At 44.8% G+C, this 71,221-nt stretch overlaps 1 protein-coding gene across 1 annotated transcript; it reads left to right on the forward strand.

Annotated features, from left to right (window-relative positions):
* Positions 1-2,152: 2,152 nt before the first annotated feature.
* CD82 (CD82 molecule) lies at positions 2,153-36,518 on the forward strand. The gene is made up of 9 exons (XM_052694160.1): positions 2,153-2,253; positions 17,653-17,733; positions 22,211-22,283; positions 24,768-24,892; positions 25,596-25,670; positions 31,370-31,477; positions 33,272-33,463; positions 33,731-33,814; positions 34,377-36,518. Exons 2-9 carry the CDS (start codon positions 17,671-17,673, stop codon positions 34,452-34,454), a joined length of 798 nt encoding a protein of 265 aa, XP_052550120.1. The 5' UTR covers positions 2,153-2,253; positions 17,653-17,670; the 3' UTR covers positions 34,455-36,518.
* The last annotated feature ends 34,703 nt before the right edge of the window (positions 36,519-71,221 follow it).

Genomic DNA, 71,221 nt, shown 5'->3' on the forward strand with positions numbered 1-71,221 from the left:
CTGGAGCACTCAGCTCTGCATTCCCTCATCCACACCCGCTGTACTGGCCCTGTCAGCACACAGATTCTTCCCCTCTGAGATTAACAGTAATGTCAGGCCAATTCAAATACTTTTTTAAAGGGAATAAATACTCAAACACTGTGAATCTGCATATGTCTTGCTCTTAAACAGTACTCTTCTTAATGACAAGGAGAGGGTTCATCTGCTAAGGTGTGGCTCGAAATGAAGATAACCCAAGGCCAAAGGAGACTGATCAGCTGAGTGATCTCTGGGCTGGTGTCTGCCTGCCTTTGAAAGGGCATTCAATGCTCACTACTACATGCCATGTGGTGGGCTTTTCCATTCTGTTCTCTTACAGGCACTTTTGGCTTATTGCTAGCCAAGAACCCAGCCTGCTGTGTATGTTGTAAAAGATTCTGTTTATAATTGGGCTTTTAGCTTACCATCTGTGCACGGTTCAGCTGCAGCATCTCCACAGATCCGTTTCTGCATGGTTTCCAACTCCCTGTTGCAAGCCCTCAGAAGCGAGTGACTCACTTTGGACTTTCCAATGAAACTCAAGCTCTTTACAAGCTATCTTTTAAAACCTACCCCCCCCGTTCTCAGAAAACTCAGTGATACAGACCTAATGCTTTTCTACAGACTCACTGGCTCGTATCTGAGTGGCACTGAAGCATAACGAGCTATACATGCAGTCACTGATGCATACATACCTCCATGCTGGCCCTGCTAATGCATATCCTGTTCTCAATGCCAGTGACAGAAATTCATTTGGACACGGGAGCTGCTGATGCATAAGCCATCCATTAACACCCACCTTGTAATCACTTCTTATTTTAAAACCAATTTCTTTCAGAAAAACAGCCTTTGCGCTAAACCTCAGGGGGAATGTTCCAAGCACAGACTTCCTTTCTTAAAGTAGGACACTCAAAGGAACCAGAAACAAGCTACTTGCTCAGAACCCATAGGCTTGGGTCAGAAACATGAGGAGTACTCAGTGGATAGGTGGGTGGATGCATAGATGGATGGACAGAACAAACTCCACCTAGTCCCATGGCCTTGCACTTTTATAGGTGAGCATTTATAGACAACTGGTGGAAGTCTGACTAGGTGCTTAAATGCAGGACTACGCCCATTAAAGAGTGGGTGAGTGATTGAGGGAGGGAGGGGAAAGATCTCAAACTTTTATTTGAGAACAGGGTGGTTTTACTCAGGGTAACTGCTTGAAAGGTGATGCTGGAATGCTACCAGCAGGTAGGGAGGACATTCCCTAGGACTATTTGGTTTCCAGATGCTGCCCCAAGCAATCCTGATCTTAGGCTAGTGGTTGGCCTCACAGAGGTGGTTGGCAGGGTACCTGGGGTGGAGGGCTATGAGGGGCCAGGGATGTCGAGGCCACACCTACAGAAGCCCAACACATTGTGAGTCACCTGTTCTGCTTCCACTTCACTCTCTCTGCACTATCCAGTACCTGTGCTCCAGAGACCCATGGCCCCTCCTTGCTCACGGTACCCAAGGCCCATGAAGGAGGTGAGTGTAGCGGAGCCCGTGTTCACCCACTGTGCAGTCACAGCTTCACAGAAAGACCGTTCAACCTTCCCTCGTTTCAGGGTTGCCTCAGCTGCTGTGATTTCACCACATTTAAATGAGGAGACAGAGGGGTACTCTTGTCAGATAGCCTTCTTGCTGTTTATTTCTGCCTAGGAAACAGCGGCAGGATCCCGGTGTGACGTTATTCTACCCACCGAGAACAAAGAAGCAGCACTGTGAGCCCGCCGCGGGCAGCGGTCGCTGCACAGAAGTGAGAACAATGCAATGGCAGCGGTCAGCAGCCCGGCACCTCGCTGTCACCGCAGCGCTGTAATCGCTGGGGCAAAGCAGGCGCTGAGCGGGGCTTAGATGGGAACAATGCGGCAGCGCTGCTGACGCGCAGGGCTGGCCGGGGCAGCGGAACGGCCTGTTCGGGCAACTTGGCTTTTTTTGGCTTCACCTGGCAGAGAGCTGCAGCGAGATGAACGGCCTTAAGTGTCGAAGCGCTCGGGACGCTATCTGATGAACCTCGAAAAAGCCCAGTTATGGGCAGCCCCTCAGGTCAGGTGCGGGACGCTCGGACGGGCCGCCTGGGGGCGGTGGGTCCCGCCCCGAGAGCTGGCTGAATGCAACCGCCGGCTCCGCCCCTGGTCGGGTCGGCAGCTCAGGGTAGAGCGGCGGAGGGAGCGAGCGGAGCGCCGAGTGCAGCGGGAAGGTAGATAGGTAGGTGCGGGGCGGTCCGCGAGGAAGGGGTCGAGGCTGCTGCGCGGAGATCCCGCTCCCGCGTGGGGCTCGGCTCCCCCGCGTTCGGCGGGTGGAAGTGCGGGGCTGGGTTGAGGCGCCGGGGGCTGCGCTGGGGCTTTCCGCTGTACGGGGCCGGTGGCGCCGGGCTCTGCGGGGCCGCCTCGCATCGCGGCCGGCCGGGGCAGGCGGCGTCCCCTGGGCTGTGCCCGGCTCTCCCCGGGCTGCGGGCGGCCTCACGGCGGGGCTGCGGTTAGCGGCCGGCACGGCGCTGGTGGAGCTGTGCTACAAATGTGGCAGGGGCCACGAGGTGGAGGTGAGCCCGGGGGATCCTACTGCGCCCCAAAAGCCGTGTCTGGAGCACGGCGGTGTTCCGCGGTCCGGCGTGCGGCTCTGTGGGGCCGTCCTTGCTGGAAAAGACGGCTTCAGGAAGCTGAGAGCGTCCGGCTGTGCCCGGTAGGAGTGGGCAGCCCCACCGCCCTCAGCGGCGTTCCGTCCTGATTGATTCCTGCGAGCTGGGTGAGACGCGGCTGTGGCAGTCGTAGCTCTGCTGCGATACCGCCGTGAGGATGTGGTACCGGTCCAGCCTGCTCTGCCGTCTTTTTTCCTTTTTTCTTCCAAGCTAATGTTGAAGGGCAGGATTCTGAGTGGTGCCTGGATTTCAGTAGCTGGATGGATGTTGGCTGTGAATTGCCACGCAGTGTGACTGCTAACCAGTCTGTTGATACACGGATAAGGGCTTGCTACTGCCCAGATGTGCCGTCTCTGCTCCACAGCACAGGATCTCTGCTGCATGTGTTTGTTTTAACATCAAATCGACCACTCAGTATTTAAAAAAAAAAAAAAAAAAAAAAAAAAAAAAAAAAAAAAAAAAAGCCCGGGAATCTAAATGTTGGCTGCAGTACATCCATAAACTGCATATAGCTCGTTCAGGATGAAGTGTTCCCATGGCTTGGACCAGCTCTAGTGTTTCCATCCTGTGCGTGAGATTGGAGCTCAAAATTTGTTCTTGAGAAAATCCCTCTTTTGCGTAGCACTGGGCTCACGCCTCTGCTCTGGTGCTTGCTGGCTGGCTGAGTGAAGTGCAGAGCAGTGGCATTTGGCCAGAGCCTCGCTGTGTGAAAGTCTGTCAGCGTACTTCAGGGTCCCTTTGCAATGGCACTGCTCCGAAGACTTGGGGAGAAGCATCTGGTGAGAGCCACCTCTGGTGCACAGCATTTGCTCACTTCTTACTTGCAAGAAACAGAAATAGAGCAGGGCACAAGATCATTACTTGGAGAAAGCCCTCCCACAGGCAATCTCTGTCCTGCCCCATCTAAGTTCCTCCCTTAAGAGGATTTAGCAGCTTTAGTGATGCAGCTCATCTGGACTTCCTTCATTCCTGCTGTCTGTCCCAGTACTAAAATAGAGACAGGTGTAGCATGACCTGCAGCTGTGAGCTGGTGCGGGAGATACTCAAGCAGGGCTCCATACAAGTTTCCTGCTCCTGTTACCTGAGCCACTCCTGCCTTCAGGCCTCCCATTAAGTGTGAGGGATCTTAATATGAAATTCTTCATCTGGCTGTAGCTGAGGAAAGGTTTTATCCCTCTCATGTATCTCCCTGTCCTTGCATCATACTAATAAGTCTGCAGGAGGTCATCTAGGGCAACAGGTGTTCATTCAATGGATGTTCAATTTAGAAAGGCATGTATGGAAGCTTCACAGATCTAGTACTCACAGGCCTGAAGGCACTTCCCATCCCAAGTAGTAGCTGTGTTTTTTGTTGGGAGTACCACAGCAGGAAGCATTCAGCAGAGGTAAAGGGAGCTACTGCAGCATGGACCTTGAGCACTAATAGGTCAGGATCCGTTACAGGAAGTCCAAAGCAATATTGTAAGGTGGACCATGCCCCATGCCATATCAGGTAGTCAGTATTTGTCTGCTTGAATGGTGCCTGAGGCATATGGTGGCCACTTTCTTCCTTATCTCCTACTTGCTGGTGAGCGGGAAGTGACACTGGTTCCCTGCTCCCCTGGTCCAACAGCACTCAAACTGTGACTGAATGCCTTGGAGAGATGGAGGGAGGCAGCAGTGCTTCCCCTTGGGCCTGTGCAGCAAGTGGGTTCTGCAGCCTTAGTTATTCCCTTCTTTCTCTGTGTGAAAAAAATCAGTGTGCATCAGAATTAACTGCCTAAACTTCACCTTTCTAACACAGATGCACCACATCTGCACCTCCTTCTCCTAGCTCCCTGACTTCATTTGTCTGTGAGTGTAGTGGTAACACCGTGGGGTCTAGAGCCCTTACATATGGAAGAGACTGTTTCTTGGCAAGGCAGAAAAATAACACGAGACGTGAGGCTGGCAGTTCTGGATGAGCAGTCAGCTGTGGCAGAGCCTGTTTGTTGCTCGGCTGTTTGCTCTGCTGAAAGCTCCTCTGATTATGAGGACTGAGGTAGTTAATGGCTGACTTGCACATTGACAGGGTGATAAGTGAAGCACCAGGAACTGCGTGCTGGAAATTGCTGAAATCATTGCTTGCACGCTGACAGATTCAGAACCAGCTGATAGCCTGAAAGACAGATGAGGCATGACTGTGGGCAGTTCTGCAAAAGGGACTGCTCTGTGGGTGATAGCAGAAAAAAAGAATAAAAGTCAAGCCTGTTAAGATGGATGGGGACCAGAGCATGCAAGTGGGGTCTTGTCCCTGTACCCAAGTAAGACCCCTCAAATGCAGCAGAACCAGGAATGCCAGGCAGCTTGGGGCTCATCCAGGGTAAATACAGGGGAGGAAAGTGAAGGAAAACAGGTTTTCTCCTGTGAGAAAAGGCACACATGCGGGCTGCCTGGTTCTAGTTCTTTTCTCTCCTTGGTGGAGCTCCAGAACTGGGACACTGCCAAATAAAAGCAGCGCATGTACTCAATTTTTGACACTTGCTATGGAGGTAAATGGCCTGCCTGTCTTTAAGGAGCTCGGCAGCTTTGCTGTGCCATCAGGAGTGTTGTAAGTTGGTGTAGGACTATTGGCATTTGCTAAGGATGCTGCTAGTCTAGTTTCTCCGCAGCACAGCCTTGAATAGACAGGTGTGTTACAAAGAGCTTTTGCAGCAAAGCTGTTGCCTGGCAGTAAGCTTTATCCCTTCCAGTGTGATGGTAATCCTGTGGCAATGTATACCGGAGAAATACTAACTAGAAAGAGCTACATACATTAGGATATCCAGCAGCCCAGAAATTTGAAGCTATGTAGTGCAGAGTTCCCCTTGTAGGCAAAAATAATTGCACTGGAGTAAAAAAGTACAAGCAGAGGTAGGGCTGAGAGGTGAGAGCTGGAGCCACACGCTCCTTCCCACAGTGGAGTCACTGTCCTTGTTCCCATGGCCACCTGCCAGTGCCCCACTGGGTGGCTGGGAAAAGATTAATTATGTAGAGGAGCTGGCCTATGGTGATTTGCATGGCTGGGCACTGACATGCTGTAAAGCAGTTCTACCTGTTGGGAGTGAAGGAGCCTGTTTGCCAGGGCTGCTCCAGAGAAGGGCTTCGTGGTCATTGGATGTGCCTGTGTTGTCTAATAGCACAAAGGCTGCTGCTGCCATCCTACGATATACAGATATGTAAACCCTAGGCACCTGGAGTTGGCTTGTCTGCTGTGATGGATGATTAGCAATTTGGTCGGGAATCAATTCTGAAACAGACTTAACTAGAACAACTCCTCTGCTGCATAAAATGGCTGCATGCTGGCTTTCACACACTCAGGTTAGGTCTTTCCAGAGGCGTTTCTGTATCTTTCTTAGCATTTCTAGGTTGCTAGGTGCTCTACAGCAAAAATATCCACATTGGAGAATGCCTTACTCCTTTTCTGCCTTTTTTTTTTCCTTTCCAGTTTCTCCTTGGTCCTGCAACTGACTTAGCACTGTTTGGAAAATGAGGTCTATGCCATATGTCTGAACAGCAGTTAAAGAGGAGGGTTGTGTTCAGTAACGTTAATATCGTGTGTTGGGACTTTGGTCCCACATGCCTGTGGTTGAACTGTATCATGTGAACTGATCTGCTCATCCTCTTCCTGCTTGTAATCGAGCCACTTGTAGACTCTTTACACAAAAGGATGCCGTTCTGGCACTGGGTCTGAGGCATGTCTTTTGCCAGCATGTCACAATTGGAGCATCCTTTTGACTGCTGTGGAACTGGTCATGTGTCAGCATGCACTAAGTCACTGGGATGAGTCAAGTCCTGGGTGGCTTCACTGGAATGGCCTCAGCTTCCTAGTGCAGGCTTTAGCAAGTAAACTGCCTCCTGTCCCCTCGCTGCTCTTCTGCTGCTTTCGATCACGGAGTGAAGCTTCCTAACTGAGCATGGACCCAGAATGCTGAGCTGGGCTTGGGTTGAGGGACCTGAAGTTCAGCAGGGCTCCACCCCCCACTGCTGTTGCCTTGACTTAAGCACTGACCAAGCAGAAGTAGCAACTGTTGCGCAGCATCTTCCTTGTGCTTGAGGAAACAGGGCTCAAATGGCAGGCAGCAATTCTAATTCTGCTCATTCCCAACATTCCTCTGGGGGGGAGGTTGAAATCAATGGGAGAGAAAAGGGCTGCCTTGATATTCCCAACAAGATTGAGTTCTTCTTTGCATTTAGGTCCCTTTCTTTCACAGGTTTTCTAAAGACACAGTAACTGAAGAGTCAATTCCTCCGAGTTATGCAGTAAGTCTGTGCATTCTCTTAGGAATCTCATTTAATTAGGGAAGATTTCTGCTCCAAGGCAGTTGTGCAGCGCTTGATGTTTGCAAAGCATGGTGTGGAGCAGCAACAAGGTTTCCTATAGCACAACTGTGGGGCCTGAGGTCCTGCTGCTGAAGGTTCACAGGAGTTTCTGTTTGCTGAAAGGGGCATCAAGCCAGCTGCTGCCTTGACACAAGAGGCTATTTCAAGTGGAGGCTATTTTGTGGAATGGCACAAGCAGCATTAATGCCCTCAGAGGCTGCACTGATGTCACAGTTCTGCTTGTGGTCTCAGAGGATGGTTCTGCATCCCTTTCCAGTGCTGGGCATGCTAGTTGGGTTATCAGTGCTGCGATGGTGGTTTAGACTTGATGCTTGCAAAACAGTGAGTTCCTGCTACATATCAGCTCCAGGCAGATGGAAAGCTTCTTACAAACCCAGTTGTCAGCTTCTACCAAGAGCTAGTGGAGTGTATACAACTAGATGGCTGTGCATCCGGCGTTGTCCCACAGGAGCCTAAACAGCTGCTCTCTGTCACTACGGGGTGTTTGCTATCAGGGGAAACAGCCACTGAGGTGGTGTGTGAGCTGATCTGGGCGACCCTGTTTGCAGGGGCGGTCATGGGGCCTCTTGCCTGCTGCCTGATCTGATGTCAGCATCTCTCTGGAGAGCACTGTCACCCAAGTTCTGCTCTTGTGGTGGACTGTCCTCCTGCTGGGAGCCTCCTACCAAAGGAGAAAGACCACTGGTTGCAGTTTGATGTCATCAGTAAGTCTGTCTTGAAAGATATTGCAGAACTAACGGGAAGTAGAGATGTCTGCCCCTGTAGCAGAATGCTAAGTCACAGCTTGAGCTGGTGATTGAGCACCTGGTAGGAAGGCAGGGCCGACCCGGGGGCACTCAACTGCATGCAGGATCCACCAGGATCTACCCCTTCCCAGACCTCATTTAAGGGTTGGCAGTGGAAATCTCTCCCTACTTGAGGTCTTCTTCAGCTCTTTTCCTTCATTTCTACTTGGTGGCTGCTGCATTTGAGCTCATTTTCTATAGCCAAAGACTTTGTCACCTCACTATTATTGCAGTACTTTCCATCCCATTATAGCATTACTTCCCCTAAAGCCCACTCCCTGAAGGGAGTGCAACATGATGGGGCAGAGAAAAATATTATAAACAAATGTCTGCAGCTCTATTAAAAAGTAATGATAACCTGCATCATAGTCTGCTGATTAAAGATGAAACAGAGCTCTGCTTTTTTTTTTATTTTCCTTTGGTCCTTCAAAAAGTGGAGCATTTATTTCTGCATTAAACTAAAAAAGACAGAACTGCTTTTTTCCATCCTTCTTCTAACTTTGCTCCATCAAACAGTCTTCCAAAGTCTTTGTGCTCTAAATTTAGGAGACCCTTTCAGGGAGGCATTGAGGCCCCTGGCCTGCGGGGTTCTGGCTGGACTCGGCCTGTTTTCCAGACGACTGGAGGCAGTGCCATGCGTGGATCCCCGAGGACAGAGGGAAGCCCCTCCTTTTCCCGGAACAGACCCAACTCTCGAAGTCTTGCTGTCTGTTTTAACTGCCAAATTCCTGGGGAACGGATCCCATATGTCTGTTCCTCTTGGCTTCAAACAGCTCTGTCCACAGTCTATGCATGTGATGCTTCTTAGGGTGGATTGATTTTTATTTCTTTCTGTTTGGAGGGGTGATTCTAACTGCAGGCAGCAAGTCTGAAACTGAGCAATGTCTCACACAGCTTGGTGAGGTCTGCCACCATCACCTGTCCTGTAGCACAGCTACCAGCTGGGAGCACAACTCCTATGTGCGCCCAGGTGTATGGTGCCTCAGCTGCCAAAGCTTTCTGCCGCAGCAAAACCGAAAGTCCTGCAACCTCTCCTCCAGCTGGCTGAGCCTCACACCTTTATCTTCCAGCTTTGTCTGCTGATATTCCTTCCTGTGGCATTGCACTTCATGATGGGCTAAGTCGGGAATGAAGCTACTCCACTACAGTTTCTGCAACAGCTTATGCTGGTTTTTTTGCTGCTTACGGTGCTGCTCTCTGTTGTAAAAATCTTTATTTTACTGCTTTATTCCTCCCTGTAGGAGTGAGGATTAGAATCTATAAAGGTTGAGGGTAGAAGTGCCGGGCAGTGCTACAATACCCTTGGAGATGTTGCAGCAGCTCTTCCTGGGACTGGCTACTCCAGAAACTGACTCAGAGCTGCCACAGTGGTGGGATCAGCAAGGGGTCTGGCTATTGTGACACAGGTGTTATTGAGGGGGAGGGGAAAATGTGTTTGCAGGTGGGTTTTTCTGTTTAGAAGGGAACCACTCAAAACATCTGTGCTCTAAACTCTTGTACTTCAGGGCTTTTCTTGCCTTCTGCCCTCTCTGGACGTTTTTTTTTTTTTTTTTGGAGGGAGGGACGGAGGTGTTTGGGCTAAGAAGGGCCACTCCAACTTGAGCTGCCTATAAATAGTACCGCTTTTCTCTCTCCATTCATGCCTGCTGGTAGTGCTGGGCGGCCCATGCTCAGGATGTTGTGAAATGTCTGTCCACGTGATGACAGTGCCATCTAAGCACAGGCAGGCCACCCCCAGCGGCTGCGGTGTCCCATCCGCTTGACCTCAGGCAGCCCAACAGAGGAAAGCTTCACCCCAGGCAGCTGCAGTGAGCACAGAGGCTGTGGCGATGCTTTTTTTTTTTTCTTGTGAATGCTTCCAATTGATTTTGGAGATCCCTGGCTGAGCCACACCTGTTAACTTGTTAGATTGGCATTGTTAAAGCCATCCATCTGTGGTCTGTGCTGCAGTCACACATACCAGTGCCAAAATGGCAGCATGGCAGCAGGGTGGCTCAGTAGCTGTAGGCATGCAAGCAGCTGGTAAATGATGAGGATGTTGCAATTAGCAAATGGTCCGTTTGGCAAAAACAAGATTCTTGACATCGTAAATAGTAAGGAGCTTCTTTCTGGGAACAAACCAACAGGGGCGTCCCTTTGTGGGTTGAGACGCTTCCTTGTGTCAGTACACTTGTGCTGCATTCCAGTCGTGCTGGACCTGCAGCAGTATTCCAGCTCTGCTTGGTCTGAAGGGTTAAAACCTTGGGTTCTTGGGATCAGTGCCTCGCTGTCAGCAAAGAATCTGATACAGAGCATGTGATATGATTACACTAATAACCCGTCTCATCTCTTGTTGGAGAAAGCTGACTTAATTCTGAAGCTTCACAGCCATTCAGGAGAATGGGCCAGAGGAATTCTGCTTTGTTAGGTGTTTATTTGTTGTTCTTCCTTTCTGCCACTTCAAGATCACATGGATGGGCCCTAAGGGGTGAAGGTTTTTGGAGAGTCCTGGAGTCAGAAGATACCTCAGCTCTTTGGAGAGCTGGTCGTGCCCAGCAGCATGGGACCTGAGCTCTTTGGCAGCAGTTGGCTGTCCTGGCAGGGTGTCCATGTGCCTCCAGGGACTGCAGTGTGAGGGAATGCTCATCCTCCCACGCTCCCCTGGCTTCAGTTGAGGGCTGGGTTGCTGGAAAGCCCACTGTTGCTGGGGAGGGCAGAGGGTGAGCACAGCTGAGGTTAGCTGTTTTCCTGCTGGGGGTACGCTGCTTTTCTCAGCCTCATCCACTGCTCTGTGCAGAAGCCTGCAGTGCTGGGCTGTGAGGTGGGAGGAGTTGGTGTGTGTTTGCTCCAGTACCAACTAAGCCACTCAGCTGAAAAAAACTTCACATTTGTAAAGTTGAATTTCTGTACCTTTCCTACTATTCCTTCTAATTCCTGGAAGGAATCACAGGGAGTGGGAAACCTTAGTTCCCAGTTATGGTAGATACCTGTAAATTCTCAGAAATGTGTTTGGCACGGGTGTGCTGAGTTTAAACACACTGTAGTTATCTGCTCTAACATCTGAGAAAATGGAAGTAACTGAGAACCGGTTTGTTTTGAAAGGGAACTTAACAGTAGAAAGTCCTTGACCTTGACTTCTTGCGTCGTATGTAGGAGGAGGCAAAGATATAATCAGTCATATTACTGATGGCTCCTAGTGCAGGGACAGGGAAGCTCTGTCTCTTAGCTAGATAAAAGCTCAGGTGGAGGTTTTCTCCTCGCCCACGGAAGTGCCTGGAGTTCTGGTGGCCTCACTGAGTTGGAGTGGCAGAGGTCTCAGGAAGGTATTTCCTAAGCTATGCTGTCATGGAAGGGGTTGTGCCTCAGACGAGCTCTGCTGACCTCTGGGAAAGCTGTGTACATTACATGAGAAGCTTGGGAACCTGCGCTGTGCTTGTATGGTGATTTCCAGGCTGGTGGGCCTGATGCCAATGGCAAATGCTTGGTGGGCCCTTTGGCTTTGTTCCTTCCTGGGGAGCTGGTGCAGGCGTTTGTTGCAGAGATGCTGTTTACAGTATAACAGTTCCAAGTGGGTGTGGGGAGGTAGGACGGGGAAACGGGGGAACCAAAGCTGAGTTGATCTCTGTTTTGGAGCCATTAAATAGCCTGTGTAGTCAAGTGACAGAGCTGCCTGACCAGTTTTCTGAAATGTGTGTATTCACTGTGATGTGACCTGCAATGCTTGTAGTCAGCACAGAGACCCCTCTGGACCCTACCTGCAGTCCTGCAGTGCTTGCTACACAAATAGCAATCTAGTAAGTGGTAATCAAGAAGCAAAACAAACAAAAACAAACAAACAAAATATTTTGGCTTTTTCTTCTCTCTGTCATTTCTGGTAAGGTTGTTTGTGGAGGTCAGGGGAGTTGGCTGGGGAAGAACCAAAAGATGTCTGGAACAGATTCTGGGATTTTGTTTTTTCCTTTTTTTTTTTTTTTTTTTTTTTTTTTTTGGCAAGCTTGTATCTTTGGTCTTGCTGAATGGAAAGATTTGCTTAAATTGGAGAAATGGAGTGTCTTGCAAATATTGTCGTGCTGGGCAAGCATGTGTGCATAGACTGAAAATAGCAAAGAACTTTCTCCGTTTCCAAGTTATACGGAATGGAGCCATACTTAAATGTTGGCTGACTGAAGTGGGAGGTGCAGGTGTTCTTAAAATCTGGTTGCATCTCTTTCAAATACGCAGAAAGGATCATGGGTACTTGTGAAACCTGCTTTACTCTCTGGTACCAAAATGCGTGTTGGTTTCTTTGTAAGTGAGACGGTGGCTTATAAATATCGGATCACTTCCTTTCACACATCAGAATCACGTCTCTAAAATATATATTTCCGTTTTGCAAAATGCACCACGGGTTTTCTGTTGAAAAACATGCTGAAAGACCTCTGTGACCACAGATAGTCTTCAGGGTGCTTTCTAATCTCTCATCCCACTGGGTTATATATTGGTCAGATTATTGCACTTAAAGTATGCCTGCTCCAGAAATGAAACTGAAAAGCTTCATGTCTTATCAGGTGCAATGGGAACAAATCTATTTCAGTGCTGTAAGCTGATAAAAATTAATTGCTCAGAAATCTGGTCTTGTCACTGGTATCGACTGCCGTCCCTGCTTGCTGTGGTCTGTCCCTCTTTCTCCAGGGCAGCAAGCACAGCTGAGCCTCTGGTGTGCAGATGCCTGGCAGACACTTGTGCTAGGGTGTCACCATACCTGTCGCATACCCTGAACAAGCAGCAGCAGTTTGTCTGTTGTGCTGCCCTTTATAGGCTGACAGAGCCACGCTGCTGTTTGTGTTGAACCCTTGTTGCAATTTCCTCTAGCTTAAAGATGATGGTTTCTACTTAAGGAGCAGCTATATCTGGAGCAGATGTAATAACTGATAAGACTCTTGTGCTTAACTTATTTTCCCCCCATAACCATTTTCTCCCCACTGTTTTCCATTTCAAAAGGTTATATTATGCAAACATTTTTAATTTTTTTTCCTAACTTGCCCTTAGAAACTTTATTAAAAGCTATAGCTGACTCAGCTGACTCAGTGTCACTACCATAGACATTTATCTGTTCCACCAGAAGTGACCTATTTGGGAGTGCAACCCTTATTAGCAACTCTAACCTTCCAGGTCCAGGTTGTCCCTCCAATCTTTCTGCTGGAACTCAACAAGAGATTCTGTTTGGAGAGTCTGCACCGTGAACACGACCATGTTTATGCTCTCAAGGTCACTACACAGTTGGTATTATCTCAGCGGAGCTTGAAGAAAAGCTCATTGAATTCAGACCTGAGCATTTCATTGGCTCAGTGGTTGTTTGCTTGCTAGAGACAAGCTGTAAGTCCCAGGTGTACTGTAAGTCCAAGGCCTTTGAATTGTAATGTCAACAAGATGAACTCCCTTGGGTATTCTTTGTGTGTTACCGGATCTCTGCCTTAGGGCAGTGCTGTACTTGGTTAGAAGAGGCTCAGCAACTCTGCTTTTGTTCATTATCTGGCACTACTGTGCCAAGCTGTCAAGTTTCTCAACCAGATGACCATGAGGCTGTCTGATTGCCAAGTGTTTGTTCTTCACCTGCACGGAAAGTCAAACATTCCCATTAGTTGGGCTCTGTGGGTGAGGGCTCCTCCCATGCTGTGGGAGGTCATGGCATTTAGAGCTGCCCTGCTGTAGGTCCTGCTGCATGCAGATGTCTGTAGGAGCACAAATGACCATTCTGTGAGCGTTCTCTCATCCTCTCTGGCTTCTGCAAAACTCTGCCCTGATTTACAACAAGGGCAGTGATGCACTGGAACAGGTTTACCGGAGAGATGGTGGATGCTCCATCCCTGGAAATATGCGAGGTCAGATTGGTCCAGACTCTGAGCAGCCTGATCTAGCTGTAGGTGTCTCTGTTCATTGAAGGGGAGTTCAACTAGATGGCTTTTAAAGGTCCCTTCCAACTCAAATAATTCTATGGTTTGTGGCTTCTCTGGCTTCTGCAATAGGGAATTCTGGAAGTGTAACTGTGCTTCCTCCTTCAGAATGGCCTTACTTCATGCCAACTAGTTCCCAGGTAAGTGACTTCATGCAGTCAGCAGCCTACTGCTCCCCCGCCTTGGCACAGGTATTTTGTGGATTAGGGGGAGCAGTTCTGCCACCTGAGCATGCCAGTGGGAACTCAGTTTCTTCCAGTAATCTCAGCTGCTGCAGCAGGTGTAAGTTGCAAAGCACCATGAGCACTGAATATGCTGCAGAACTGAGACAGCGGTGGCTGCTGTACCTGTGTTTCTGTGAAGAACAAAGCTTTTCCTTCAGAGAAGCACAGAAACAAGCTGACCTACTCTGCTTGTGTTAGGATTATTCCTGCTTGCTTCTCACTTTTACCACACCAGCAAATGAGCCCCTTATTTGGAGTGAGCAGGATCCTGGCAGCTGAGGTGTGTGAGCTGCAAGAGCAGCGCTGCAGCTGCATCAGACTGTGCTCTCACCACAGGGCTGCACTGCACTGGTGCGTACCAGTCAGCCCGAGCCAAGTGTCATAAACTTCAGTGAGCACCAAGCACGCAGTGCTGGCTAGGTGGGGGCAGTGCAGAGTCTAGTTTGACGCAGCAGAATTGCAATTAAAAATTAACTTTGCCTTCCCCCACCTCGATTGATGTGGTGATAACACCTGCGTGTATCTGCTCCCAGCACAGCCACTCTTGTGGAACAAGAGGATGATGCTCCTCTGCTGCTGCTTCTTCCGCATGTCCTGGGCTTGTCCTTGTGCTTCGCACATTGGCTCTGCTGTAATCACTATGAGCTTGAAAGCTGGAGATGCTGCTGGGGTAGGGAGCCATCTCTGGTGCTGTGTGGCTTGGTCAGGCTCCTCTCATGTCTTGCCTGCTGGAAACCCAAAGTCCTAGCCCAGGAATACCTTCTCCCAGATCCTGGGGCAGAGCCCTGCTAGTTGGATTCAGCCACACCAACACTAACCAGGTCATGTGTGCAACTGAGATGTTACTGCAGTAGTGAGCTGCTAGACAGGTATGAATAGCCCTGTGTATCATCACAGAATAGGGAAGGAGAGGCAGGGAGATACTCTGCTGTGGAAATCAACTGTGTGGTCTTCTATGAAGTGCTCTGCAGAGCTGGCATTACTGTCAAGGGTGACATGGAAAATCAGAGGCGTGTGGGTGGAAATGTTGAAAAGACCGCGTGGGACTGCTTAGTGAAGGATGGGTGTGGGGAAAATATGTAAAAAGAACCTGAATGATGAAAGCAATTAGGGTGGAGAGGAAAAGGAGAAAACAATGCATAACTGTGAACAAACAGTGGAATTAGAAAGTTGAGAGCTTCATTTATTAGACCTTTGCACGCATTGCTGCAGGATGGTGGGGCTGGAAAGTTAGGCAGCTGCCAGAGGCGAGCAGTCAGCTCCTCAGTGGCAAGAGCAAGAACAAGGGCTGTGCTGTGCATGCCATGGGTCCTGCCTGATTCTGGGCTCAGCAATCCGGCCAGATGGAGAAACTCACACATTTCACGGCCTGTGGGTATGCCTGGTTGTGGTACATCCAAACTTACCTTCCCATCTTGACTTCCACTGAGCTGCTACTTACACGGTGTTGCTTGTGTTGTGACTGCTTGTGCAGTCTTACAAGGTAGGATCCTGAGGAATTTAATTAATTTAATGAACAGAAGCAAAGTTTTATTAAGGATAACGTGAGAATTGGAAAACATTATATTTCAGGATGTGGAACCCGTAGTTATGGTAAAAGCTCAGGGAAAAGCTCTAAAGACTTGGTTTACTTTTGGCTTGAAAACTGTACTTTGAATTGTTTCTTTATTGCTGGGAGCTATGAAGGAGGTATATCTCCCTGTGGCAAGGGTGACATGTAATGCTGTAATGTGCAGTTAGTTTTTTGGTTGCTAATAAAATATTGAAACTAGAATGCCTTAAACATCTGGGAATAGAGGGCCCTGAAAGCAGAACTCTTGCTCTGTCACCTCAGGCACAGCTTCTTCCACAGGAGCTCTTTTCAGCTTGTTTGACAATGTAATTACCTTAGGTGACTATTGTAATGATCCTAATAGGTCAGCAAGTCTGTTTTCCCAACTAATCAAAATAGCAGGGGGCAGAGTCAGAGATAAGCAGCACGTGGCTACTCCCTGCTGGGAGCAAGCACTGGGAATTGCTCGTTGGGCTGGAGAAACAGGGATTGCACCTAGGTTGGGGCACCTGGTGAGAAGGTCGATGGCTTTTGTGAGATATATCTGGCTTATTGCATGGCTAGGTCAAAAGGTAGAAGAGCTCTTGTATCCCTCACAGCAGGTGTCCATCATTGCCTTGGGACCTGGCTGCCTAAATGTTGAGGAGGGTTCCTAAATGGTAGAGGAGGATGCCCAGTGCTTGGTGGCAGACTAGCCCATTGTAACAAGGCCTGCATACCAGTTTAGCTCCAGAATTAACCTAAATATTTAATAAGATTAAGCAAAAGCCTTTAATTGAAACAAAAGAGTGCACTAGGTTCCTGTGACCCTTGGTACACCCAGGCTGGCAGCTGGAAGCACTGCTGACCGTGCTTCCCACTGGGCCTGGTTCTTCCCAGCAAGACTAGTGCCTCAGCTCATCCTGCTCTTTGACTGTTGCTGCTTACCACAGCAGTGTGGGCTGTCTGAAGCAAGGAACTTGCCAAAGCAGATTTTAAGGAACTTAAGAGCTCCATTCCCTCTGCAGGAAGTTGTAGCTGTTCAGGGACAGGAAGGAGAAACAGGAAAGCTGACTTTTGAGGTGTTCCCCCCCAGCTGTCCCCATGTGTCAGTCAGCTGTGCTGCTTCCCCAGGAGAACTCCAATCCCAATGATGGTCTGCTGGCCTTGTCAGTAACTTCTGAGCTCTTTGCTGTCAGACAAGTGAGAACTTGTACTTTGCAGTTATACAGATGTATTTACTCCTGAAGTCCTGTAATGCAAAGACCTGATAAGGACCCACTGCTGATGTGCTTCCAAATTCTCAGTGCTGAGAGCAGTCTTGCCTATCTTTTCTCATGCAGGGTTACATAGGCTCTAGCCATAGTAAGTAAGATGGAATACAGTCAGATATGTCCTTTGTATGGCAAAGAGCTGTACTGTAGTTCTGTTCTTCCCCTCTCTGTCGCCTACTAGCCACTCCACAAACTACAGCTTGCATGGCTGGTACCAACAAACTAATAGCAGCATCCCAATCCATCATCCCATGCTGCCTTGTACTTCTGAGGTTGTCTATAGAAATGGGCACTTGCTGAAATTTTACATGTCTTGCAATTGCAGCAGAATTTGCAGTACGTGAGTAACCTGCTGGTATGCAGTAGACTTGCTGGTTCTCAAGTGTCGCTGAGCCATCCAGTGCAGAGTTGCACACAAGAAGCTTGATTTTATGCTACCTTACAGGTTGACCCAGTGTTCCCTCATTTGCTCAGGGGTCACAAAGAGATGACAGTTTTTGGAGGGAACAGGACCTGTTCTTGTGGGCTCTGTCTTCAGATAAGTGCATAACTTTGCTCCATCTGGACTAGCAGCTACAGTTGCTGTTGTGGCTGATGCTGTTAACACAAACTCTGTGCAAATAGTGATGGAATTAGTGTATATGTGACTAAATCCCTTCTGGAACATCTGATAGCTCTGTCAGCTCTGGGAGGTCTTTGCAGCAGCTGTATTTGTAATGACGATGTTGTCCTGTCTTGCTGCTCTCAAGGACAGCTCAGGATGTCTGTCCAATGCATGCTTCTGGTGTGCCTTCTGTGAGACCTACTGTGTGATGCAGAGCTCTGCATGGGGTGAGGGTGTTGTCCAATCTGCCTGGAGGACCTGATGCTAACAGCCACTCGTTCTTCTGCTTTTCCTGTAGATCTGTAAGTGAGAGAAGATGGGGTCTGGCTGCCTGAAAGTCACCAAGTACTTCCTGTTCCTCTTCAATCTCCTGTTCCTTGTAAGTATTGCGGGTGTCTGCGGAGTAAGTAGGAACTAAAATTAGCTGGAAACATGGTTTTTTTTCTGGATGCTGGCCCAGTGTGTTCATTAAATGACACAGATTTTGGAAGAGAGAATGGAACTCCTGAAGCTGAAGCACATTGGAGCTGCTGGCTCCAAGTATGACTAGGTGCTCTGCTCCTGGTTCACACTTGCTGCCTCCAGTGCGCACATCTACTTTTTTGCAATGGGAATGGAAGGCCAGAGTTATGAGGTTTTGCTGGATGGAGAGGCGTGGTAGCTTCTTTTTCTGCTACATCTAGAGCAGCAGCAAAGCTGCCCCTGAGCAGCAAAGCTACAAAACCTGCCAAGTAGCAGCACTGCCCTCATAAATAGGTCAGGCAGGACTTCAAAGAACAACTCTAATTTTGTTTCAGTCTCAAGGGCTGGTTCTGGTTTTTAACAAGGTGAATTAGTCCAAGTCCCCTGTTTGAAAAGGAATTGGAAGGTACGGGGGGACTGAGGAGGGCTTGGCTGGGGAAAAGAAGCAGGCCTCTGGATAGTTATTCTCCAGCGTGTGTCTCAGCGAAAGGTAATCCAGTCTGAGCATTTTTTTTTTTTCTTTTTTTTCTTTTTTTCTTTTTTTTTTCAGTCAAATGGGGGCTAGAAGGGGCACACTCTCACATGCATCCTATTGTGAAACTTAGATACTGTGTGTTGTGCGAGCAAAGGGCCAGTGATGGCAGTGTTGGTGCCCTCCTGGTGTGGAGTATTGCTCTGCTGAAGGAGGTGGCTTCTACTTTCCATATACCAACAAGAGAATAGCTTGTCTGATACTGTTACCCTTTGTGTAGCATGTTAGGGAAGGGAAGGGCCAAGCTGGGAGGTGGAGGTGGGAAAGAAGGCAGGATAAGGGGAACACTGCTTTCTGGTCTGTCCCTAAATGCAGCTTCTCTCTCTGTTCCTGCGTGGCTGTGCTATGCTACAGGTGCTGTCTTTCCCCTAGGGCTGCCCCATGGAAAGGGGGCATTTGAAGCTGATCTGTCCTGCAGTGGAGCTTACTGCTTCTCTGGAGCTAAGATTTTGAGCTGTTTCAGCTGATGGTAGGCTTTTTGCATGTGCCTGATGTTGAGAAAAGCGGTATCTGTTACTATCTGGCTGCCATAGGAAGTAGTTGACCCAAGAAGCTTTTTCCTGTTACAGTTGTTCAGGGTGTGAATGGGGGATGTCCAAGCTTATACAATGTAGATGTTTCTAGATCAGCTTTAGTCCAGTAGAAAAATTGCTGCAGCACTGCTGTAAGCTTCCAGCACAGAGAGGTTCTGCAACCCTCGTGCTGGCTGCACTGGGTGCTGAGCTCAGTTATGGAGAGTGCCTGGCTCTGAGCTCAAGAAATTCCTACTGTTCCCTTGCCCTCTGAAACTTGTGCTGCTGGCCAGCCAGAGCCCACAGTGATGGCTGAGAGCTGGGCAGCTCTCCTAGCTGGCTTGTGCTCCACAAGCTGTCAGCTCACAGGGACTGTTCTTTTATTCCATGGACTTACACTTGATTGCAAAAGACTCTCATGCTGCTTCAGCATGGATGTTAATGCTGGAGATAGAGCTTTGTCCTCTGGAAAGATACTGAGCTGAGCCTTTGTGGTTACACTGTGAAGGCCAGCCCTCTGCCAGCAGTGTTCTGTAGCCTGACTTGGAGCTGATGAATTTAGCCTTTAGAGACCCTGGTGCCACTTTCAGAAGTTAGTTGTTGAAATAGCTTTTCTCTACAGTTTGAGGACTGTAAGGAGGTCCTTTGTTCTAGCTGAAGTAGTTCAGGGACTTGGTGTATTGCAGCCTTGGAGCCTTGTTTCGGGGGAAGGTTTGACCTGCTTTAATTAAAGGGAAAAGGATTGTTTGAACTGCTTTCCTACATGTCTCAGAAGTTGCCAAAACATAAGTTTAGGGTATAAGCTTAGTTTCTCTAGTTAAAACTTTACACATCTCTTCCTTGGATAGCAGGCATAGGCTACAGCAGGTGCTTCTCCTTAAAGGGAAAACAGTTCTCCCAAACACCTCCGTAAATGGAACAGACTGCAACTTGAAACAAGGCCTCTAGTTATCAGTTGTGATACTTCTCAGAACTTAGGGCTTGATTGGGTCCAGTGACAGCAGAGTTCTTCCATAACCCTCTTCATTGAGTTGTGCTATGGAAAACTGCCAGAGCTGCCTTCAGGGGGCTGCATCTTCCTTGCTTGGGTTTGGATGTGGATCTTGCTGAGATCTGGGGTACATCCTCATTGCTGGGGTGAGGGAGAGGCATCCATGCTCTGCTTCAGGGCTGTAGGGCAGCAGAGAAGAGGAATTTAACTCTGTGGGCATCATCAGGTGTGATTCCTATGTGCAGAGACTGAAGCCAAGCCAATGGCAAAAGCTGTGTATGGAAACTCTTGCAGACATTGAGCAGAGATACCCGCCCGCTAGGATATAACAGTAGGGTTGTAAACGGAGCAGTATTTTTTTCCTTGTGGTTTCTTTTCTCACTGCCCTCCCCCTTTTAGTGTTTTCAGCAGCAGCTCCTGGCAAACACATGAGCTGTGGACAAGAGCAAAGCTCCGAGTGAAAACAGGCCTTGGGTAGTCAGAGTACCTCATAACAAATAACTTCCCAGGAACTCAGTTCAGCAGGAGTTCTGTGTTTTGTCAGTGGCAGCAAAACCGAGGTGACATCTCGGGGTCAGTGAGCCAAAAGAGATGTCACACAAAGCCCAGTTTGCATCTTTGTTCAAGACAAATATTTTAATAAGACTGGCTTAAATATGAGACTGCCTCAAACTGTAAATTCAGCAGTTCCTGTGAATACAAAGTTTAAGAGGAATTTTTAGGAGCCTCCAGCTGTTGTATATTCAAGGGGCTTTCATTTCCAGTTTGACCAACAGATCCAGTGCTCCTGCGCAGCACTCTGGGATGTGATACAAAGATTCTTGTTACTATCATCTTGTTGGGTTTTGTTTTGTTTTTACTGAGAAACAACAGCAGCATGCTTTCTACAGCTGAGATGCCGTTCTTCATTGGTCTTCAGATATTGGGAACTTGCTCAGTGACTTTTTAGTTTAACTCTCAGAGCTGTGTTATTCCTCTGCCAAGCCAGGAAGCTTGCAAGCAGCTTATTTCAGAGTGTTGTTTTATCTTTGCTCAGAAAGGCATCTTTGTGTGAAGAGCTGAAGCACAGTGTAAACTTTGGAAATGTGTTGACAATGCCTTGCCATATGGCTCTCTGCCAGCTTGCTTCAGGTGATGGTTTGACGTTTCCATGGTCTATCTGAACACTCTATAATGAAGCACAGAATTGCCACCTCTCTTCAGTCCTGTTGATTTATTCAGTACTTTGCTTCATCCTCTGCTGAAATTCTGCTGGTGTAAGATCTACTGCCTGCAGATCACATCCTTTGGAGGCACGTCACTTGCCTTTATCCTTCCCTTGCTCCTTTACAGTATTTTAGAACTTTCACCACTCTGCAACTTTGAATTGTCCGCGCTGCACAAGTTTTGGCTTCCTATAAATCCAGCAAACTCACAGGCTTCTTAGCATAGTGACTTCATTGTGGTACAGTGGTGTTACGATCCTGATTCTGGGAGTTGGAGTGACCTCAATGTACAATAATACCTAGAGACTGAAACAGAATATGCTTTTTTTTTTTTTTTTCTCCTCTCTCCTCCTTCAAAACAAGGTGAGAAATCTGTATGTTTCTGGCCTTCTTGATTTAGGATCTGGACACAGCTGAGTACTCACAGGGACATATTGCTCTGCTAATCTTTCCCCTAGATAAAACTGGTGAGGCACAGGCTGTGACTGATGTTTCATAACAGTTGGTAGGAAGATGTGTTGGCTGGAGTATTGAGGGGTTAGGGTGCTCCGGCGTAACATAGGGTCACAAGACAAAATGCCTGAGCCTGGCTCTGGAAGAAGAAAAGCCCTTTGCTCATGGGAACCTGCATGCAAAGGGAATGCTACTGGTTTTGTGTGTTTGTGGGCTGAAGCCATAACATCGTAGCAGAGCCTGACAAGCCCAAGATGTCCTCCCTGGGGAGGTTCCAGCTGACAGCTATGTAATCCTTGGCAGCTGGCTTGCAGTCTGGTCCCTTACAGTCAGTTTCTCTGTTCAAAAAATCTTTTAAATCACATGCTAGATGCTCTTGTCCTCCCTCAGATCTTCAGAGAAGCTGTGCACTTCCTCGTGCAAGATTCTAGCAGCATCTTCTCATGAGACTGTTTTGAACCTTCCTCTGATATGGTGTGAAAGTCTGCCAAACAGAACTTGGGGCTCCTGTGCAGTTGGCTGAAGCTCTCTTCCTGGAGTCATGCTAATCCTGTTTATGTTGGGAGGAGTACCATGGGGGAGATGGGTGGGAACAGCAAAAGAATAGTTGTTTTTCCTCTGGAAATATGAATAAGGGTTACTGCCTCTTATAGCTGGCTTATTAGTTTATACAAATATTTGTTTTGTTCTTGTTCTTTCAGATTCTGGGTGCTGTGATCCTGGGTTTTGGAATATGGATTTTGGCCGACAAAACCAGCTTCATTTCAGTTCTGCGTAAGACCATGTTTCTTCTTCGTCTTTCTCTTTTTTTAATTGACTCTGGTCTGGAGCTCTGTGTTTTAGTGGTTTAGTCTGGGGATGGCAATGTTTTTTAGCAGGCTTCGTGACCTGAGCAACAACATGGTTTATGGCAAGATGAACCTCTAGTAAGAACAAGGTGAAAAGGAGCATGCCTCAAGACATGGTGTTTCTGCTAGTCTCGTGGATTGCAACACTGGGGTCAGACTGTGTAAGACTATTGACTCTTCACCCAGCTACCCAAATGCTTCATCTTAAACCTAAGGACTAGTATTTCATCCTATTCTCTCTACATGCTGTATTGCCACAACAGCTTTGGCTCTGACAAACTGCTTCCTTTGTGCCTTTTCTTAGCGGGGGCTTCTAACAAGTTGTGTTATTCATTGTCACTACATCCAGAATTGTTGCTTATGTCACCAGTGTCAGATGCTGTAGAGAAAATTGGATGCTAGGCAAATGCTGCTTGTAGCCCCGTCTTGTTTGCCCAAGGAATGGATGGCAATGGCATTTGTAGCTCTGCTCCCAGTTACACCAATCCTTTATCTCCCAACTCCTGCTCCCAAGTCGCTGCTTTTTAGCAGTGCTTTTGAAAGATGCTGGGCGGAGAGAACACCCCCACTATGGCCAGTACACACAGACACTGCAGGCTGCTCTGTTTATTGTGCTGTGGCATCTGGCTAACACTGCACCATTAAAAGGGCGAGAAGCCTAGTAAAGGGTGGTGGTAAGTAATGTGTGAGCATGAGCAGAAACACATTGAATACAGATAGCTGAAAAGGGGCTTACCAAGGCCTGGCTACTTGCATCATCTGTCAGGGTCCGAGATGTGATCAGTGCCAGTTGTGCAGCAGCTACTCCCCCAGGCTTAAGGTTGCCGCCGCCACTGTGAATGTTCCAAGTCCCTTGGTCTGCCTCTTTTTCTTCCCGTTTTACCCAGAATAACAAAGTGTGTGAAGATTTTACTTCCTTCCTGGCAATTTCTAGTCTCAGCTCTTTCTCCCTGCTCCTCGCTTCCTTTCTCATGCCTGCCCCTCTCTTCCTCTGCTTTAGTAACCCGTTGGAGGAGCTCTGCACAGCAGGGCATTGCAGCCTGCTGCCAAGGGGCCTCTTGTGCTTGCCTGGCAGCTGGCCCAGCGCAGGGGAAAACATGGAGTGACAGTAGCAGAGCAGGGCTTGCCCAGCCAGCAGGGCCACGTTTCTGAGACAAGGCGTATTGCAGATGAGAGGTGTGAGCATGGCCTCTGCCTATTTACTGCTCTGGCTTCTCTGAAGGATTTTGCAGCTGGAAATGGCTTTTTCTTATAGTGAGAAACTGACTAAGCAAGAATATTAGCCTGGACTTAGTTATTGTCTCTTTTTAACCTATTTCTAGAAGAGCTCAGGGAATTCTCCTGTTTCTTGGGACTTCTTTCTAGGAAACTGAATGCTGAGCTCTAGAAATATTAATTGCATGGATCACTGGACATTCTTCTGCACTATCCAACTCACAGGTTTACAGATTTCTGTTAATGATCAATTTGGTTTTTGGTTGCTATTTCCAGACTCTTTGAACTTTTATGCCATAATGCATGCCTTTCTCTAGTCTTATTCAGCAAGAAATAGTTCTGTGACCAACTCAGATATAAGGGCTTTTTTCTTCTGTTGCTTAAAGTATCAGATGCTGAGAGGACTGACAGCACCAGCATGTCTGAAATAACATTACGTAGACTTGAATGAAAAGCTGTTGAAAATAGAGAAAATGCAGTTGTTCCAGACAACAGTGGGTGGTAGCTGCTAGAAGGATGTGCAAAAGTAGCTAATTTAATGTAGCAGAAATGCTAAGTCATGTCCTGAACCAGTTATTGAGCACCTGCTGGGAAGGCAGGGCCAACCCAGGGAAGCTCAGGTATATGCAATTCATACAGGATCCAGCCCTTCCCAGATCTCATTTAGGGGTTAGCAGTAGAGGTGAGGGTATCTCTTGCTGAAGATCCCTGCCCACCTGAGGTCTCCCAAAGGCAAGCAGATCGCTTTCTTCATTTCTGTGTTTGCAGCTGTTGCATTTGGGATTGTTCTCATTTGTTGTAGCCAAAGACTTTGCCATTGTGCTATTATTGTGATACTTTCTATCCCATTATAGCATTACATTTGGGCACAATCCCTGTTTTGATCCTGGAATTAGCATCTATTTGCAGGAGTCATAGATGAGTATTGAAACGGTGTGCAATGAGTGCAGTTGTTTGGAGTGACCTTTAGTCCTCCAGGCTTTGAGATAATACAGACCTGCAGGTTGTCTTCAGTGGTATTCCCTCATCAGGAGACCCAGAAGCAGTCTTCTGTCCCATATTTGACATGCTTCCATGTGTTGTTCTTGTAGAAGATAGTAGACTTATGTGGATATGGAGTCAGTTCTCCAAATGGTGATGGCAGTCTTGTCATATTTGTCAGTAGCTAATTTGTTCCTTCTCTTGGCCTCTGCAGAGACCTCATCTCCCTCTGTGAGGACTGGCGCATACATCCTGGTCGGTGTTGGGTCTCTCACTATGCTGATGGGATTCCTGGGCTGTCTTGGAGCAGTCAATGAAATCCGATGTCTCTTGGGTCTGGTGAGAGAATTCATCTGGTCTTTTAGATTACCCTTTGATATCTCTCCAGCAAAATATATTTTGGATTGTATTCTGAGATTCAAGTCTCCTTGGGGACAATACTTCTGCCAGGTCAACTCAGATCTAATTCTTTATCTGCTTACTTTATATTCCCTGGTCAGCATGCTGCAACCAGTGGTTTATCTATGTAAAATTTTCTGTTAAATGGCACAAAACTACCTTCATAAACCTCCACCTGCTAATATACTACTGCTTATTCAGAGCACGTGTATATAGGAAACCAGTTATGGCCACATCATTTGTTTTGGCACCAGGAAAGTCTCAACACCAATTTGCTGTGGGTGGAGAGAGTTCAACCAGTTGAGGTCAAACAGACTATAACAGTGCTGGGGGTGGGAGAGGGAATCCTGGCTGGAGTGACACATGCAGGTGATGTTCATAAACTGTCTTCTTCCTGTTAGCCTAATGAGACAAGTGCTGAAATGTGCTGACTCAATAAGTTGTAGCTGCTGTTGATACTTGCAGAGGCTTGTACTTAAGCCTTTCACTGTGAAGAGTATTTTTGATAGCTGAGCTTGTCTGCAGGCAAAGATGTTGGCTAGATGTGACTTTTTCTGTAAATGAAGTCTCACTGAAAGTTTTGCTCTTATGTGCAGACTTTATGAAAACTGATAATGGTAATGTTTTCTCTCTTTGTTTCCAGTACTTTACCTGCCTCATGCTGATTCTCATAACTCAGGTGGCTGCAGGACTGGTCATCTATTTCCAGCAAGAAGAAGTGAGTGTTACTGTCTGTGTTTGTTTTCCCTAGGCTTACCTTGGGGTAACAGAAGACACCTAAAAATGCTCTTCAACTTGGATATACAATTGGCAAGCACAACTGAATTGTCTTTTCTTCCACACCAGCACTGTAGCTGCTGTACAGCTTGTTTCTCCTGTATCTGCCAGGCTTGGTAGCCTTACTTTCTCAAGGATTAGGAAACTGTTTAGTATATAGGCTTTATTTCTCGTTGTGGGAAAAGTAAAGAGCAATTCTTGAAAAGCTTTTTGACCATACTTCATCTTGATCCTGCTGTAGGCTACTATTTGTGAATGTAGTAATATCAGTAATTACCACACTGTCATCACAGCTGCCATACTGGATTACCAGTCCAACCTTCTTAACTCTGTGTCATCATGTTCCATCCTTTAAACTCTTAAGAACTTGCATATAAAGCTCTTCTTGGAAGAGCTGCCTTTCTTTCCCAAGAGCAATCCCTAGTATCTGACGGTTCCTGTGCTATCACTGGAGCTTAAAGCCAAGTGGTTTAACAATTTGAAGTGGGCCTCTCTTGTCAGGAATGGAATTTCACAGCATATGCACAGAGTTGTGAGTCTCCAGAATTTAAAGGAATAACTTCTCTGAGATATGTCAGTGCATTGCAGCATGCTGTCCTGGCTATAGGTTTCCTGGCCTGCACAGTGCTCGGTTAGACCTTTTAACCAATTGCCACCTCAAATGAGAGGTACGTTCACATAGTGGGAACAAGTTAAAACTGTGTTGTTCCTGCTGGCTCCTGTGTTGGCATGAAGGTTTCTAGTACCAGATATGGGTAACCCTGTCCTTTGCCGCATAACCACATATCCTACCACTGCAGCACTGTGCTTGCTTCCCCTAAGCCAGTCTTTCTGCTGGTGTTTACAAAAGTAGGTGGTTGAGGAAGTTGGTGGTGAAGTCGGGAAGGTGGGAGGTGCCTGCCCTGGTGTAGCTGATAGGAACTTTGTGCAAGTAGCTGTGGTGACTGTGAGCAGCTGTTGGTTGGGTTCCTTGCCAAGTGTGGTGTGAATGTAGTTTGCTCTCTGGGCTGGCTGAGGGTAGAGGAGAAACTGAAACACTGATTATCTGATACGTGAAGTTAGATTTAAAACAGGCTGCTGATTCACAACAGCTCTGACTAATGCAGAGGAGGTGTGAGGATCGGCATTTCCCTGCTGCTGGGGAAATACGACTTCCCAAGTCCTGAAGTTCTGTACCTCTCTCAGTACTTCTCCTCCAGCTGTTACTTCAATGTAGGAAATTCCAATTTTAGTTGTAATTCTTTGTTTGGACCTCAATCATCAGGGGGAGATTGAAAGTGCAGAGAGTTTTGCACAGACAGCAAAATCAGCGCAGCTGAAATAACTGTACAGATCCATCAGAATAACGGAGGGGGAGATGAGGTTTGAACACATGCAGCCGTTCTCAGTGAGCAGAACTTATGGTAAAACTTTTCCAGAGACCTTCTGTGTCAGGGATCGTCTGAAGTACCTGCCCAGAACAATTGGGAGGGGAGGGGGGAAAGAAGACAATTTCAAGAATGTCTTGGCAAAAACCTCTCACATGCTGGTTTGTGGGCTGTGCTTCAGTGACTCTATGTGTGTCACTCTGCTTCACTTGATGTATGCCATCCCAGGGCAGCTCAGAGTACAGTGGAGAAGACTGAAAACTTCTCAGGATCCACTCCCCATTGTGTTTTTCATGTTTGTTTTTCCTTTCTGACTTCAGGAAGTTGGTTAGATATAAAACAAGGAATAATAAGAGTGAAGGAAAGAATCCTGGATCAAGTGCTGCAAGATGATACTCTTCTGCTTCTTTTTACTGAAGTCTTAATTTCTCTACTAGAGAAGATGAGACGAGATTATTGTACTGCTCCCTACCTGCTCACTTCTTGATCAATAGATACTGCACAGATTCACTTGCTGGCCTGTATGGCAAGGCCTATGTTTCTGTTGAAATCTGTTCACTTTCAGTGTCAGAATCCTTCCCCACACTGACATATGGAAGTCTGCTGAGCAAGTCAGTGTAGCTGTAAATGCTGAACCTGACAGGAAGGCTGCAGCTCTGCCTGTCTTGTGGGCATGGCTGGAGGAATGCCCCATTGGACTGGAACTGCCCAGGGCTTGCCCACTGTAGGAGGATGTTGAACATTCATTTCCCCTACAGAAAACTTGTGGTGGGGTATTTTTGTTTTTTTGTTTTTTGTTTTTTTAGGACAGCAGGATAGCAACATTGTAAGTTTCACTTAACACCTCTTTAGTACGCAACACTTTGGACCTGAGAAGCCTGGATGAGGTCCTAGTTCACACAGTTCTCTGCAGCTTGGTTCTGAGTGCCTTGGGCAAAGGAGAGTGATAGTGCCCTAGGAATTACTCTCCTTTCTATCTATTCTTTGTAGCAAACATTTGTGCCTGAGGTTCCAGGGCATGCATTCGTTTCAGAATCTGGAGTGACTGAGGGGTGAGGTCACCCTTGTATTTGGGGCCTGTTTCAGTATGCAGACTAGAATCTAGTAAATGCGTTGGGAGAAGGATCTGCTTGAGTCTGAGGGGCAGGATAGATGACCAGTGGTGTCTAATAGTGGAAGACTCCTGCGTTGGTTCGTCCTGTGATGATGGCTGGAAGCAGTGATGTATGCTTTTGCCTCTGGCATTCAGCTTTTCTGTATTCTTCAGTAAACCCATGGGAAAGGGAGATTGATAGCCCTGCTGCTTTCTGGCTTTGGTGGTAAAGTTGTTCCTTCTGATGCTGGACAGAGGCATCAGTGTCTTGGAGCAGCCATGTTCCACACATCTTATGTCCTGAGAAGTCTTTATTGGGTGAAGAGGGGAAAAGCTAAAGTTCAGCATGCCTTTCTAGGCTTGTTGTGCTTTGTATGGCAGTGCAGAGAGGCATTCAGCTGCAGGTGCCTTTCTCCCCCTTGAGCTGTGCTGCCAGCTAAGCAAGCTATTTTTTCATGTGTTTTCCAGATCTGTACCATTGTTTGTGTAATAATCCCCACCTACTCCAGTTACCTCATAAAACACCCAAGAATCCTTGGCTTTCTTTCCCTTAGATGCCTCCTTAGATGACGCTTTTGAAACTAGAGCTGTTTGTAAGACTTCTTGCCTATTCTTGCATAATAATAGAGGAAGAGAAGAGATGCAGCTTCCTGTGCAGCTGCAATCAGGGACATCTAACTCTGGCCCTATGTCTGCTTGTGGTGTGGTTCCAGATTGGAGAACGGAGGCTCCTTTTGGTAGGGATCCTTGCAGAAGGGACCCTTGATTCTTTCTGGCATGAGTGCAAATGAGCCAGATGGGCCCTGGGCAAGACGACAGCCCTGTCCCTCCTTGCCTCCCTCCCTGTGTGCAGGAGGGTGAAGATGGGAATGCAGAGATTCAGTAATGGATCAGGCTTATGGCAGCATCTAAGGCCAATCTCATTAGTAGGAACCAGGTCAGGCTGCCTTGATTTGAAAGGAAGGAAAAGGGGGAAGCTAAGTAATTAAAAGGGGAAGAGTTAGACATCATGAGAAGGAAGATCATGTGGCTCCCATCTGCCTGGCCTGATGCAGGTGATTGCTGTGAGCCATGCTGCAGTTTCCTAGAAGAAGTAGCTGGTAGAGCAAGCACATGAGTAGGCACTGCTTTCTGTTGCTGATTGTCCTTTGCTTTGCCACAGTCTTTTACAATGCTTAATAGAAAGAGAAAAACATTTTCCACTAATATGAAGTATGCTGTGGCACCACAGACTAAAAGGTAATACACTGAGGTGGGAGAATCCCAGTGCTAGGGGTGATGTAACTCTGTGCTATCACTCTAGCTGTCTAGTGATGTTTCTTTTGAGCCATTTGAGGTAGGGCTCTGTCCCTTACAGTGACAGCTGTATTAGCTGTCCCTTGTGCACAGGCTGGCTGAGGAGATCTTCAGAGAGAGGAGGGAGGAAGGGGGCTGAGGAACCTGCTGGGTGGTAGCTTGTACCTCTCATCAAGATGAGGGGTGGTATAAATCTCTGGACAAGGAATGGGTGCGTAGGGGTTATTTGATCAGCCTGAGCTTTGTTGTAAGACTGTCAGTGAACAGTTTAGGCAGGTGTAGTACATGCTGTCTCAATACAGAAGCAGCAGTTCCGGGAGTCTGGGGAGAGACAGATCAATGCCCTGTGAAAAACAGGAGTTTCCACAGGCTGTATGTCAAAAAACAGTTGCACGCAGCAGCCGAGTGACTCATACCTTCCTGAGAGGTGGAGGGCCTCAGCAGTACTGGGGGATGAACTGCAGTAGCTGAGATCCCAGATCAAAGTCTCCCTTTCAGTGCAAATTTAGAAATTATCTGTGAGTCCACAGGACAGTGTTATCCTTCAGCTTGCACTGATCTTTCCCCTTTTTCTCACCTGTGGTGGACAGCAATTTTTCATATGCCCTACTCAGTTCCATTTCTCACCGTTCATCAGGTTCATAGCCTTCTCTGCACCAAGGCAGGGACTTAATGGGGAGTGCTAACTGTTGTATTGCTTAGGAAAACTGCTGTCCTAACTTCCATTCAAGACTGAAACTGTGTATGTACACTTTCTTATTGTACTGGTCCTGATACATGTTAAACCATATGTTTTGGTTCTTGATACTGTACCACTGCAGTCTGTAGATTTTTATTTTTATTGTTTGCTTGCCTTTGTTGTTGTCACTAAGCATCCCAAGTTTTACTGTGGTAGATCTCCAGTTGTCCTCAGTACACTTATTTGCCAGCAACTTCACAGCTTTGCTATCCTGTGAGATAAAAACTTTGCTTCCCTTTCTGTCTATATGATTGTTCAGTCTGATTCTTGAACTTCTTTGGATGTCAAATGTGTCTTTTACCAACAGTGTGGCAAACATAATGCCTTAATCAGTATAGGAAGGTTCCTCAACTTCTGAGGAGCTAGGAAGCAGTCTCCCACCCACTCAGTAAGCTTGAAATAAGTGACTGAAGGAGGAAACGGGGATTTCAAATTAACTCACTTCCTCCAGAGCAACTTTCCTCTTACGTAGCAGCAAGCCACACGTCACTGAAAGCTGGGGTAGATTTCATGTGTCTACTTCTGCCTGGAAAAAAGATTTCTCAGCAAGAAATGCCATCTGGTCATCAAAGTGGGATTTTATCTTGGTAAACCCATTTCGTATTTCATCTTGTCAATGATATTTATTGCCTGTTCTCCAAAGCATAGATAAGACTGCAGAGTAAACTATTTCAAGGTCGATCTGAGGGATTTTCCACTGCCCTGTTGCCTTTTTCCCTACTGCTTATGTGCCAATCAGATGATACTTATTTCTCAGTGATTGTATTACTGTTTCTATCTTTTTGCTGCAAGATAGAAATGGCTGTATTGTGGGAGTATGGTAGTCTGAGCACAGATTACTATCTCCTTCAGGTCTTTTGGAAAATGGGCTAAGCAGAAGCTACTGCTCATTCCATTTTCATTTTTCTTTTACAGTGCCTGTAATCACCTGCAGTTTGTCTTTGCTCTATCCTCATTCACTGGAACTAGAGCAAAGCAAAGTGCTTCAGTGTCCATGTCCATGATGAGCCTTTGTTTTTCCCTGCTATGAGAGCAGCAGAGCAGCAGGACTAAAGCTGATAAGGAGGGGTGTCATGTAGAGTAAACCCACAAGAAGTTACAAAGAATTGACTGATCTGACTTTTGCTCTTTTTTTAATTTGCCAGCTGAAAGGAGAGTTGTCACGCATAGTTGAAAAACTGATTGAAGATTATGACCCTGTGAATGGTGAAGATAAGAACTTACAAGATGCGTGGGACTACGTGCAGAAACAGGTGAGCCACAAGGTGAAGCAAGGAAAAGAAAAATGCTATTTTGCCAGTGCAGCAAAATGGTTTATAAAGTTAGGCTGAAGACATGAAAACAGGTATTGCAAGAAGCCTAGCAGTGTTCCTCAATCCTGTTATGCCTTTCCAGTTCTGTATATTCAAGTCACAGTTGCTGACATCCACTACTTGATATTCTCAGCTTCCGGAAGCTCCCCCGTAGCTTTGGATGTCATGTAGTCTATTCATGTTTCTTGGTAGTGAACTGCAACCATCTCCTGTACCACCTGACTTAGGTGTGTCTCATCTACATTCCTCAGGTATCTTTTAAAAAGCTGCATTTTCAGCGTAGGTGACTGTTGGTTAACATTATAGTGCACTGATTTGGCTGAGATATGAAGTTGTCTGTGATGTTTGGTGCCTGCATATTAGCAGGTAGTACTACTAGTGGTAGATAAGACACTGATTTTCTTCTATAGTATTTGCTGCATAGTGCAATGTGTCTGGCCTACCAAATGATACCCTGACACTTCTGCTCATCATCTGCAGTGTCTCTGGAATGCCTTAGTCTGTGTGAAAGCCACAGTGCATGCTACTTCTACAGCAAGTTAAAGTCCCTAGCTTATTGCCAGGCAACTCAGCAGCGCTGTCTGCATTGCTGCTGGTGTCTGTTGCCTGCTTACTGTGATATTCCTCTGCAAGCGTGAGCATTCTTGGGAGCCATCCAACTGCCTGTGATTTCTACTTTAGCATCAGGGTCAATGCCTGAGCAACTAGGTCAGCGTTCAGGCACACTGGAGTCATGATAGCTGTTTGCTGCCAAGCCACGGACCAGAGAGCCTGCTGGCTGTTGGAGTTAAACACATGCCCAGCATGAGGCTGATGTATTATCAGTGCAAGTAATAGCATTTTTCTTGTCTGTTCTTTACACTGACCAGTAATATTCCTCCTTGGAGGGAGTTATTTATTTATGTTCTATTGCTGTATTTGTAGCTCCTTGCCATCTGAATCAAGGGAAGGCTTACTGCAGAGAAAGGATCCTGCTTTAGCTATTGTTTTAATGTAGAAACAGAAGAAGAAAGCTCTGTGGAGGAGTGGAGTGTTAAGAATCTACTTCCTCTAATACACTACGGTTTGCATTTGAAAGGGAGTAGAGGAGTTGTGCTGTCACCAGTTATGGGTTTAAAGTCCAGACCTTTCTGAGATGAGAAGTTTCAGCTGGATTTTCAGCACTTGTTTGGAAACCAAATGCTAATGCTGTTGTGGGTGTTCGGCTGTTCTTACTGCCACTGTCATATGTCAGACTGAAACGCTACGTTTCTTCTCTGAGCAGAGGGATTTTTTCCTAAACTTCCACCTCAAATCTGATTATCTCTCTGCTCTGGATCCCAGTGCTTGTGTGGTAGTATAGGCTTTCCAGAAAAGATCGTAGTCTTTTGCTGGACTTCCCGACGTGCTTTCCCCTTCGGCGTCTGTAGCTCTGTCACGTGAGGGCATAGGAATGTAAATGTCTCTTTGGATGGAAAACTTTCCTCATCTGCGTCCCAGCCAGCCCCGAGCAGCAGCCAGGCGAGTGCGAGCAGCCGGGGCTCGGTGGCATGTCCGCGCCACCGTGCGGCGGCTGGCTGCTGTGCCCTGCTGGCCAAGGCTGCCTCCGGAGGTACCTCGCACTTAGGAACCAGACCGTGAAAAGTTCTCGCTCTGTGTGCGACCGCATCCACTGCCTGTTTGTTCGAGTGTGTAATATGCTATCATACGCTATCATAAGCGTTATGACCACTATGCTTTATCTTTGCTTATTAGCTTACCTGCTGTGGCTGGAATGGAGCAGAGGAGTGGGAAAAAAATAACATTCTTATCAACAGAAGCTTGACTGCGTATCCCTGCTCCTGCTCCAATAGTTCCAAGGATGCTGAGGAAAATACAGGCTTCTGTAGTCTGGATGTTGGGGTGAATGGTACTGCAACATACGCTGACTGGCCTGTTCACAAGCAGGTGAGTGAACATGTCTGGGGTTCATGAAGCTTCCACTGAAGTCATCTTGTTTTTGCTACTCTGGAAATGACTCTGGAGAATGTTTTTCACTTTAATGAACAGGATGACAGGGATCTTGCTCTTCTCTGCTAAAGCTACTGTGAAATTTGGCATAGTATGTAACAGGCTTAAGCTGTGCATGCACAAGAAGAGAGGTGTTACGAATCTCTAGTCTTGAGATACTTAGAATCCTTGCTGCTTTCCCCTCTGATGGTCTTTTCTCCACAGGGTTGTGTGGATGGGGTACAGGATTGGTTGAAGGACAACCTTGGTATCATTCTTGGGGTCTGCACAGGTGTTGCTGTTGTAGAGGTAAGTCATTCCCTGGTACACGTTCATATCCTGTCTCTCTTTTGCAGACTCTTTCAAAGACAAAGTTATTGGGCTTTTTTTTCTTTTAGTAGTAGACAAATGGTTTAATGAAGGCAAAGTTGTTTTTTTTTTTTGTTTTTTTTTTTTTTTTTAAGTGATGGACAGCTTGCTTAATGTTGATACTGCTACTAATTGTCTGCTTTGAGCTTTGAACTGCTCCTCTCATTGGTTGGAGTAAGCCCTGTTTACTCATGGTTTCTGCTGCTATATATGGTATGAAATATATGTATTTTTACACACACACACACACACACATCCCACTAGTGAAATGACAACTTTTGCCTTAAAAAGCCCCTAAAAGGTTTGGGGCTTTTTTGTTTTTTGTTGTTGTTGTTTTTGCAGCAATGTATTTTCATCATCCTGGGGGGGAATTAACTCTGTTTGCCTTAGTGATACCATTAAAAGGATACCCCTGTATTTTTTTTTCTCCCCATACCATTCTTTCTTCCTACCTTATTATCTGATTGGTGACTGACTTCCCATTTTTCATTACTTATTCCAGTTGCTGGGGATGATACTGTCCATTTCACTCTGCAAGAACATACACAGTGAAGACTACACCAAAGTGCCCAAGTCTTGAGTTTTTTGACTCCAGAACTACGGCACCACTGAGAAAGGAGCAAACAGAACATTCCTGCCTCGTACCCAGACTGTCCAACCATTGACCATTACTCCTGTGACATCCTATTTCTGATACCACTCTGCTAAGAACTATTAGAGTTGCAATACAGCCTGATTTTCTGGCAATAGAGCCGTTGGGCTACCTGCACATCCTGCCTCTGGATTATTTCTTCTTCAAGAAGCAGAAACTTAACTGTCCTGCATCACAAGACACCTTTTGCCACCTGCCCCACATCCTATACATATCTCAATTCTACAACCCACTGGGCCTAATGTACAATAACTGTTCCTCCCTCCTGTTCTCCCACATCTTTCCCTTGGCCTCCAAAAGAAACACCAACTTCCTGTCCCATGAATCAGAACTGCTGTCAAGATGCCAGTGCTTTGGTAGCCTCACCTACTTACTGATGTGGTGGTAACTAGTTGTGCTTTACAGGCCTTGCAATTAACCTGATTCTTCTTCTGCTATGCATCTTCTAGCCTAGACTCTCATCTGAACTACTGAGCTCTACCTTCATTGTTTCTCCTGCATCTGGAGTCAGTCAAGCCTTGCCTTCAGTGGAGCTCTTCCCTTTGAATGTGACAAGAAGCCACTGGGAGGGAGCCAGGTCAACCTGTCATAGTGTGTTCTGGCAGATTTTGGTTGTGGTGCTCACCTGCTTTTGGAATAGGTTGCTTGGGTTCTGGATCTGATGGTTGCATGTTCTTCTATTCCTTTTCCTTCATCCCTGCACTAGTTTTCTGGCTCTTTTCAGTACTTCAGAGACTGCTGCATAGTGTGGACTCAGCCCCAGGCTGGCTGTGTTGATTGCATTGGGTTGCCAACTTTCATACAAAAGTTGTGATTAACTGGATTCTTCCCCTGCCCCCACCGTGAACATAAAATATTAACGGTGGTTTTTAGTAATGAGTATGGAAGGATCTGACTTAATTGCAGGCACTGCATGTTGGAGATATCCCTGCTACCAGTGCCCAGTTTAGTTTTTGTAGTTTAGGTGCAAGGATTAAACTGCTTTTATTTTCATTTGTTCCAATCTGACTCCACTGTGGTCTGGAGCCATGGCTGCTGGTGACTGGTCTTGAGTGTAAGCACTGCAGCAGAGAAATAGCTGGTTTTGCACTTGCACAGGCTGAGTGGTTTGTGTACTTTATGGCTGGGATTTTTGCTCTGTTCAGCCATTGGCCAGCAGCAAAGAATGGTGTAGAGCCCAAGAAAGCAAGGAATGTGGGTGGAAAAACCTCCCAACTTCCTAGATAACGGAGCCAGGTAGAAACCTTCAGTCCTAGAGGTAGTCTGGGCACAACAGATTTCCTGCTGCTGCATTTGCATTCTAGTTACCCTGGAAGTAGGAAGCAGTCTGGGAGAAAAGTGGACGGTCCTTGTCTGAGCCTTGATACAAGGTACTTGGTTGAGGGAACCTTTGCCTTACAGAAGTGGTCCCAGACCGTCAGTCCTATTCTTGCTGGATGGAGTTGGTAGGATAGTAGCTAGCTGTTCAAAGGCATGACTTCACTACCTACTCAACTTTTCTTCTGGCGAGAAAGGCCCATGCAGAGGAGCAGGGCCCCAGCAGTGGGTCCCTGCTGTGTCCTCATATATGGATTCAACAGTGACTGGGGAAAGTAGATATGACTGGACAACTGATTTTTATGGAGGTCTGATAAGGCTTTGCTATTTTGAGACCCCTGCCCTCTCTTATGCAGATCCTTCAAGCTGACCTTTGCTATAGCAGAAGGCACCTTCTTAGCAGCAGAGCTTGCTAGCTTTCACAGTACAAAGTCTATTCTCTAACATGTTCTTACTTGTAAGATTCTTGTTTGATTACAGATGCCAATGCTGAGCAGCAAGTAAAAAGGGCCCCATGATGGGTTTCCTCTTTAATTGGTTTTTTTTTGGTTTTTTTTTTTTGTTGTTGTTTTTCCTGTTTTTAGCAACATCTTCCCACTGGAAGAAATGCATGTACAGATATAAAAGTCTAGAGAGTGAATATTTCTGTAATAAAGACTTTGCTAAAAAAATATATATATATTTAATCTCTGCGTATGTGTTTTGCATTGCAGTGCTTTCTCCCTCCTTCCCCTCAGCCCCCTTCTGCTTTACATGCAGATCACTGACACCTTGCTTTTTCAAGATAGCAAGGGCTCTGCCAAAAAGCAGGAAGTGTATGCCAGTATGTTCTGAGGTCCTTGAAAACTTCTGAGATCTGCCTGTCAGAGGGAGGTGGCAATTTTCCTGTATTCTAGAGTAAAATTTGCCTTGTTTTGTGAGGTGAGGCTGAGTTAGGGTCGGCTAAATGGTAATTTCTTTGAATCACCTGCCATCTCCTAGGTAAGTGGTGTCAGTATTTGAAGATACTGCTTCAAATCTATGTATTCTGTACTTTGTGGGGTCGCACAACTCCAGAGCTGACTTACAAAACACACACTACCATGCCTGTAGTGCATACTGCTGTTGCTAGCCTAGCTTTTTTTTTTTTTTTTTTTTTCCCCCCCTCTTCCTATTCACCTTCCTTAGGCTTCAGGCTTCCGTTGAAAAAGGTTTGTCAGCCTCTGCAAGGCCACTGAAGAGAAGGCAAGCTGTGGTGGCTATTTTGGTAAGCTAAACCTGGCAGCGCTTCCCTGGGGCCTTCGATTCAGAGTGCTCAACTTAATGGAACAACTTCCAAGCTTGACCAGAATTTTGCTAGAACTGTTGCTGGTACCAAGATTGGGCCCCAGGTGCCTGATCCCTGTGCAAACCACTCGCCTTTGGCCACTGGAGGGAGATGTTCTACCAAGAAAGCTCAGGCCCCGGTTCTGCAGTACCTGCAGCCTTGGCTGGTCCCTTGGGGGATGAGATGATGACAATGATCGCTTCCTTGTGTTCCTAGTTACTCCTGGCGGCAGGGTAGCTAAAATAACTTGTAATTACAATTGTATTCTCATAAACGATTTGTGCTTCCTGCTTGGCATTTTAGGAATAATTTTCCCATCCATCTCTTGGAGAAGTACACAGTTGGATATTTTGTTGCACGTCTTCTACTACTGTATATGGATTATGCTTCTGAAGTTTCTGCCCAAAGTAGCACGGGAAGTTGAAGATAGCAGGAGGAGCCTCTCCTACTGCTTTTCTTTTTTTCTCCCCTCCCTCCCCCCCCCCCTCCTTGTCCACATCTTTTTCATGTTTCCCTTCGTCCTTTGTTCCTTTGGGGATTGGCTGGGGGGAGCTGGAAGGAGCCATTTGATGCTTATAAATGTGTTCTGTAAAGGACTTTAAAAACAGACTTGATAGATCTTCAGAGAGCAGAAAACCTGCTGCTACTCCCAAGGTGTGCACAAATCTTGGGCCAGCATCCTTTTCATCTCCTGGGATAAAGGTTTGCTTCTGGAACTAGAAACCAGAGCAATATACAGGCTTTTTCAAAGTTTTGTGTTTGTAGCAAAGCCCGTGGCATCATCCTCTGCGGTAGCTCAGCACATGGAAGCATTTTGTGTGTAACTAACAAGCTGCTGTATAGATGTCCCATGCCAATAATTAATATTACATGAGTATTGTGACCTGCCTGTGGCCTGAAGTAAGGCCCCTAGTAATGGATTGGTGACATTCCTCGTTCTGCATGATTACAAGGAACTCAGAAGCTGCTATAATTCTTCCCATGAGGCATTTTTCCTTCTGGAGAAGGAAAAGGAATTGCATTAGAATTAGCACGGGTAAGCTCGCAAGTCACAATGTATTTTGTTCTTTGTTAAGCTTTCTGTGTGGCACATACTCAAATGAAACATGCAGCAGCTGTTCTTTTCTCTGCAGCTCTCCCACGTGCTGTGGTGTGGCTGGTTCCTGCTGTGTTGGCTCGGGGATTGAGGATGAGTTTGGTAATAAGCTGAATGCTGGCTGCTGAAGGATGAACTTCAAGCGTTGGTGTCAGGCTGTGCCTTGGTTGTGAAAGGTGAGGAGCAGCAGCCGTAGGGGCTCATTGCTGAAAAGCCCAAGAACCATAGGATTCCCACAAATGCATTTTCACAGCCAGTTGCTGCCACTCAATGCCATAAATGGAGAACACACCCTCAATTATTCATGGTCTGGCTCTAGCCCATTAGCCTCTGAGACACTTGGCTCTAGCCCTGGCCTTTTATTGCAGAGAATAAACTTCAGTTAGCAGCCAGGATTTCTGTATAACATCTTAAACCAGGTTGATGCTAAAAACCTGTCAGTGTAAAATCTGCCAATTTGCAAGTCTTCAAATACTTGTAAGCATGCAAAAATCCCTAGCAAGAGCTGTGCTGTTGCTAAACCAAAGCTATTAGCAAAATGTTGCTAGTAAAGTTTGTAAATATGCTTTAGGTCTTAGAAACCATTTCTAGGAGTTTGTGTGCTGGTAGAGCACATACAAATTCTTACCTTGTGGTAAGACTTTCTCCTGCCTAATGTGAGAAGCTGCCCTTTGCCTAGGTAAACTGACTGTCTCTAACCATACATTCTTATTTCTCATACATATGAATTCTGTTTTCTCCTCTCTAAGCTCCTAATAACATAATTGGCTGGATTGAACGTGTTGTTTTATTGGATACTCTGTATCTGGGGAAAACATTGTCAGTTCCCTAAGAGAAATACTACCTGTTTGAAATAGGGCCTTAAGAAAAGGATAGGTTCAAAGTAGTGCATAGATTCTCTAAGAGGCATAAAATCCAAGGGGAAAATCCTACGTTAGACCCGGAGAAAGTTATTTGCACATGCTTCAGTTTAATCTATCTCTGATCTCTTCTTTCCTTTATCTCTCTTACAGAATCATGAGGAGACTTGCCTTCCCCCAGTTACAGAATATATAGGTACAGAAGTAGACATCTATAATAGATCCCCTCTATAGAAAACCAGAGAAAGTTTCCCTTTCCTTCTATAGGCTTCCAGGAGATAGTAAATCCCATTCCTTCAGAATATTCCTTTGAGCAATGGCAGCTGCTCAGAGGTTATCTTGATATTGCTCTTTGTTCTTTGTTGAGTGGTATTGCAATGTTAACCAGATTAAGAACTACTATCTTGCAGCTATGTGAGGCCAATTTTCTGTTTCTCGAGACCTAGATCAGATCTAGATCTTCCCTGGGATCCCATGTCCTCACTGTACAGCTGTAGTTGCAGGCCTTGCTCATTATGTGACTCTTGCTGCACTACCTGCTGTTCTTAAACCTGTATTGTATCCACGTTGTCTCTTGTTGTCCAAACAATTTTACTGGAAGTTCTCAGTTTGTAGTTACTTCTGGATCTTCCTGCCTTGGTCTCAGGTAACTAACTCCAAAACAACAGTTGTGACAGTCTCGTGTGTTCCTCTGATCTCCAGCTCTTTCTCTTCTTTTCATCCAGCTTAGAGTTGCAGATTGGACGTATGGAAGTTCTTCAGAGACAGTAAGATTCCTGGAGTGTGTGATAATATGAATTGCTTACCCAGCATGCTTCCTTGGTATTTTGTACGTAGCACTTCTGGAAGCTATTTAGAATTTACTAGAGTGGAAATGTGAAGTCCTGTCAAGACCACGTTATAGTACAGACGTGTGTTTTGGGCACTGCACTTACAAAATGATGTCAGAAGAGTGTAACTCATGCAGAGATGTCTGCAGACAGCCTGGAACAATAACCCAGCAGAGAGCAGATCTTTAATTTTGGCAGAGGCTGTTCCATGATGCTCTTAAGAATCTGGAAAATAAGTTGTCCTTTAAATACCACGTTGTAATTAACTCTGGTTTGGACTGGTTGAAAATTCTTTTGGCAAAGCAGTTTTTCCTTGAAGTGTGTAGGTTCATTTAAAACAAAATGGGTTTTGTTGTTGTTGTTCTGCTTAAACAGAACTGAAAGAAGGTTGAAAACATAAAATGGGGAGTTTTCTCCTGCTTTCTTAGTTGCTACTTCATGGTAAGCATTATGTAAAAGGGCTGGAGTTGGACAGAAAAATGTCTTTCAAGTAGAAAAGTCCAGTGCCCAGGAAATATTTTAAAACATTTCAGTGTCTTGTGAAGAACTTGAACCCAGAAGTAGTGCATGATGGGGATTCATTGCTGGGAAAGGAGTAATCCATGGGATCCTGGATACCCTTTGAGGAAGAGACAGGGGCTGTTCTCAGGGTTGTGTTAGTGATGGGTTTGTCATGGACTGGCTTGCAGGGGTGCATTTCATATAGTATCTAAAAATAACAAAAGTTTATTTTTAAAATAGTATGCTACAAATGTGAAGCATGAAGTCTGCAAGAAAGCAGTGTTGTGATTTAAAGCCATGGAAATAGCTGGGAAATCCCAATCTAAAATCATCAAAGCCTGACCTGAAATAAGATCACATCTGAGGTAAACCCAGCTGTGTGCTGCCCTGTGGCACTGTTAATCTGAACATCACATGTTATTCCCACTGCGAATGTTTAATTAGGTGTTTTCTGTGCTGAAAGGAAGCTGGTGAGGAGGGAAGGGATCTCAGTTATGAAATCAAATCTGAAAACGTGATACCTTGATACCTCAGTGCTGTGGCAGAAATTTAAAGGCACAAAAATCACAGGTTCCTGCTGCCACTATTGTTTATTATGTGGGAGCGGCCTGGTGCCTGTGTTTATGCTTGCACATGGCCTGCTATTTCATGGGAGATGGCACTTTCAACTCCCGGATGCCTTGCAATCATATAAAATCGCCAACTTCAGGGCGGGGCCATGTGGAAATCTCTAGAAGCTTCTGTTGGATCAGCAGGATGAGGACAGCTGGCCTGAGCGGAGGAGCGGCCACTGGCGGAGAGCACTGCTTTGTGGAGTCCAGGAAGGCAGACAGGGCCACTGCAGGGATGGCCTTGACTAGCAGGAGCGTGGCTTGGCTCTGTCATCTCCTTCAGATGATTCAGCATGGCGGCAAAGCCTCACTTCTCTCTTCTGTGAGGCATCAAGAACGGAGCTGTGAGCAGGGACAGGTCCTGCCTGCGAGGAGATGTGCCCAAAGGTGCCTCAGGAACGGGCCCTGCCTGCAACGCAGCAGCCTCAGGCCGTGACCTGCGGTGCAGCCAGGTAGGTGGGTTGCTGAGGGGTGCCAGGCTGTGGGCTGGCCCAGGGTGCTTCAAGAGGAGGTGTGTGGTCATGTCAGCCCTTTATGAGACAGACGTGGTGGCAGCGCCCGCCATCAGAGGTCACGAAAAATGGGGTGGAGCTGATCCATAGCCGGTCCTGGTTGGATGTAGGAAACAGGTTTCTCTGGAGGAATTGAAGTCAGGAAAGCTGGCCTGAAAGTTGGGGCTGGTTTGGGGCAGCAGGCGGCCATCTTGCAGTCACTGAGGATCGCTATGTGGGTGCTCAGTGGCAGTGTGCGTGGGGCCTGGGATGGAGCGCTCTGCTGTGAAGGATGTTGTATAGGGAGCAAAGAAACCACAGCACTTTGCCCTTCAGCATAGAATCACAGAATCACCTGGGTTGGAAGGGACCTCAAGGATCATGTAGTTCCAACCCCCCTGCCTAGCAGGGCCACCAAACATACACATTCAGATCAGGTTGCCCAGGACCCCGTCCAACCTGGCCTTGAACACGTCCAAGGACGGGGCATCCCTGCTCTCTTTCCTATTTGTTTCAGGATCAGCATGAAACCAGTTGTTTATAAAATAATTGTCATTGAGCGTATCTCTTACTTTAGGTGGTCTCCCCACAGCTGTTACGAAAGCTGTTTTCTGCCTCCTGTAACACCTTGGTTCAGTGCTCTTTCTCACACTTACTGGCTATCTGTGAAATCCCCAGCAGCTCCTGCTTTAACTAGTAAAGCGCCAAACCTCAGTGAGGCTGGGTGCAGAGGGCTATGGGCTGTGTGCTCTTGATGGAGCCTGTTCCCTGATGCAGAGATTCTCTTTGGGCCCATGAGCCAAGATGGGAAGATTGCTGTATGGGACCAAGACTGCAGACCAGAGCTGTGTCTTGGATTTGGGAACACTCTCATTTCGTTTTAACCTTTCCTAGGTATTCCTACCTTATCCTAGGTAGTCATTAACAAAGAGCTTTAACTGTGTTAAGAGTAGTGAGGAAGCTGGTTTCACCAGTTTTTATGTGATGAGAAGATGCACAGAGCCCATTGCAATAAGATGGCTATCATAAAGTTGGCAATTTCATGGCTGGCTATCGTGGAAGCTAATTAGTTCAAGGCCGTCTCTCATCCGAGCAAGGCAACAGCTAACAGGATAATATTGTCTTTCTATTAGGCAATAGCCTTGCCTGACATAAAATGAGATGTCTGGCGATTCTCATAATTGCATACAGCTATTTATTTTTACCACAGCTAGATTGTCTCACTCTTTAATAGGCAGCAAAATGGTAATGAGATCTCCTCTTCTCTTTTCTTGAATTCACTGAAGGCCATACTGAAGGCTGCTGTGCTCCAGTAGCAAAGAGAAGGAGGTATAATAATTTTTTTCCTCTACTGTGAAACCAGCTTGATAGAAAAGATTAGGCTGCTTAACAGTGAGGACAGCTGCTTCCCATTAAACCCTTTACTCTCCCAGACCAGCAGATCTTTGTAGTTGCTTGCTTCTGTTGGTTCCACCAAGACCCTGTAGGAACTTTGCAGTACTGCCAAGCAATTCAGTGTCACGTAAACACTTCTTAAACTTGTCCTTAATGTGACAGTCTCTGCTGACCTGTCCTAACCCGAGTGTGATCATGCTGACATTGACTGCAGGGAGAGGACTACACTTCAGTGCAGTTTGTCTATAATATGCATATATAAGACAAGATACCAGGACCAGAATGTTGAGAGAGTGGCATATTTCAGGATTGTAGATGGCTTGCAGTGGTTATGACTGGTGCTGTCGAGTTCTTGTAATCCATCATTGAAAAAAAAACATAATTTAAAGGAGAAGAAAGACTGTGGTTAGGATCCAGGCAAAGGAAAATAAAAATATTTAATGCTTTAAAATTCACCTTTTTATAGTGGACTAACTGGTGACAGAGCAGAGAATGTGATGATAGTCTGGTTGGGCTGAATTTGTATCACTGTACATAAGCCTACAGGTAGTGTTGCTGATGTGACACATCAGCTTAAGAGAAGCATCCCAATGTGACGTGTCAGGTTTAGGATTATCCAGAATCTGGGGGAAAATGTATGAAATGTTCAATATGCAGTAATGGATAACATGCGCTGATGCAAAGTGTAACAGCCATCATGTTCCTATGTGGAGTTAGTTGCAACTGAAAGCTACAGTGAAGACTAGGGCAAGAAACATGGAAGCTGGGGGTGGCCAAGTCATCAGGAGTGGATGAAAGCTGGTGTTGGCAGTAAATTCAGTGGCTTCAGTAAATTTTTGTTCATGGAAATGAAATCAGACATGAGTTAACAGTGAAAGATGCGTAGCAGTGTGAGGAGATTCTAGTTTAGGAAAACATGCTACTGAAAATTCATTAATCTATTGATAAGATTAGGATTAACTGTGAGCTTTGAGATGGAATAGATTGAAGAATACCTCTTACTGTCAAAAAAAAAAAAAAAAAAAAAAAAAAGAACCTGTGACACTTGTAAAAGAAAAATCAACCTATTAACTGGATTCGGTCTAGACAGCAAATATGAAACACTCTGGTGCCAGCTGGGTCCAAATGGAAATAGTGGAGTATTTTTTTTCCAGAAGTTTTTAGTTTGATTTTGAATAACATTTTACTTAGATTTGGGATCAACAGGGACAGAATATTATATTTTTCAGAAATAACTACAGTATTTGAATTTCTTTTTTATAATTCAATCATTTCTAATCGCTCCTAAGCATAAATACATGACCAGAACCCAATGATGTGAGCAAACACAAAAAAGTTGCCTTTAAATGTTTTTTTCTGTTGCTGATAGTAATTTGGTACAATTTCAATTGCATCAAAACATGTTTTTCTCACTATTTTTTTTTCTTGAATCCTGGAACTATCTTTGGCCATGACCTCAGTTCCCATATACAATGTGTCAGGCCTGTGCCAGGAATAATGAGCAGCTGGGGGTGACCCACTGCCTTGGGAAGACAGAAGTTCAGTTGTATCCATTCCCCAGCCTCGTCTTTGTCATAGCATGGTGTTATTGAAGAAGCTGCGAGCTGTGGTTTTCTACTGCAAGTGATTCTTTATCCTTGGAAGTCTTTTAGTATGTAAAAACAACTCTCATTCTGCAAACCCTGACACCATAATAACTGCTGAGACCCCATGTCTTCTAAATAACGCTCCTGTGTGCTGCTATTTTCTTGTCCTACCAGTTACTTCCTATCCATAATTCTACCTTTAATCAAAGGCTACTGAGTATTTGTGCTTCTGAAAGCAATTATGTTTTGGAGGAGCATTCTGGTCTTCAGCCCATGGCTTTCTTTTGGAGACCTATGTGCAGGAGATATACTGAAAAATCTTGATGCTTGTATAAATGCAATCTAAACCCTACAGTTTGTTAGAGTACTGAGACAGGTTTCCCTGCAAGCTAAGCAGGAGTCGCTAATCCTTGCCACAACATGGTGTGGTGGTCCCTCATGATGTATGCATGCCTTCTGGAACTGCAATAAAAGCTGTTCATTGCAGCTGCCTAATGCTAGTCATGCTGTGCTCTGCTAAAGCCCAGTTGTCTCAAAGCAAGCAGTAGTAGCTCCTAGGATATTTCTTGAGTCTGCTTTGTGTTTAGTGTCTGTTAGTGCAACTTAGTGTTGAGCAATTTTGTTCCCTACTCTTTCTGTGAGAGCATAGAGTCACAAGGTTGCTTTGAAATTAAGCACAGGCGACTGGATGCTGAACAGATCTGATTGGTGTCTTTCCACCAGTGTCAAGCTCAGGATTTGTGCTAGGATGGAGATTTATCTTTTTGTTTTGCAGGTAAACAGGACAAGCATAAAGGCTGGTTCCAAGAGAGGCCAATGAATATTAAAGTCAGTTGGGAAGCTGGCAGTGAGGTTGAGGTTGGGCAGCATTTGGAGAGCTGAGGACTAAAGAGGGTTTTGGTGATCCGTTGAGGTCTGTATTGTGAAGAGAGGCTGGTGAAAGTGTCAGCAAATCCATGAAGCCCTCTATGGGAAATGGCAGCAGGATAAGATTTAAAACCAAGATCAGGACTGAACAGTCATAGAGGATAAACTTAGCAGTGAGCTCTGTGGGATCTGCAATGTGAGGATGAAGACTTGAATCAGTAGCTACCACTGAGAAAACAACAAGGAATCTTTGAGCAACCTGAACTAATGGAAGGTGTCTCTGCTTGTGGCAGGAATTTGGAACTGGAAGACCTTTTAAGGTCTCTTCCAAACCAAACAATTGTGATTCTGTAATTTAGAATCCTTGTAAGAATTTCAGTGTGAATGTGAGTCTTAGTGTCTGGTAAATGCTCATTTAGTAAACATCATGGCATTCAGTTCCAGAAGAACTGAAATCCACACTGAGTGTTGCAGGCTTAGCAGCTTGTCCTAGGAGGCTGACATTTCTCATCTAATGTTTAACCACTGTAGAGTCCTTCCTGCCAGCTGCTACTCAATTCCCAAGAAATATGAGAGCAAAGTATTGTAATCCGAAGTTTCACCTCATCCACAAGTTGATGCGATCTTTGTGTGCAAATTGCACCAGAAGTTCTTAGCTGAGTTGCTGCATAAGCAGCTGCTCTTGCTGTCACTGCCTTCCTACTGTTGGTACCTGAAATGGTTCTTCTATACAAGAGTTACACAGTGCTGATTCTGCTCTTTGGAAATCAAAGGTGATAACTCACAGATGTTGTTGCTTGCACCTCGTGCCAATGCTAGAGTGATGTTTTGTGATAAATTGGTTTTCAGTTTTTGCAAATGTCATTGCATCATCTTGGAACAATTCTCCCTCAGTTTAGAAAACTTTCTCCCTTCCTCACCTCGTTGGCCCTCAACCTTTCTCAGATTACGAATCTGAAGAAAAAGGAGCATTAAAGCAGTGTTGTTTTACATATCCTGTTTTATTCAGTATTTAGCTGCAGGACTACTAGCAGCTTGAGTTGTTCTGATTTCTTAAAAATTCAGAGTGGGATGCTATGGCAGGAATCTCTTTTTCTCCTCTTGAAGGTCTCTTACTTCAGACCTTGGAATGCAGAATGAACTTAGAAAGCCTCTGAGGAAGTTGCTGTGATATAAAGGGGGCTCAAGTTCCTGTGATTCTGCACGTATGAGGATTTCTTTCTTGGAAGCAGCTCCTCAGGCCCATGTGGCAGCCTGCCTTGTCATCTTCCTGCAGTAGTACTCCTTTCCAAAATTCTCCAAGGGGGGTTATTTTGGTTTAAGGCAAAAAGGAGGAGGGAGTTCCCTTTGTGCTTGCTGGGGTAAGAGGCAGTCCTCTTCTGAAGTTACTGCCAGCCCCATTACCCTCGAGTGCTTCTTGTCGTCACCTGCTATTACCAGAGTTTATGAACTTCCTTAATGGCTTGTTTCTAACTAAAATATCCCTGTTCCTTCTAGAGCCTGCTGCTTATGGGCTCCATCCCAAATATAAGGGCATGACAGAGATTTTCAGAACTTCAAATTTTACTCTAGCCATAAGCTCTCAGCATAATGCATCAAACACTGCTGCCAGCTTCAGTGGGGAAATACAGGGTTCCTCTCAGCAAGAGATGAGCTGGTTTCATAAGGACATCCAAAGATGATCTTGTTCATCTCACCCAGGGAGTCGCTGAAATAGCCAATAAGAAGTTTTATGAGAAAAGTTAAATATTTGTTGCTATCTGTGGTATTTTTTGTAACAGTTTAGACTGCTTTAAACCAATGCCAGGCTTTTTCTTTCTTTCTTTCTTTCTCTTTGTATCATTTTACAAGAGCTGCTCCCAGTGCCCCTTCAGCAGCCTCATGCCACATGCAGTTTTACTTGCAGTTTTCCCATAGGGACTGTGTTTTTCACACATGGGATCTGCAGGGGAGAGCAGTCAGCAAACCACTTTTGGGTCAGATGCCTCTTCTAAAGGTAAAGTGATGCCCGAAGTCATCTCACCCCAGAAAACCTTGCTTGATTGCCTTCCAAAGAGGTAAACAGGCTTGTTCCTTATGTCATTTCTTCTTCTGAATGTTTTTGATTGGAACGCCTACAACTTTGTTGTGTAAATTGATAAAATCTGGCATGAGAAGAATGAAGGGAATGTGTGCTGCAGATTTCTTCCCATTTTTTAGTAGCGTAAAATCTTCAAAAGAAGTTAATCAGACGTTGCCCTTTCTCTCTAAAAACAACAACAACTTGTTTACCTCCTGTGCATATGTGAAGCGTTTTACCCTTCCCATCTCTAACATTAGGATTTACAGGCCTCCTTCCTGCTCCTGGCCTTCCATGCATTGCAGAAAAATAAAACCAGCAATAAATAGATTCACAGTACTAAGACTATGAATTTCTGCATTCACTTGCCCAAACTGATTAGGCACAAACTCAGATTAGATGTAGATCTGCAGAATTCAACACATTCCACAGATTTTTATCTAGTTACTGCCCGTAATCCATTGTGAAATAGTTCTACTTCATTGGAAAAAAAAAGAAGTGCAAAATTGGAGGATAATTTCCCAACTAATATTTCCATAGTGATATCAGAGGTGTTACCACCAGCCTTCTCTGTTAGAGCGGGGACTGTTTGGGAAAGCTATTTTGTTCTCTTTATTTAGTTTGTTTCAGTCACAGATATATAAATCTAAAGTGATGTTCCTCATATCTGCTCTCTTTTCACTTATATATGCCCCATACAATTCCCCAGTTTATATGCCAGGTCCCAGTAAATAGTTACGTCCCTTAAATCTACTGCACAAGTATTTGTGATAGTTCACACAAATTCATTTTTTGTTTCATTATCCTAACGAGTGCTTCCTACATTAACTTCTGTTACCTGAGTAGCATGTTGGTACGTATATTTGAATTCCTGCTTTTCTGCAAGGAATTTCTGTAAATTCATTTCAGGAATTTGAAAGAAATAAGCCCTCAAGTTTATCAAGCCTACAAAATTATTTTTCCAACTTGTCTCTATTAAATGTGTACGTAAGGGTTGTCTGAGATAGGGCATGAAGGCTCTGTAGACTACATTAAGCCTCCTGCTGTTTTTAATGTCTTCTTTGTCAATCAGCATTTAGCTTTGTTACATGCGATTTGAGGTATCATTCACTCCTTAGCAGCCATTAACTTGGCTTGCTTTGGGTTTAGTTAAATGAGGATTCCCTTTCTTTTGTGCTCAGGAAGTTCCTGTGAACACCAAGTTCACCAAGTTAATCAGAAGGAATCTCTCAGGGTTCTGCTGCAGTGGTAGTGGAGAGGAAAGGAGAGACAGAAAAGGAAGAAACCCTGGCTTTCAAAGAACGTTGAAAGAGCCTGAAGTCTGACAAAATTGAACTTCGTCTTTCTAATTCGTGCTGCTGAAATTGTTAGTCTCATCACAGTGCAAAACCTAATTTAATCTGGGAGTTGAGCCCTTCTCTAACTGCTGAAGAGACTCGCAGATTATGGATTAGAGACAGCACTGTGGGGGCAATCTGTATCTCTTTGTCCATTGCCTGTGGGACCTGAACATGGGCAACTCTGTTACTCTTAGTGCACGCTTACCCAAACCTTGATTAATCTCAAACTCATCTGACTCTTTCAAGTTTCAACTCTTGAGTAAGATCTGGAATTCCTCTTTCACTATACTCATTACAAACATGTGTTGGGGTGTAGACCACATCTGCACTGGTAATGGGGGAGAAAAAATGCTATGTAGAAACTCCTCTCTCCACCCTCTTTGTCTCCAATCCATTTCCATGGTTTGGCATTTGTGATCTGGAGAATCTGTTCTCCAGGCCCCATTTCTGGCTCACTGCATTTAATATGCCTTGCCAAAAGTAGCTGATGCTAGCATGAGGGAAAAGTCTAATAGCTTTCAGCTACAGAACTCACATTGAACCCCTGCCATAGAGCTGATGCTAAGTGGAATTGCTGCTGAAATGGATTTTTCAAATCTTAGTCTGGAGAACCTGTTCTTGCTGAGGTTGTCGCATCCTTCCCATAGTGGCAATGAATGTCACGAAGATGTTGAACATCTGCAGGTCCTTCAAACGGGCAGGATTATCTGGCAAATATTTTTACTTTGCTGGTAATACTACAGACACACTGTTTTTCTATTTAATTGGGCCTAGCAAGTCTTAGAGTGCTAAGGGTTAGGTTTGTTTGCTTGGTCTTTATTTCATTTTACGCTGTGGTTGGCTTGTGTCTATAACCTCAGTCAAAGTATTGATCTTCTCATTTGTGATGCCTGATACCAAGCAGAAAGGCTGTTTCAGACACTGAGTAATGACAGTGAAGACATTCAGGAATTCCTTGCTGAAAACAAGCTCTTAGCTGTGTGTGTTAAAGTTGGAGAAATCTCTGAAGAAGCCATGGGACTTAGTTGCTGGGAAGCAGAAAGATTGGGGGTGGGTATGAGGTCACCTAAGCACTGCTAACGTCTCAGTTCCCTGACTTCTGCATGCTAAGGCACTGAGTGGCAATCCCCGAGGCAGTTTCAGTGATAACACAAGACACAGGAGTGGTGGACTGCTCTGGCAAGCCACTGCTTTCCAAATCACTAAAATAAACACAGATTCAGCCTGTGGTTGTGGAAGAGGGGTGAACGTTACAGATTCTATGTCCTACAAACATAGCTAGTTCACCAGCTCTTCATAAACTCGTGGTTTGTTCCCATCTAAATCAACAGGTCATCACAGTTTTTTTTGGCTCCTTCTCTACAATGCAGATTTCCCATTCTCAGTTCTAGAACCAGCCACCCTGTGACCAACAAGAGCAGTTGAACAGGCCTCATAGTGTTTAGATCTCTTCTCTTCTAGCTGCAGGCCCGTGAAAGAGAACTAGAGTCAAGCTTTACTTCTGCAGTATTCATCAGATGACAGTTCAGCTTAGCTGTGGCTGGACAACAATGCCAGACTTCATTAGAAATGCCATCCTTTCAAAATACCCCAACAGCAAGGGTAGGATAAGAAGAGCATCTACCAAATAGGGATGATTTGTAGGCTGCTGGCAACAACACGGAGAGAGAGGTACATCCTGGTGCTGCTCCCTAATATTCTCCATTAACAGCCCACAGGCATCCTGGGGAAGGAAATAGTGCAGACCAAAGGCCAGGGAACAGACAAAACAGGAAAAGGACAAGCACTCAAGACCCCTTGCAAATGAATCTGATTTATTGATATGTATCCCACCCTCAGTCAGAAGCTTTATCAAGGTCCCTCTGCCTCTGCACTTTGAACCTGCTTGCTCTATGTACTGGCTAAGCTCTGCCTTAGTATTCATACCCATCCAATTTTATAAGAAAAAAAAAGTATACAAACAAAAACCCTTTGACCAATTTTTTTTTTCTCCTGCTCCTTCAGTTAGGCCAGCTGAATTCCCTCTCTGTTTTTACTCAGTCTCGTGTAACTACTTTTTGCTCTGTTCTTAGTGAGTTAGGGGAATGGAAGAGTTTGCCTTCTTTTTGTCGTTTCTCTAACTCCTTCCAAGCAGCTGGAATTTATTTTACTGTAGTTCATTTCAGTAGAGCCTGGAGCCATAATACATAAGACTGTGATTTCAGAAGAGCTCATAAATTAAGTAGGGTCAGCTGTGGTCAGTGCAAGCATAGGAGACCTCCAAGGACACCCTGTGTGCTGATGAGCCTGTGCCAAGGTTATAAAAACTGCCAGACTGTCTGCCCTGTGGGCCGTCTCTTCTTGTATGCTATCTCTAGCCACTGCCAAGTGCTTCAGAGGAAGATACATGATCCCTGTGGTGGACAAGTTATTCTTAACCCACCATGATATGCTCCTAGGTGTTTGTGGCATGAAGTTGTTGGTCTGTTCTTTCAAATGTGCAAGGGTAGCTGGGGGCACTGGACTCTGACTGCTTACCCAGTGCCTGGACTTCTCTCTGACACTCATACCAAATCAGCCCTACCTCACTTCACAGTATGAATGTGCTACAGAGGCATCTTGACCTCAGGAGAGGAAATATCCAGTTTGGATTTGCCCTTTGCAAACCCTGTAGTACATTAATCTCCAAAATTACATAGTAAGTGTGTTTCTGAAAGATACAGCCTGGTTATAAAGACTTCAAAAGATGGTGACTTCCCTAGTGAAGCTGTTGCAGTTCCAGCTGCCCAGAAATTATTTAAATAAGACAGATTCTTCTTGTAAACTTCCAGCTATTGGCTGACATTACCTCTTTGTCAGAAAGACAGAAAAGCCTGCATGCTTGCCTCTGCTTCCTAGTAAATGCTTTCCTGTGTGTAACTTGCTATATTCGGCAATTATGTCACCTCTAAAACCTTCCCTTCTGCAAAATAAATTAACTGAATGCATTAAGCCATATATTCTAAGTCTTGTTTTCTAGGTCCTCTGGTCCATCCTGCTGATAGCCCCACACAGTGATAAATCCCATGTGCTTCAAAATCCACAAAAAACTGTTTTAAATTCAAATTATAACATGATCCAAAAATTAATGACTATTTGTCAGTTTTTCTTCATCAGTGAAACTACTGCTTTAACCTTTTCCCTTCTGAGCCAAGAAGGTTCTGAAAATCCTACACATTTTCTTTTTTTCTAGTCAAAGTTAACTGCTTTAACTTTGTTTACTAGAAACTGTACTACTTGGTGGTTGAAGTTGACTATGAGGCATTGGTTCTGTTTTGTGGAGTAACACAGTGCAGAAAGTGTCCATCGATGAGCAGGAAGCTTCCAGGTCAATAACTCTAAAAAGCTGTCCTGTGACCTTCCCTCTGTAGAGGGATTACCAAGATCAGGAGAACTCCCTTCCACTCTTTTATAGTCCCTGGCACTGCTGAGTGAAATACAACTGTTTTGTTTCCCTTGTTACTCCCTTTCCTTTTGCCATAATGTGTTATTTCACTCACCCTGATATCAGAGTTTGCACTAACCTATTAATTATCAAATGGTCTATTTCTCATCACTGCTCTACTTCCCCCCTGTGTGTCTTTTTCAGTTTGTTTTAATTTTCGTTGTTGATTTTGTTGTTGTTTGTTTTAACTCGTACATTTGACCTTTTTCTGGCATAGTTTCAGGATTGTTCCAATGCTTCTAAAGCAAAAGCATAAAGCTAGAACCAAGCATGGTTTAGAGAACGTATTAGGTGAGCTTTTGCCACGAAAAAGACTTCCAGCATTTCTCATTTCTGTGCAGAAGATCTTCTTGTGACCACCTTAGTAGTTCAGGCAAGCATTCAGCCATGAATGCTTTTGGCTTTGGCTGGGTGGGCTTACTCCATAAGGGCTGCACTTTATTTTCTTCCTGTTGCAAAGAAGATGCTCCTCAATGTGCAGCATGCTTTTCAGCTGTACTTCTTCATAGCTTCAGTATCCATGGCCTATCACATAGCCCTGTATATCCAGTATGTCTTGTATTTTGTGATATCTGTGTCACAGAGGTTTCTAAGGTAGTATTATCCAATTTTGGATATGCTGCAGGAGCCTTCTTAGTAGCTATTTGGTGCCATGGATGATTGGGTTGAAGAGGCAGGGACTGTTAAGCTACTTTAGGTCATTGATTTAAGAGGAAAGTATACTTAACTGAGTCAAACTGAATGGAGAGTAGGAGGAAAATAAATAGGAAGTGCTAAAACATGCAGTGAGAAAGAAATTTCAAGCATTTTTTTCTTTCTCTTTTGTAGAAACAGAAGTAATTCTGTTATAACCCGTGACATAGTTTGTGGAAGGGTGTGAATGTGGGTGTCCCGGTCTCAGAGCATCTCCTTGCCGTGTTGTTTCTTCTTCTGCTTGCTTGTTTTCTTTGGAGATTTCACCTTGTTCTGCAGAGCTGATAGATAGAGATCTGTGTATTGTTTTCCATGTTATGATAAAATATCTTATCCTTGATTGTTGGGCTCTACCTCCCGACCGGAGGTGCAGCATCCATCTATTTGAGGCTATTTGAGATATACCACCTCTTGAGATTAGGAAGAACTGGAACAAGAAAAAAGAATATGGTGTCAATAATGATATCTGCATCATAGCTTTGTGTTGGTACAGTATGTCAGTGACATGAACGGGGTTTAGAGATTTTTCTGTGCCAGATGGTACCGACACACTCTGCAGACTTTTCCCCCTGCTAGGGCTCTGGCTGCCTGTGCCCCAGCCAACTCTGATATGTGCAGCTTAACCTGAGGTCAGAGTGCTGTGAAAGCTTCGCTGTAAGAGACCTGTAGGGGAGCCTTGTGGGGGTCTGCCTGCTTATTTTGTTGGGAACTGCTTTTAAACCCAGGCCCTTTGTCTTGGCCTCAGTTACACTGCAAATATGCCTTTACCTGACTGTGCACCCCATTAATTTGAACCCTGACCTAGTGACTTGATTTCCTGGATGATTTCAGACCTGTTTTGTCCGTATGGACTTGTCTGGCAACCACTGGCCTGAGGCTGACCCTGGTTAGAGTCACTAGAGCTGCTCTGCTTTCTTTGTAGTGTGCTGTGACCTCTGCTCATCTTGGCATGAGCACTGCCCAGACTGCTCTGCTGTTCTCTTTGGCCTCCTGTAGGGCAGCCCTTGTGCTGCTCCCCAGCGCACTGCACCTGGCAGAGCTGTGAGTGAGATCTGTAGGTCATCCCTCACTTGTACTAGTAAAGCCTGTACAATGTCCCACACCTTGGCGTATTTTTGAAATGCAGCAGATAGATTAAATGCTTGATTTGAAATGCTAATCATCCTCTTTTCCAGATAGCCAAGATCTTTTGAAAATATCAGTTTAGCTCTTCAGGGTTCGAAGCCTCCAAATTAAACATGGGGAGCCTTTAAAAAGACCAAGATAGGCTTTTAATGCAGAGTATCACCTATGAAGTCCACCGGCTAGCACTGGTAGCGCGTGAATTATTCCAAAATAGCAATATGTGCTAATATATTTTGTGAGGTCATCTGTGCTTTATAAATAAAGTTTAAATATTTAAGTTTATGGAAAGCTGGTTAACAGCTGCTCCAAACTCAATGGATTAATTAACCGTATGCTGCATTTATGCAGATCCAAGCCGTACAACAGGTACTGTGTCTCACACAGCTTTGAAGACGTATTGCAGTGCTATGGACCACAAAGATCATTTTCAAGTAGGAGGTTTTTATAGGTTTTATTTCCAGTCTAATTGATAGTGCTGACATTTCAGAGGTTCTGCAGATCTGAGAGAACCCCACATAGTAGGAGCTAGCCTAGTCATCTTCCGTGTGTGCTGTGCTGAGCTTTTGTTTTAGCCGTGGCCTATAGGAAACTGTTTTCCAGCCACTCCTTTATTATCTGACCAAGGAGACTGAGAACAGAGGCTGGAGCTCTTACAGGACCCTGGAGGAGATATGGGGAGGCCTTGTGAGGAGGGATCTTTTGGCTGTGATTTCCTTTCTTGCTTCCAGAGCCCCTGCCACATTTGGCATTCCCCTTAATCCCCCGGATTTCTGTATGAGCATTGTTGGGACAGTCTGTGGATCTTTTTCCAGCTGGCAAATGGAACCTGCCCAGAGATTGTCTGACTGGAGAGAGTTCCCACTCTGCTCTCTGAATGCACTTTGCTTGCAGTATCAAGTCCTGCCTTCTAAGATGGAGTCAGTAAGGGATAAAGCTTTCATCAGCCAAATTGATCTCAGGCTTCCCAACATGCAAATATCCTAAAAGTGGAAAAAGCTCATCCATACTTCTTGAAGTCTCCACAGTCCCTTCTTTGTGTCCTCCTCCAAAGCAGACAGGAACTAAATGAGACAGCAGTCAGCCTTTCTACTTAATTAGTGTAATTTCCCTTGAGTGGCCTATTGCTTTTAGGCACAGATCTAATCTGCTGTGTATAGCATCCATGTCATAGATAATAGCAATGAAGGGGGAACAAGCTCTCCTGTTACTGTATGCTACCTCATCCATTCCTCTTTGGTCACAGAGTGATTGTCCTCTACAATCAAAACAGAACTGGGAGAAGTACTGATGGAATCTCAAAGGCATAGCCTAATAAATCTTGCTAGAATAAATACTTGGGGAAAGACAGAGGATCTCCCATCTCTGTAGCATCACCATGCAGTAGACACTGGATGAGTTGTTTCTTAGAGCAACTAGATGGTCCCTTGTTGTATCTACAAAGAGCAGCTTAATACCAAGAATGTGAACTCGGAAGACATTTTGATTTCCATACAGAAGCTGTAGGACTAGCTGCTAAAGGAGAAGATGGAGCTGGTACACTGAAGAAGTAAGCCTATTATGCAATAAGTATTGCATTTTTGCAATATTACCAACAGAGCCATAGTGGGGCAGCTAAGATATCTCCCAGACCCACTTTGTCTTACTGTATCTGCACTCCTACTGCAGATCCCCTGGGTGCAGAAGTCAGCAAGGGCAAGAACACGTGTGTTCCATGTTTGGTATCTCCTTGCTGTCGTCTTGCTACCAAAGGCCTTTGGGATTCCTGTGTTTTCCCTCACTTCCTCTTGCAATGACAGCATCCACTGAACATTGCCCAATGCCTGCAACAGGCACACAGCTATATTCTAAACTTGCTTATTTCCTGATAATCTCCCTCTGGCCTATTGGGGCCACCTAAGAATGGGGCATCCACACGTGGGCCACTATTCCACACATCTTAAGAGCTCTAAAACTTGTAGCACTAAAATTTTACCATGCCATCTTCTAGTGTCCATTTACAGGACAATCACAGCAGATTTGCATTCTTCTAGGCCAGTGATCTGTCATCCAAGCAGCTCAAATTCATCCTACTTCTGGAACCTAGCTCCACTGGGTCAGTGGTGAGCTGTCAAACTTATTCAGTCAAACTGCGTGTGGACATGGGGGGGCACAGCAGCTCCTTACTCAAACATAAGAAAGGTGGTTTCTTAAACTCCAGCACTGCTCGTCATTTACTGCCATTTCTGTTTCAGAAAGAAACCTGTATTTTCTTAAGGAGCTGTTGAAAACACAGGGGGAAGCTCAGCCAAAACTTTCATTTAGAAGCCAGTAAAATGAGCAATAGTTTTGCTTCTCCTGGGGATGAGGAATGGTTCGTGATTTCAATATTTGTTCTAAACAGGGGTTTGAAGCCTTTTCAGACTAAACTTCTCTCTTGATAGGAATTTGGATGGGACTAAGAAGAAATTTGGAAGGTATTAACTAGTGGTTAATACTTTATTATAGTGCTAGAGGGCACTGTACTGTTGAAGGTACTGTTTGTGGATCAAATGTAACAGCTAAGAGCTAGACAGTTTAATGGTTTGAGATTCCTTTGCACTTTTTGTTAGAGAGACACGTTGAATCTGACTGTGCTGTAAATCATAATAATTGCACTCTTCCTGTCTCAGACATACTGTGCTTAATGCTTTGTTGTCCTGACCCTATAGGCTCCTTTTTGCTGAAGATGTGCAAGAAAAATGTAAACTGCTGCCATTCCAGACTGGAAAACGTTCTGCATGCAGTTTGCAATAGTGCAAATGTGTACCCTATTTTTTAGGCAACATGAAATCTCTTATGTCTGGAAATCCATTACTGCTTGCTTGTGTAAGTATACAGCCATGGGCAGCAGCACTCCATGAAAATGATCACCTGTCCAGTTAAAGCAGCATTACAGTGGATAGATAAGGATGAAACATTCTTCTAACTGCTGTCAGTTCAGATAGACAGAATTTGAGTCTCTTTTTACAGGATGCCACCAGTCTTCTACTACCACAAAGCTGGTATCCATCTCTGTGACTTTAAACAATTCTCACCTTGTGTTCTTCAAAGTGTTACATCTTTCTCTGCATAAAAAAAATATGCTTTTTTCCCCGTTTCATCTCCTCTGCTGGTTTTTTGAATAGAGAATAAGAAATAGTAGCATTATCTGCAAAATCCATACCTCATCTTCAAAGTTCTAGCTTTTTTCATGCTTTGTTCACACCGTTTTCCTGTTAAAATGTGTCATAAACAAAACAACTATATGCTTGCCTAAAATATTATGATTATGACTTTTGATTTTGCCTCAGAATTCGTTTTCAAAGGTAAACATGAGTTTTCACTCTCGAAATTTTTTTTGAATTTTTTTTATTCTTACTTCATTCTTTATTAATAGAAACTGAAATAGGCTGGGAGCTGTGCCTGCTTCTTGAACTTTTAAAAAATTATTACATTTCCTACAAGTATTTGCTTTCTTTTTGAAAGCGTTGAAACTTCATGCCTTCACTGCAAGAAAACAAACAAACAAAAATTGCTGAGTTAATTTTTCAGTGGTGTTCATAATATTTGTTCCTGTACATTAAAAATGAGGGGAAAACTAAGTTTTTTCTATTGCTGACCGACACCATTACCCAAATATCAAAACCCAGACTGTGATACTACGACAGCAAGCAAGTTCTAAACGATGAAGACTGTGTCTTCACATGGCTCCTAATTAGAAATTGATAGGGTTAGCAGCTCCATGAAATCCATCTTTGAGAGGCTCTGTTGCAATGGAGGAAAATGCCATGGGAAAATGCTTTCTGGAAGCAAGGAGGTCTATGTGTTTGGACTTGGGTCGTTATCCATGGGCAGAGAAATTTCATAGAATCATAGAATCACCACGGTTGGAGAAGTCCTCTGAGATCATCCAGTCCAACCATCCACCCATCACCAATATTACCTGCTAAGTGGCAGTGTGCAGCTGAGTGGCAGGGGGACTTGGAGCAGTGAGGGTGCTCACCAGGAGAGTAGATGTGGCAATAAAAATCTCACCAAATTTTATTGCAATTTTCATCTTTTCTTTTGCAAATTGGAGGGATTAACTCCAAAGAGAACAGATTTCCCAGGAGACCCAAGCTCTCTTCAGTGGCCTTTCTCACCCTGCAGATTATGGATTCTTTCTCCATCTTTCATAGCTGTGCCTGCAAATCCCATCTTGCACGTTCCCAAGCTCCTGTTTCCCGTGCAATTTCTGCTTGGCAGTGAATAGCTGTTTTTCCTCCTTTCCTTCCCATCCCCCAGCTCATGTTCTGAGCATCTGTGAGGTGGGCCCATCCTTCTCAGGAAATCATCTAGCTGTTGGCCTGTCCTAAGAAGAGAATTAGCTATCCATGCTGCTCTGCATCTCATGTTCTTTTCTTCTTCCTTCTCAAAGGGAGATCTTTTCAAAGATGTCCACGTACTGGAAAATATTTTCCTTGCTTTCTGTTGCCCATCTGTGTTTGGTTTATAAGGGTGTAATTTTGATTATTTTTTTCCTACAGTTTGCTCAAGTATCTTTTTTTGTTTGTTGACTTTCTTTTCCATTACAACAGCAGTGGCTGAAATCCCTATGCACAAAATCTTTCTTGCAGAAGATCAGTGTGTATTGCAGTGGATGGCACAGTCTTGGGTTCTACAAGATGTAGCAAATCTGCAAACCTCTGAACTGAGATGGTTAAGTTTTGTGCTCCTAAGAAAGTCTGAGGTAACAGCAGTCATAAACACTGCTCATTAACGGGTACGTTCTCTTGTTTTCCTGGCTCACTCAGTCCTCTCACAGCACAGTTACATGCTCCTGGGTGCTATTTCTGGTCTACTCTTCACCTTTTTTTCAAAATGTAGATGAAGCATGGGATAGTGGCCAGCACACAGGGAAGCAGTGTAATGACTGAAAGTGGGAAATGGCCAATTAGAGGATCAAAGTCAGGGAAATTAAGCTTTGAGAGGAAAGGGCAGAAGTAAGGTGGGGCTGGGAAGAACAGGATAATAGTAACCCTCGGGGGAGACAACAGAGTGGGAAATGGAACTACAATCAAAGATGCAGAGGGCAAAATGTAACTGTTATCCCTTCCAGGGACTGTCTATGAAGAAAGAGAAGCAACACAGGGAGAGAGAAGCACTAAAACTATGTAAGACAATCTGCTGATTTTGAAACGTGGTTAGCTACTGCATCTCTGCAGAGCCTACCTGTAAGCAGGGCCGTGCAAATGGACCTTCCAGTATAGCTGGCATCTGAATTGGATCCCTCTTCACTTCTGTGCAGCCTTCAGGCACCACTGAGGCTGCTGCTTTCCCTGCTTGCTTCCAGTGCCTGGGTCCCTCCTTTCCTCAGTTCTGCTAAAGCCCCAGTCATCTGACGTCTGCCTTTGAAATAACGTTATCTAATACCCTAGCGTGTCCGTGGTTTTGGTAAGCTAGATCCTTTTTCTCAGTGCCTTGATCATGTGTCGTTTGAGGCCCTGTTTAACTAAACCAAGCATTTTAAACTTGGTGCAGTGTGGATTGAGGTTTTACATACTTTGAAGAAGTGGGAGCATACACTTACTGCGCTTAAGTCAACATGAGGTGACTGGAACAGCAGTGAAATAGGACATTCCAAAGATAAAATAAGAGTGTCCCTTCTGCATGGGATTTACTGAGCTTTTTTTCTTTTTTAGACTAAAGCTGCCCAAGAGACATTTCTGTTGTAAAAGGATTTTTGTAGAAAATGAGATGTTTACAATACAGGGAAAATACTGAAATGTTTGTTTGGGTTGATTTTTCCCCTGAATCATTTTAGATTGCAACGTGTGTAGTGAAGTAATTTTTCTTGTATGTCACACTGTTTCATTAAAGCACTAACAGAAGGCACTTGATCTAGAAATTAAGATAAGTTGCTTCAATCAGTACTAAGTAGCAGGTGCCCTTAGTGATTAAATGTAATAGAGTATTTCCATTATTCTATTATGCTTTATGTTAGCAGTTGTCATAGTTCCTCTCATATCCTGAAATACTGTGAAAACATGTTCAGAACAATGTTACACAATCTTGGAATTGCTGCTTCCTGAAAGTGAGAAATATAAGAACTTCAGAGAAAATTAATAAAATTCGGGTTTTCTCTATAGCAGAATAAAAAATAGAATAAAAAAGAGGAGTTAAAACATTTTCTCCTGATGGATAAAGCATTGGGTTTGATGGTACACTGCATTGCTGACATAATTCTGCTACATTTGCTTTGTTATTTGTGAAGAACATGAAAGCACCATTCTGCTGAGTAGTGTACTCTTTCCTGCCCTTTGATGCTTCTCATGTGTATTGGGGGTGTTGGAGGGGAAAAAAACCAACCCCGAACCCATTACACAGCAAGCTAATTTACTATAGCAGCAGCAGAAAGAGAAAAGCAATGGAAAAAATACTTGAGTGATGATTAGGTCAGCACCCTGGGCTTTTAGCTGCCATTTAAATTTAAATATGCTCTGCAACATGAGGTAAATAGGCCAAATGAGTCTGCAGAGAGCTTTCATAACGTGCAGTTTGAGACACTCATAGCAACATACCTTCTGAAATACTCTGGGCTGGATTGTTGTGGTCAGCTACTGATAGCAACTAGCCTGTAGTGTGCAATTGCACATAAAGTGCTCTCTGAAACAAAATAAAACTGTAAAAGCTGATAAAACTGGGAGCATTACCTCGAGGCAGGTTATTGGGGCAGCAGCTAAGGGGCTTGTGCTTGGTGCATTCAGCTCTCTCAGTCCTCTCATTCACGTCACGTTTGCATTTAGGTTTGACAATATCTTTTCTGGGTGTATATTACATTACAGAACTTGACAACTGCAGAATTCCAAGTCTGACAACCCTTGTAAGTTAATAATGGACTTTTTTTTTTTCTCTCAAAGTAACCAGGAGGGAGGCATAGACAATGACTTATCTACTTAATTGAAATCTGAGGAGTTCAGTTCTGTTTTCATTTCTGTCAGTACAATTCTGGGGAAGTCAATCATATGGAACCAAGTGTGCAATTTAATCCCAAATTGTTTGTTACATTCAGGATGCCTGTTTCCACACTGGGTGGGATCCCACCAATCCTGACATAATTTAATTTCTTTCTCAGCCAAGCTTTCACTGATTTTTTTAAACTCTCCCTAACAACTGGTGCAAGAAGGGTGAAATAGCTGTGGAGGAGTGGGGTATATACCATCTCCCACAGCCTAACCTCTGGCAAGTGGGACAGACATAGGGAAGGCTTGGGATAGGGTGTACAACTCCTTTTGATTCCTCTCCTACCAAAAATAGTAATGTAGTTGTATAAATTTAGATAAATATCTGTGGGCCTGATTCTACTGTGGCTTACATAGTTTGTCATAATGGTGATAATAAAGATGTTGTAATTTCTGAGATAATAGCTCTGGTTCAGTATCCATTTTGGCTGCATTACTGCCCTGGGAGATGTGCTATTTGCCTAGAAAGAAGCCTGCAGGCAGTAGGTCAGAAGAATAGCATTCTTTTAAATAGTTTCTCAACTCTCCAGCTAAGCTAGTGCAGACTGAGATAAAATAGACATACTGGTGGGGTCATGGCTGCTGTTTCACATATTCAGAAGAAAGAGGCAAATTCAGCTGTCATCCTGCTGCAGGATCAAGCCCACCTCCTTCCATGCTGCCCAGCCCACTGCGGAGCAGTCAAGAGTCAGCATTCATTTGTGGCATGCATTTTCGATCGCTGCACTTTGGGGAGGTTTCCTAGGGAAAACAAAGGTACACCTGGCCTTCCCAAGTCTGCTGAAAGCCTCATGGATTTGTAAGCCTCTCACTCCACAAAACAAAGAAAGTAACATAAGCCAGTTTTCCCATGTGCTCAGGAAATGGCCTTCCTGGTAGACCATTAAGAGGAAGATAGTACTGTAGAAAGCTTAGTCTCACAATACAGACTCTCTAACTATAGGTTTCGCATGGGATTATTCTATACCCATTGCAGGACATTGAATTTGTCTTTCTTGAAACTCCTTCGGGTTCACTTGAAGCATTTTTTGTCATCCGTTGATGTCTGTTTGAATAAAGATTCTGTCCTGTATCACACTGCTTTTTACAGATTTGGTATAATCAACAGACAGAGGTGCACTCTGTCCCAAAGGCCATGTCATTAACAGATAACACTTGATATTAAAAAGCATTATCCCATGACTGATTTTCAGGGACCACTAGTTACCAGATATCAGATAGAATATACAGCATTGCTCACAACCCTATGATCTTGGAGCTTCTTGCTGTTTTCCATCTACTTCATATTCCACCCATTCAATCCAAATCTCACCAGTTTGACTACAGGACGCTATATGAGGAAGCTACATCAAAAATTTCAGTATTTGAGGTAAGTAATACCCATTACTATCCTCTTATCCATGAGGAGAGCTTACAGCTTGCTGAAAAATGGTCACTTCTTGATGAAAACCAGACACCAGTCCTTAGGAAAAGGCAACGCTGAGCATGTTCTCAACATTCCCTGGCTTCTGCCTTCTTTCCCAGAGGTCTTCCATGTGTGAGATTGGTTTCAGCACATAACTTCATTCTTCTAGGCCCCAAAGCTATGCACTAGTTTCCCATGCAGAGCTCAGGTTCCACATGCGTTCCTTCTCATGTCAATAAGGAAGGACGCCAAGTACTTGGGAAATTGTGTCCCAAACCACATTTGCACGTAGGAAGTCTCCTTTTGGCCTTACTAGATAGTATTTTGACTCCATCCAGCCCTTGCATGTGATCTAAAGATGATAATAATCTTTAGTGGGAAAAGCATAAATATTGTGTCAATTTGATGGTCCTAGCTTATCCTGCACACTTAACTGGAGCTGTTTATCCTTCTGTCACCTAGCATCCTCATAAGTCTGCCTCTCCCATTTGTTCCTGACAATACCAGTCACTAGGAAACACATTCAGTTATCATAACTAACAAAGTGTCAGGAGTTGCTGATGAAGTACATGATGCTGGTAAAGCAGGTGTTATTCAAATGTACTAAACCTGGCCACTTTTCAGCTAAGACAGAAAAAAAGGCAAGAGGAAAACAGAAGTGACCGAATGACTTGCATGACATTGTTCAGATCCAGAACAGAAACAGGATCCAGAGATTTAAAAGTATTTAATCATCTGTTAGACAACAGCTTCTGTAAATGTGCTACAGCTGTTTTCCGTGCTTCTGAATTGCCAGTCCATGCCATACAATGCCTTTTAAATTAATGTAATCCTTTGTTGTCCTGCCTCAGAGATACCCTGATCTTTCTAAAAGCTAACAAATCTTAGGTCACATAATTCACCTCATAGAAACATGGGGACTGTGTAAATAAATCTTAATCCCCCTTGCTCTTGCAGTCAACCATTTCAATAGCCCTGGTTGCACACATACCAAGCTTTATCTCTGAAACTTTTTATTCACCTCCCTAGACTTGTGAGATAGGACTCCGTGCTCTACATACCATAACTATCTGTTGGTCTCAGGAGATGCTGATTCTGGAAATGTGTGGAGTTTCTGGCATTCTGTAGGCCAAGTCATATCCCATTACTTGTATAAGAATGACTTTCTTGCTCATCCTGCCGCTATATTTTTCTTCCCAACCACTATTTGAAGTCAAAATTTTCCTCAAGAAAAGACAGGAATGCCCCTGACACAGAGTGATTAATTCTAGGATATTTTGCTGAGTTGGCCCCTCCAGATACCTTTTTTCCTCTTTTCCTCTTCCTTTTTTCCAGATACCTATTTCCTCTGCAGAAAACAACCCCAGGTAATGAAGAAAACTCAATTTGCATTCAGCCCCTGAATTAGATACTATGAAACTCTGAGCGAGGTGAGCAGAAGTGCCAGTAATGTATATCCATTCTGACTCCAAGCTCAAGATTCTGCAGGACCAAGGGATGGGCTTGGAGAGATGCAAGCCAAGAGCATGCTTCTGCTGCCACCATTCTTAAGGCACAGGAGAAGACAAACAAGCAGGAGCCCAGGCAAGCCTTGAAACGCTGAGTGGGGCTTTTGGAAGAAAAGGAGAGGATGAAGTGATTGGATTGTTTGAACAGCTGCAATGAATCAGCAGCTCCATTTCCGTGCCTTCCCTTTACTGTACAGCAGCCCCCTCCATGCCAAATAAAACAAAGTAATCCCCAAAAGTGCAGCTATATCACGTTGAAGAACAGAACCATCCCACCAGCTAGAGAGAAAGGAACGATATGAAGTTGATGTGATAGGGAATTTCTCAACAGGAACTGCAAAGGAGACTTGACCCAGTAGCAGAGGAGAAAAGAAAAAGGCCTAAACTTAGCTTTGCTGTAAGAAGAGCCAACTGACCTGATCACAGTGGAAGTTCATTTTAGTTACAGCAGGATGAGACGTGCTACTGCTGCCATCTGTAACTTGTGGTTCCTTGTTAGCTGGCCAGCCCAATGCAGGCTAACCGGCTGCTGCCAGCATCTGTGAACACAGCACATCCTGTGGCAATAGGCAGAGCTCTGGAGCTCTACAGCTCTGGAGCCACATTCAGGGTGCAGCTGAGAAGTTCAGAAGCTTTTAAGAATCACGCAGATTAGACAGGAAGCCTGGGGGCTGGTGCTCTGTGTGGATCAAAGCTGTGCTTTGAGGGGAGCTCCAAATAAGAGGATCAATAGGAAATCAGTACAAGAGACAGGTGAGTGAACACTGCTAGTATTTAATTTACAGCAGTGGAAAAACTCAGTGTATAGCCCCACAGCATTTCTTCTTCCTCTGCCCCCCATTCCTAGCTGCTCAGCTCAGATTTTGGTCTGGCTGCTGCGTGATCCTTTAGGCCAGTGCCCACTTAAGGATAGTTATTGCAGGGAGTGCAGTCAGACTCTGTAATTGCTCAGCTGATGGTGTAATGGTCTCTCAGAGGATTCAGCCCAGCAACAGTAATGATACAGCTGGCCTGTCTTGCCTGATGGGATCATTTCCACTTTATCATAACTGTGATTTTCAGCTCAATAATTCCAGAGTATTTTTAGACCCTTTGAGATGAAAAATGTGCTGAATTTGCTATGTTGTTTCTGTCTTTTTTTTTTGTTGTTTTCTGCTTTTCTCTTGTTCCCTCATAAATGGTGACCAGGAGAAAATATCCCAGCCAAGCCAGGTAGGGATTCCCCATTTCTTCTTTCTTCCTGCCTTCTTTCCAGAGGAGAAAGAGCTCTCGGCAAGATGCTGTAGGAGGCCAGTATGTTTTTGGCATGGACTGACAGCCTGGGCATAGCATAAAGCAAAGAGGAATTTCTGCTGAGACCACCTTCCACTGTCACCTTATGAAAAAATCTCCCACAGAGAGGTGAGAGGTAAGCTTTAATTGTTCATTTAAAACCAGAACAGGAAAATCTCCGACCAGAAAGCTGTAGGAAATGACATAGCCTTAATTATCACCATTAGCAACCACATTTTTTTCAGCCTCCAGTTGCTAGAATCACCTTGATAGCCCTTCTCTTCCTCCAGGTCCTTTGTAAAGGAAGAAGCAAATCACTGCCCCTTGGCAGCTCCCAGAAGACACTTCCTCCTTTTTCTGGCATGTGACAGCATGATAGCTCTACCTTGTTTCTCTTGCACTACTTTGACATGGGATAAGACCCATGTCCTACTACGTCTAAGGGAGAGGAGTCTAGCTGAGAAAGCTGCTTTACCCTTCCTTTGTCATGTGTAGTCAGTAAGGGATGCCCTATCAATTGCCATTTCTGTGTATGTCTGCTTTATGTTTTGGTATTAAAGCCCAGGGCCTCAGGCATCTATTGAATTTTGTTTAAATGCCTTATTGGATTTTATGAACCTCGTATACTCTAGACAGACCATAAGAGACATATCCTGGTGATATCCACAATAACCAATTAAAATCCCAGCCATGTTTTAACTCCATTTTCAATGAGCTATGGAGAAATAACTCATTTCTCTATAGGGTGAACAGAGATCTCATTAACTATATTTAATTGAGAGTGGCAGCTACTGGATTTTATACATTAGGGAGCACTTCTGTAGACATCACATCTTTCAAATGCATACACTGAAAAATTATAATGAATCCCATGATCAATACAGAATCATCTTTCTTGTTTCCAGTGTTGCTTCACTTCCAAGGTTACTTGAATTGATGGACTTCAGTTAATAAAATTCACATTTTCTTCATTTTGCAGTATATTTTACAAACTGATCACTACTTTAATTTTTTTCCTGCATCTTTTGGCATCATTATTATCAATTAGCCCTTCAAAATAACCTAAAAAATTATTTCTCCCACGACCTGTTTCTTTTTGAAGATTTCAAAGCTTTCAGGAGCTGCAGACAATGCTCTTCATAAGTGTATGCTATTGTTTCTATTTTACAGAACGAAATAAAGGGGAAGAGCACTGAGGTGTTTCTCACAGTGTGGCACACAGGAAGGCAGCAACTGTGCTGCAAACAGAGCTCTGAAGCCTCAGGGCTCTGAGCACTAATACAAAAACATCATTCCTCCATAATTCACTGGAGATTCCAGGGAAGATGTGTGAGCTCCTTCACATTACTGAATGAGAGGACCAACCAAGAGTGTCATCTGAGGTCAATATTCCACTGAAAGAAACAAAAAAGTAGTGGGAAGAGCAGCCATATGGCATGCATGGTTATATGCATCCACATCCAAACCCCCACATACACATGCAGATATGTTTTCTCGTACCCTACTGTGATTGAGTCACAGCTATTCCTCCTCACTTTCTCTTGAAAACTGTGTGAATGGGGAAGGATATGTGAAGACAGTGTATTAGAGGCAACTGTGATGGTGACAGCCTTTCTTCAGTGAACTATACTAACCCACTTGTAATTTTGCTAGAGTCAATTCTTTCTTGGCCATTTGGCACACACTCTTTAGAGAATCATATTCACCATTGTAGGTCAGCTGTACCCCGTGGGCCATCTCTTCCTGTGGATGTTAATTCCCTTTTCAGCGTGATGGCTTTGTAAAGGTAGTTACGTGGTTCCTTCAGGACTTTGTAAGCCCTGTTTCAATGTATGTTCAGAGCTTTGAAAACATCTGCTTTCTGCCTGAAAAGCTGCAGGCTTGGTCTCTGTTTGAAGTTTAATTGTTTAGGAAAGTTTGAACAGATTCTTTCTTTTGTGTTTTTGGGTCAGGATAAAATGAGTGTCAGCTTGAAGGCTCGCACAAACAGTACCCTCTGTGAGGTGGAGGGGGGCAGATTGTCTCCCAGCAAGGACAGGCTGGGAGCAGAGGAACCATTCACCTTTTCTGCCTTTGTTGCTCAGCAGGACTGGCCCTGGGGTACAGATGGAGATGGCAGGAGATGGGGCTGATGCTTGGAGCAGTAACAGTGAGCCTTGCCTGCGCTACTACTAGTTTTGCACTCTCAAACTGAAACATTAGCTCATGTTTTGAAAATTGTTTAGGCTTCAGCCTCCCTGCTGCACTTGCTTTCAGTGTGCTTCTGTCTTGCCTCCTGGCAGCAGTGGCAGGAGGTGCGTGCAGCCTGTGCTTATGATTGCTGGAGGCAGCATGGCTTTCTGGCAGTAGGGAGGTGTGAGACAGCTGCCAGGCTCTCAGGCCATCAGCTCCGTGGCTGTTTGCATAGCTTTGTGCTTCCCTGTGATCTTCTCCTGTGTCATATGTTCCTCATGTGGTTTCAATTAAGGCCAGGGTGGGGGAAGGGAAGCGTGTGAATGATTGTAGTATTTACTCTCACTTACTGTGCCAAAGCTTGGAGCCCCTGTGGCAGAGAGGCTGCAGGGAGCTGTGGGCAGTGCACAACAACAGATGGGTGTTAACTGCATAGATGGGGAAGCAGAAATTTCCCTCAGTATTTCCTCCCAGAGGCCCTAGCCACCTCCTTTCCTGTAGAGCAACCTGTATAGTAGGAACATGGGGTTGTCTCAAAAGTGAGCAAGAACTAAATCCTCCATCCAGCTGAAAAGAATGAGACAATTTGATCAAAGTGATTAATCCAGGCACTACTGCTTTCTATTCCAGGTGGGAGGGATTGGGCCTGCCAGGTGAACCAGCATAATTTCACATCTGGCAATTGATGAACCTCTCGGAGTATCTCACAGTTGTCATCTGGCTCCTTGTGTTGCATAAATTTAAGGCTCTTCAACCCTTCACATGTGAAATGGTTTTCAGGTAGTTCAGCTAGGCTTTCTTTTGCACATTTTCTTCTTTCTGTGGCTGTGGCATTATTTGTCTTTAATGCCAGTGGAACGGGGAACTGGCAAAGCAAATTGAAATCTGGGGAATATTGCTGCTTTGTCATTGCCTTTTGCTGGAGATGCTGCAATCGCTGGAGTATGGAGTCCAAGGATTCTCTCTTAGGAGTTTGAGTCCCATGAATCCTAAGGACATCCTTTTCTTGTGTTTGGCTTCAAAGTGTACTCCTCTGCATGTATTTAGAAAGCTCTCTGCTACACGGATTTCAGGTTAAATGGCCTATTGGATTCAAGTCAGACACCCAGAGCTGTTTGATACTGGTGAATGTTCTGAGAATGGACAGGCTTGAGAGGGAAATGGTCACAGGCACAGCTCCAGCACTAGCTTACATATTGTCTATTTTGCATTGTGAACTATCCCCTGTGATGGTAGGAATATCCTGACATTTCCTATGGAGGCTTAAGTGTTATGCAAGGTCTCGTGCTCTAAGGTTAGAGAAATGCTCTTTCTAAAGAGATAAGCCTATATACTATTCACGGAAATGGTAGCAAGCCCAAAACCTGTTATCACTGCTACAGGGCTGGAATGCATCTTGTAGCAATCATGTTGGTGCTTGTATGTGTGTAAATGTTGTGTGCCAGAGTGAAAGCACATGGGGTCACAGGTACATGCAACAGTGGGGCTGTAGGTGTCAAAGCCAGCTGGAAGCTGAAGCTGTGCATCAGCATTTTCAGAATTACTGTGATGCTGATTTCCACATGGGCTGATATCATATTCTTCACTGTTTGGTTGGCGAATCTATTATTTCCATACAGTAGCTCCCACAGGCTCTGTTACACTCAGTAAGAAGCAGTATATGTGCAAAAACAGACCTATGGTAAACAGCTTTTCCTGTAAAGGAGAACAGGTGGATCTCCAACAAGCAAGGAGCTACTGCACAGAGACACTGCAGAGCGCTGAGTGGGCAGAAGCCAGTGTGCCTAGTGCCAGTTTCAGGTCTGACTGTGTAAAATTACCTGTTTTTTTGTTGTTGTTTATTTTTTTCAAATAAAGATCATAGAATCAGAGAACCTTGGGTTGAAAGGGACATCAAGTGTCAAGTTCTGGCCCCCTGTCACAGGTGGGGTTGCCTGCACGAGATCAAGTACTAGATCAGATTGCTTAGGGCCACATGTCTACATGCTGCCCCAGTAACCTAAGAACGCCAGCAATACAGCATCAACGAAATCACTAAAACTACCAAATTCTGTGAAAATCTGTTTTTAGTTATCACTATGGCTCTGAAGATCAGTCTAGTGAAACAAACTGCCACGTGGACTAGTGATGCCTGGCTTCCTGAGATTCTCTTGAGATTGACAGAATTCTTTGATGTGTGATAAACATAAGAAGCTTTCAAAGGTTTTCTCAGTATTCTCTGCTATGGAATCTTTGGTATTTGCTAAGTCACAAGCTTACACTGCAGCTTTTTCTTTTATACAATGGGTGCACAAATTTCCTCTCCTCTGCCCAGCCAATGGTTATGAAACTTATACAAGATGCATAGTTTGAGACCAAAAAGCCCTCTTCCCTTTGATTTACCCTGGCCAGCAAAACCAAAAGTTTTGTTGGAACAGTAAAAGGACAAAAGGAGATCTGAGTTTCCTATGCCCTGTTTCCTTAGTAAAACAGGCTAAAAACAACTTTGAATTAAAAATTCCATCCAGCTCCAGTCACAACTTGGCATATCATCAAAAGTTGCTCTCTGGCTACAGAGAAATAGGACTTCATGGCTTCAAAAGTTTAAAGAATGGGCTGTAGCCTATACTCTTATATAGACTATTTACATTGTTTTGGATTTCTGTGTGCCAAGGTCATCAACAGGAGGATAGAGAGAAAATATCCGGTAACAGGATTTCTTGGGAATATTTCTCAGTCTGTATTAGTGTGCTGGGGTGAACACGGGAGGGGAGAAAGGGGCAACGTGTGTTTTAATCATCCAGGATATACAGGAAAACACCTGTAATTTATTAGCAAGTCAATAAAGGTGGATTTGTGGTTCTGACATTTCCAAGAATGCTAGGAATGAAACTGTGGCTAATCACAGTTTGTGGAGATGGCGTGGTGATGGTTTGTCATTGAATGAGCTTGTGCCTTGGAACATGGGATTCTGCAGCAAGCCCACATTCCAGCAGCAGAGTCTTGCATCTGTCTCACATATGACACATTTTCCTCCCACATCTCCAGTTTTGCTTGGTAAAGAAGAATCTCAGAGACAAGACGTTTACTTATAGGTCCAAGCTTTCATAGGAAGGAACCCTCTGCACATCATTAGTTTGCGGTGAGCTGCGTGAGCTAACCCTAATGGTATTGCAAACCTCATCCAGTAACCACTGCATATGTAGATGGAATCATTTTGCCAAAGTTGTATGTCTTGTAGCACGTGGAATCAGACTGCATGAGTTTAAGGGACAATCTAGCCTTAGCCCATGATCAGGCTCCCTAACTTAGTAGCATTTCTACCTGAGGAACCTCACTGGTTCCTCAAAAAATTCTTATGCCTCTAGAAGGTGCTAGAATTTTCAAGGATACTGGAACTTTGGGATGAAATTAGAGATCATTATGCATGGACTTATGTGGCAGATTTTGTTCAAGCAAATGTAAAGCAAATTTCTCACATTCCATCTTTAACCACCACTTGCTACAGAGGATTTTAAGAGACTCTTGCTACTTGGTCACCTTCTGTGGGTCACTCAAAGTTTGAGATTTCAGTATGCCAATACATTTTAATGGTTTGTTTTGTCATTTGTTTGCTTGTTTTTGAGCCATTCTTCTTTCTGTTGTTTCAAATTAGGAAATCAAGGCACATTTTTTGTTAAAGGCACTTCTCCCCATCCTCTTAACCAGTAGACTCTGCTGAGGAAAGGCAAACTATTCTGTTCCTTCCTTCTGGAGCCATGCACTCTCACTGGAATCCAGTCTGTCTGTAATTCCTCCAAACTATAATTAGGAGGAACATG

Source organism: Tympanuchus pallidicinctus, unplaced genomic scaffold (assembly GCF_026119805.1).
Source record: "Tympanuchus pallidicinctus isolate F22 unplaced genomic scaffold, pur_lepc_1.0 scaffold3, whole genome shotgun sequence".
Taxonomy (NCBI): domain Eukaryota; kingdom Metazoa; phylum Chordata; class Aves; order Galliformes; family Phasianidae; genus Tympanuchus; species Tympanuchus pallidicinctus.

Excerpts from the sequence above, each read along its gene's own strand:
- CD82 (XM_052694160.1), top strand. The coding sequence starts at position 17,671 with ATGGGGTCTGGCTGCCTGAAAGTCACCAAGTACTTCCTGTTCCTCTTC. Across the intron at positions 17,734-22,210 it reads TCTTCAATCTCCTGTTCCTT|ATTCTGGGTGCTGTGATCCT; the intron begins GTAAGTATTGCG and ends TTGTTCTTTCAG. Across the intron at positions 31,478-33,271 it reads GGGACTACGTGCAGAAACAG|CTTACCTGCTGTGGCTGGAA; the intron begins GTGAGCCACAAG and ends TTTGCTTATTAG.